At 41.1% G+C, this 72089-nt stretch overlaps 2 protein-coding genes and 1 non-coding gene across 5 annotated transcripts in view; all 3 read right to left on the reverse strand.

The window, feature by feature from the left end:
• Positions 1-3552: 3552 nt before the first annotated feature.
• On the reverse strand, positions 3553-54266 carry STYK1 (serine/threonine/tyrosine kinase 1). Of its 2 annotated transcripts, none has more exons than XM_070453627.1 (11): positions 54011-54266; positions 24995-25096; positions 21475-21623; positions 20672-20806; positions 17810-18076; positions 16313-16494; positions 15690-15773; positions 11798-12006; positions 9886-9926; positions 8908-9004; positions 3553-5287 (listed from the first exon to the last, which is right to left on the reverse strand). In XM_070453627.1, the coding sequence occupies exons 3-11, from the start codon at positions 21536-21538 to the stop codon at positions 5083-5085; spliced, it is 1284 nt and encodes a 427-aa protein (XP_070309728.1). In that variant the 5' UTR covers positions 21539-21623; positions 24995-25096; positions 54011-54266; the 3' UTR covers positions 3553-5082. The 2 variants fall into 2 exon arrangements, with proteins under 2 accessions (XP_070309728.1, XP_070309729.1); XM_070453628.1 differs by lacking the exon at positions 54011-54266 and adding an exon at positions 43819-43862.
• On the reverse strand, positions 28480-28551 carry TRNAG-ACC (transfer RNA glycine (anticodon ACC)). The gene has a single exon. It is a non-coding gene; the product is annotated as a tRNA-Gly (tRNA).
• Positions 54267-64783: 10517 nt separating the features above from the next.
• Positions 64784-72089, reverse strand: part of YBX3 (Y-box binding protein 3) — a 24885-nt gene continuing 17579 nt past the window's right edge. For both annotated transcript variants that reach the window (XM_070453629.1, XM_070453630.1), the window contains 4 exons: positions 70397-70494; positions 67854-68025; positions 67196-67295; positions 64784-65345 (listed from right to left, as the gene is read on the reverse strand). In XM_070453629.1, coding sequence (XP_070309730.1) covers positions 67230-67295; positions 67854-68025; positions 70397-70494 — 336 coding nt within the window. In that variant the 3' untranslated portion in view covers positions 64784-65345; positions 67196-67229. The remainder of the gene's footprint in view (positions 65346-67195; positions 67296-67853; positions 68026-70396; positions 70495-72089) is intronic.

Genomic DNA, 72089 nt, shown 5'->3' on the forward strand with positions numbered 1-72089 from the left:
AACTTCTCTCTGTCAACCATGTATGTCTTTTAGAGCACTCAGTGGTGTTACATTTTTAAAATAAGAGAACCATCAGTGTGCAGAAACACCATAACTTCCACATCATTGTTTTTCAAACATGTTCACATATAGTGAGCACTTGAAAGTGTTGCCTGATTATTAAGATGTGGTGATATATTCAATTCCATTATTCAAACTAATGATTTTTCCTTTTTTTTTAAACTAATGATTTTTCATGCATATGACAGTATTATATGCTTCTAACACATAGCATAACCACTGACTCTTATTTCAAAAACAAGTAAAGCCAGTCTGCTAAATTAAGCGTAATGGCTTATTTTCTCAGTCTTCTATTGTATTTGACACATATTTATTTTTTAAATGAGTCATGGTGGAGCAAAAATTTAGTAACAGCTGTTGTTCAGTTGCCCCATCATGTCTGACTCTTCGAGTCCCCATGGAGTCATCCCTGGTTTCCCTGTCCCTCACCATCTTCTGTAGTTTGCCCAAATTCATGTCCATTGCATTGGTGATGCCATTTAGCCATCTCATCCTCTGTTGCCCTCTTCTCCTTCTGCCTTCAATCTTTCCCAGCATCAGGGTCTTTTCCAATGAGTTGGCTGGTTAAGGTTAAGATTTAGAAGATTCTATTTACTTTTTCCATTTACCAACCAGTCCATCCTAAAGGAAATCAGTCCTGAATATTCACTGGAATAACTGATGCTGAAGCTTGGCCACCTGATGCGAAGAACTGACTCATTTGAAAAGATCCTGATTCTGGGAAAGATTGAAGGCAGGAGAAGGGGATGACAAAGGATGAGATGGTTGGATGGCATCACTGACTCAATGGACATGAGTTTGAGTAAACTGCGGGAGTTGGTGATGGACAGGGAGGCCTGGTGTGCTGCAGTCCATGGGGTCGCAAAGAGTCGGACACGACTGAGCGACTGAACTGAACTGAACTGATTTACTTTTTATTTAAAATGGTGAAAAATATTATTATTCAAATTTAATCTAAGTGCTCAGTCGTGTCCAACTGTTTGCAACCTCCGTGGACTCCAGGCTCCTCTGTCCATGGGATTCTTCAGGCACAAAATACCTAAATAAAGTGTTGTGAACGAACATGATTTGAGAACTCTGGTTCAGATTATTCTAAATTAAGTTACATTGTCAGGTTTCAATGGGACATGATTTCCAGGTTGGCATTTGCTCAGTTCCTAGCTATGTTAGAATTGTTTTTTAACCATAAAGGATAAATTGGAAAAGAAAGACTGGGAGAGGAGGAAATCAAAACAATAAAACAAATCCTAATCCAGATTCACCTTGATTAAATGGTAAACATTATAATTCTCTTTTCTATTCATTACCTTGGAAATAAGTCAGAGATGCCAGAAATATAATTATCCTTTTGGATAAAGCCTGGCCAATTGAGGGAAAAATCCAGTTTCCTTTGAATAAACAATGACTATATCCAGTTTTCCAGATCTATATCCAGAAAAACAAATCAAGTTGAAAATAGCAATTGTCTGTTTCTTTGCTTTCTACCAAAACAAACATTAACATACAGTATGAAATAATTAGCAAAATATTTTTAAAATAAATTTATTTTACTTTTATCTTACCCTTTTAAATTTATATTGCATTTATTTTATACTGTGTATATTTTATATCTATATAAATTAATATACTTTGATTAGAACAAGTGTTCAAAATATTTTTCCTGATAAAGATATGTAATTAAAAAAAAATGGAGGCACCAGTTTACTACTAAATAAGTGACGAGGACTTGAGTCATTCAGGTTTGTCTTTATTTTCTCCATGGAGACTAACTTTGAGCTTTGTATGTGGTATACAATGAACAACTATTTGCAGAATTAATATTTTGTTCCTCTTACATATTTTTAAAACTATACTTTTCCATTGAGTCTATTTTTTTTTTCCAGGTTGGCATTTGCTCAGTTCCTAGCTATGTTAGAATTGTTTTTTAACCATAAAGGATAATTGGAAAAGAAAGACTGGGAGAGGAGGAAATCAAAACAATAAAACAAATCCTAATCCAAATTCAACTTGATTAAATGGTAAACATTATAATTCTCTTTTCATGGTGGGTATTTTGTGAAGTATTCTCTCCTGGATCATCTAACTTATTCCCAGAATTTTGGTAGAGTTGATTTCTATTATTTCTAAATTACCTGTGATGGATGAGTATCAAGTACTATTTTGAATATTGTTGCTAAAGGCAAAGTCATAAATTCATTATTTCCCTTGGGGAAGAAAAATACAGTGTGAAAGAGCAACGCTCAGTTTCATCAGCACCACTCCCCTCCTGCCTCACTGTGCCTCCTTGAAGTTCCTCAAACTGCTTTTTTTCTTTTTTTTCTTGCCTCAGTATTTTCACATAAATAATCCTTCTCCTGGAAAGCTCTTCTCTTCACTGTCAGGCTTACTCACCCATTCCTAAGGTCTCAATTTAAATGCCACTTTTTTCAACAAGGTCCCCACTTTTTACTCCCTTCCACTTACCCTGTACCTTTTCTTCACAGCACTTACCACGGTCTGTAATTCACAAATACACATTCTTGTTGTTCAGTCACCAAGTCGGCTCTGACTGTTTGTGACCCCATGGACTACAGCACACCGGGCCTCCCTGTCCTTCACCATCTTCACACCACACGCTAATGCGTACAAACCTGTATATAACCTCCCTTGCTTTCTAGACTCTAATCTAACACTGTTTCTTTTCTCCAGCGTCTAGCACAGTGTCTGGCACAGGTGCCCTTAATACTCAATTCTTTGAAGATAATTGAATAAATACTTTGTAAATTAGATGTAAGGGAACAGCTGAGAACAATGACATTCCATAGTATTTCAGTGTTTTATGCTGAGCCATTCTACCTCCCTTCTCCCTATTACTACTTACCACGTGTTAAAATTCTGACTAGTCATTGTAGTATTCCGACAGGTGCAAGAATTGTTATGCAGTTGGGTGACTCCATCAGGATTATGCAAACTTTTTAAACTGCCAGTCAGCTTTTCTGTAGCAGTCTTGAATGTCTCTTCAAGAATACCCAATGTATTCTTTAAAATCATAGACCATGTGTTCAACTGAATTGTCACCATCATGATAGTTCCAGTATGTTGAAATAGTGGGAGGTGACTGTAGTCATCCAGACACTCACACAAAAATAATGACTTCCTCATTTCAGTCGTGGTATTTGTACTATAGGCTTCCCCGGTGGTTCAGTGATAAAGAATTTGCCTGCTAATGCAGGAGATGTGGGTTTGCCCCTGGGTTGGGAAGATCCTCTGGGGAAGGAACCCATTCCAGTCTTCTTGCCTGGGAAATCCCATGGACAGAGGATCCTGGGGGGGGCTACAGTCCATGGACTCACAAGAGTCAGGTGCAACTAAACAAGAACAACAATTTGTACTATATCATCATCTTTAAGTATGTCCTGCCTTGCAGTGTGACTGACAGACCACGGTTCTCTTCTTGGTCATCACAGATGTTAAATGAAAAATATATGAAGGAGAACTAGGATAGTAAAGGGGTGGGTAAGGAAATTAATATTTATTGTTATATAGTATGCACCACATGTGGTACAAATAACACCCTTTCATTCCATTCTCACAACAACCCTGTGAAGTAGGTATTATCCCCTTTCTACACATGAGGAATCTTTTTCTGACAATGTAGATTGTCTCTTGAATTTTCCTGTTGACATTAATTCACATTTATTTACTTTCATCCTCCTTATTGTCAAGATTTTGACAACTGTATAACCCAAAATGTATACTTTGACTCAATAAATATTAATTTAATGAAATAAGTTTCACAGTACATCATTGAATAATTGAAAATCAGAACCTACCATCCTTCTATCTCAGGTTACAGCTTTTTCTAGTGCTCCTTAAAGACATCCTGAGCTAGTAAGCACCTTCGCAGGTTTCCACATTTCCCATTTATTAAACACATACACAGTCTATTCATCATCAACCCTACTGGACTCTCTGAGCTCAGTCCCCATAGTCTTATCTGTCACTGTGCAGTCACTTAGTCGTGCCCAACTCTTTGTGATCCTGTGAACTGCAGCATGCCAGGCTTCCCTGTTCACTACCTCTCGGAATTTGCTCAAACTCATGGCCATTGAGTCAGTGATACCATCCAACCATCTCATCCTCTGTCGCCCCCTTCTCCTGCCCTCAACCTTTCCCAGCATCAGGGTCTTTTCCAGTGAGTCAGCTCTTCACAACAAATGGCCAAAGTACTGGGGCTTCAGCTTCAGCATCGGTCCTTCCAATAAATATTCAGGGTTGAATTCCCTAGTCTAACAGGGACCAGAAAGTGAGCCTGATGGATGACATATAACCAATGTTCTTAATCATGAAATCACCCCTCCAGCTTCTACTTAGAATAGTACCAACAGGATTTACCTATCTCAGAATTAGACAAAAGGGGACTGTATTTCTCCATATAGGGTGAGCTTATATCTTACGGTGAGCTCAGAAATCTTCCTTAATGGTTCTCTTTCATCCCTGCACGAATGGACCAGAAATGGAAAACAATATGACCTTCCTCTCCCTTCTCTGTGAAGGATGGACCTTGGTCCTCATCTATATTCCTGAGAAAATAGAACCTTTCATTTTCTTCTCATCAATTTCTTTATCAACTTTCTCTTCCCTCATTTGATTCCAATTTTCTGGACCTTAACTATAGTCTAGATAAAAGCATGTTTCAAAGGAAACCAGCCTGTGGTAGAAGGGACCAACTTATCTATGCCATGTGGCCACAAAGATTGCAAATTTGTAAAAACCTCCCTTGCATCGATACTGTCCAACCCATCTACCCTGTGTCTTCAGAACTGGGACAGCAGAAATGAAACTGCATTTCTCCGTCTCAAGGGTACATGGTGAGGGCAGCCTCATCCAGCATCATTTCGGGTTTCTAGGGAAATGTATAGGAGAAGATTCAAGATCCATGTCCCATTTCTCCCTTTAACTCCCACTAAAAAGTCTTTGTTCTTGGAGGAACTGGTTTCAAGAGTATACGATCTCCCCAAAGTGGGTGTTGTCCCAGGACCTTCATAAGATGCTGGTGCAGTAGGAGACACTCTCCACACTGATACCCGCCACAGCTGCGTACAGTTCAGGTACCACCAACTCCGGTACTTGCAACACAGCCTTGTCATTTGCACTTTGAGCAGCAGTTTCGAGACATGAGTGTAGCTTTCGAAGTGAGGGGCGGCTGTCCTCACTCCAACGCCAGCAGGACTTCATGAGACCATACCTGAAAAGGGCACAAGAGAAACTGACTTTCTTGACAAGGCAAATGTTTGAAAATCATGCTTCTTCACTTACAAGCAACCTAGATGTCCATCAACAGACGAATGGATAAGGAAGCTGTGGTACATATACACCATGGAATATTACTCAGCCATTAAAAAGAATTCATTTGAATCAGTTCTAATGAGATGGATGAAACTGGAGCCCATTATACAGAGTGAAGTAAGCCAGAAAGATAAAGACCATTACAGTATACTAACATATATATATGGAATTTAGAAAGATGGTAATGATAACCCTATATGCAAAACAGAAAAAGAGACACAGATGTACAGAACAGACTTTTAGACTCTGTGGGAGAAGGCGAGGGTGGGATGTTTCAAGAGAACAGCATTGAAACATGTATATTATCAAGGGTGAAACAGATCACCAGCGCAGGTTGGATGCATGAGACAAGTGCTCGGGCCTGATGCACTGGGAAGACCCAGAGGGATTGGGTCGAGAGGGAGGTGGGAGGGGGGATCAGGATGGGGAAGACATGCAAATCCATGGCTGATTCATGTCAATGTATGGCAAAAACCACTACAATATTGTAAAGTAATTAGCCTCCAACTAATAAAAATAAATGGAAAAAAAAAATCTTAACAAAAGAACCCTACAATTCTGTAATCTATTCGTCACCCTGTCCCATACTCTTCCCAGAAAATACTATTCCTTCTCACCTTCCTAAATACTAAATCTCTTAATATCTTAACCTTTTTTATAATAGGAATGACTGATGGTTTTTTTTCTACTGTAACTTTTATTATGGAAAACATTGAATACACATAAGTGTAGAGAATAGTTATAGTAGTCACATGAATAATATACTAGTTAATACTAGTCAATGGTTATACTATGGGTTTCCCTAGTGGCTCAGTCAACAAAGAATCTTTTTTCTTTTACATGAATGTAAATTATTTTTTACATGAATGTGAATTCACATGAGTTCCCTTATTCAGCATAATACTAGAATCTTCTATTTCATCTATTTATCACCTTATTCTTTTTCTTTTCCTTTTTTTTTTTTCTAATTGGGATATAGTTGCTTTATGGGCTTCCCTCATGGCACAGATGGAGAAAGCAATGGCAACCCACTCCAGTACTCTTGCCTGGAAAATCCCATGGATGGAGGAGCCTGGTAGGCTGCAGTCCATGGGGTCTCGAAGAGTCGGACACGACTGAAGTGACTTAGCAGCAGTAGCATGGCAGAGATGGTAAAGAATCCAATACGGATTCTATCTCTGGGCCGGGAAGATCCCCTGAAGGAGGGCATGGCCACCCACTCAGTATTCTTGCCTGAAGAATGCCATGGTGAGAGGAGCCCGTCGGGCTACAGTCCATGGGGTCAATGTCATGTTGGTTTCTGCTGTACTACGGCCAGTATGACAAAACAGTTTTGTTGTTTTTTCTATTACCAAAAACTCTTTCAGAAGTTAAGTGTTTTCATCCTACATATTATGAACTTGCATCATTCCAGACCACTGCTATAACTTGTCTACCAGTATGAGCTACATCACAGCAGGGGAAAATAAGAAGATATGGAATAACATGGTTCATACTAATTTCAGATACTGTAATCATATAGTTCTTTCTATTAATCCAGGTCATTTTCTCCCTTTATTATTTAGCTTCTCCAGGAAATGGCCTTAATCTAGATAGATGTATTTACTACCTTTAATCTGTCTTTGTTGCAATCCAATTTCTAGAAAATGTGTAACACAGTCTGTTATCAAACACTCTTTATCAAGTCTCATTCCTACCCAAGAACCTACAGCAGTTGCCTACTGTTTATCTTATAAAGTTGGTATCCTACCCCCCAGCTTCTTACCACATAGGCCTTGCTTAACAGGAGCCCTCTTCTCCTCCTAAGACAACATCTGGCTATGCCCCAGACATGACTAGTAACACCCAGCTTTTTCTTTGCTTATGCTCTGCCCAAGGCATTAATATCCTCTCCCTGGTTATTCTTTCCTAATAGTATAAGTAGGAATTTTAAATTCCTTCCCTTATAACCTCAGCACACACTGTGTTTCCGACACTCTTTAATGTTGTAGCATTAGATTTTGTATAAGATGTTATGTTACTCTACTAATACTGATAACATTTACCAAGAACATACTTATTGTAAAAGGCATGGTGGCTTAGTTGACTATTCAGTCATCTCTGACTTTTCAACCCCACAGATTGTAGCCCACCAAGCTCCTCTGTCCATGGGATTTTCTAGGCAAGAATACTAGAGCGGGTTGCCATTTCCTCCTCCATGGGATCTTTTCAACTCAAGGACCCAACCTGAGTCTCCTGTGTCTCCTGCATTGCAGGAAGATTCTTTACCCATTGAGCCATCCCAAAAGGCATGGAAGGGAAACAACATGCATTATTTCATTGCAGCCTAACAATTACTATGAGGCAGGACTATCATTTTACCTATTTTAAGTTAAGTAAACAATGTAACATATAAGACTAAGACTGAACATGTGTTTTTTTGACTATGACATGAATCTGAGCTTTTAACCAGTCTACTCATTGCTTCACACTTTCTGTTGATTTCATGTTCTTTCAGGTATTCCTTATCCAAATATTACATGCTTCAAGATAAGATACTTTTTCAGTTAAATGTCTCTGCCTATCCCCAGTATCAAGTACAGCCACACACACACACACACACACACATATAAAGCCTACAAGAAATATTTGTCAATAATTTCATTCTAGTATACCCAGCCAGTATCACTATACTATGTGTGTATAAGTATATAAAGTTATGATTTTTAGCATTTTTAATATGCTTGATACAATTACTGTTTGTATTTGTGGGAAACTCAGGTGCTGGAAAGTTACCTTTTCAGTATTGAAGAATTTACAAAATAATAGCAATTTAAATAGAAATGTATATCACTATATTATCTCCTGCCTTCTTAAAAATAATTGAAGCCTTTCTTATAGTCTATAATAACCTGCTTTGTACTTTGTTGTTTATGAAATTCTGTGTGTAATTTTTAATTTTCTGCTTCTATGTTAGTTCACCAACTGTCCCTTTCTGCTGGCAATTTGATATCTTCCTTCTGCTGTCTAATTTCTTCTGTCTTTCTTCTGATGGGCTTCCAACATGCTTAGAACCAGGAAAATATTTTTTAAAGTTAAATATCAAATAAGAACCAGTGAGTAACTGTGGATTTTATGACAACTATATTAGAACTGAAGCTGGTAGTCTTTGAGACTGACATTTATATAGCTAAAACAGTGTTGTACCTGCATTTGATTTCGTGTTTTGCAAGATTCCAGAGGAACTAAGCTTTAACAATGTTAACAAATCTAAATTTCTAATATAGCATTCAGTGGCTGCCTCCATATTGTGTATTTGTGTTTGTGTGTGTGCATGTATACACACACACACACACACACACACACACACACACACAAATGTAAAGACTCATATACACATATATATGAGCACATGTATTTTCTGCATAGGTTTGGTTTAAGGTTGTACCTTAGCACATAGAGGACAGCTGAGGATCATCTCAGCCACTTTACAAAGGGCATGACTGATAAAGAGTAAAAAAGATTTTAAAAGCCACTTACATGGTATGTGTGCAACTACTGGGTCTCTCCATGATTTGCCCTCTTTGGAGATGCTGTAGGATATTGGTAGGAGGGACCTCAGGATATGGAGGTGCTCCTGTTGGTATGGAAAGAGTGAGACGAGTAAGACAACTTTAGGGTCTTCTAGAATATAAACTATAACTAACACTATTCTCCATCCACCTGGGCTAATCACCTAAAAAAGCAGGAAACCTAATCGGTATAATATAGTTGATCCCTGATGATCAGATAAGGGTATAACTTGGAGAATTTTGGAGAAAGGAGATGTTGGGGGAGGGAGACCTGATAATTTAGGAAAATGTCAAGTCTTTAGGAATGTAACAAAATAAAGCAGAGCTGCCAATGAGAAATAAGATCTGCCCTCTACTTCTCAAACAAGAGAAAGTGCTGCAGTCTCTCAGTCAAATGGATTAATAAATCTAAAGACAGCATTTTTATATTTATGCACGATCAGCCTAGGGGCTTCCCAGGTGGCGCTAGAGGTAAAGAATCCACCTTCCATTTCAGGAAACTCAAGAGATGTGGTTTCGATCTCTGGAATGGGAAGATCCTCTGGAGAAGGAAATGGCAACCCTTTCCAGCAAGAATTTGCCTGAAAAATCCCATGGACAGAGGAACCTGGCAGGCAACAGTCCATGGGGTTGCAAAGAGTCGGACACGACTGAGCAACTGAGCACACACGAGATCATCCCTGGAATACTCGTTGGATTTTAAAATGTGCCAAGGAATTGGTAAAGTCTTGGGGGAAAGAAAGAGGAAGGAGGGAGACAGGAAGGGAATCATGACTTTATAAGACTATCTCAAAAATCAAGCTTGGATTCTGAAAATGCGTCAGCTCAGTTCGATCTTCAGCAATTGTACTGAAACCCCTTCTCACAACAAATGTCATCTACCACACAAATAAACATCCTTGCGTATTTCTATAGGGGTGCACACTACTTTGGGGATTCTCCTTACCTAGAGTCACCATCTCGTATAGCAGGATCCCAAAAGACCAGCTGTAAAAGAAACAAAGCTGTTTACTTCATTTTTATTTCTGCCTTTCATAAAGATAGCTCACTTAAATACCAGAGACCTTCAGTAAGAAACCCATGACAATGGCAGTGAATGGGAATCAAGGGTGATTGGTAAAATAAGTCATTGGTACAATAAGCCATTATTATATAATGGCATAATAGTTATGCCATTAGAAAATATTTCTGTCCAGTCCCCTTAGAATCTTATTTGCTTGAGAGATCGATTTATGTCTCCTTTCTACACATTAATAGATATTTACTATTATTTGTTAAATATTACATATGAATAGATATTACACATTCATAGGTATTTACACATTAACAGATATTTACTCTTATTTGTTAAATGCTGTGAGTGCTTATGCAAATGCAAACATATTCACTCAAATATATAAAAATCCCCCTGTGTATCTTTTTCGTCTTTGCCATTCCTTCCTGCTGAAATTCCAGCTTTTATTCTTAGTTTAAGGCCAAGCAGGGTTTATCATTTATCTACTATTTCCTCAGTGGATCTAATTGCCCAAACTTAGGTAAAACATTAACAGAGCAAGTTTTATACATAAATGGGGTAGGTAGTTGCCTAAACAATGTGATTTGAGAAACATATGTTTCATTATTCTACAGCATCATTGTGAAATGAGCAGTATCTCCCAAGGAAGTTTATTACTTCCAGACCTCTATTGAAAAGCAGATATCAGTGAAACAGCAATGAAATGAAAAATCAGTGTCTTAATTGACTCACCACATTAACTGATGTTCTAAATTTCCCCTGAAGTGCCTAACATTCATGGCTGGTAAGATATTTTGTATTACACCTACCTGCTCCTCCAAGCAGATGAGTCATATGGTTACCAAAAGTCAATTGTAATTCTTTAGAATCCTGTTTATGCCAATCATACATGTAACTATAACTACATAATCAATTAAATACTATGTAGGTTGATTAAATATGCATGCCAAAAGCCTTAGCTCCCTGAAAACTAGGTTGAATGCTTTGAAAACATTCTCTAAAGTCAAGCCACTAAAAAGAGAGTGTTGTCAAACTGTGTGAGTGAGACAACTGTAGAAAATTGGGGGAAAATTAACAATAAAGGTCTGCAGTCAAACTGCATCACAATTGTTTTATACAAGAAATACAACATGTAACTTCATTTAGCATAGCACGTGTATCCTCTTGGCCTTCCTCTGAAAGACTGATAAATAAATATCCATTTATATGTTTTAAGTTAAAATAAATTGAGTATATAAATACATGTATACATGGGCTTCTCTGGTAGTGCAGTGATAAAGAACCTGCCTGACAACGCAGGAGATGTAAGAGATAGCATTTGATCCCCGGGTCAGGAGGATCCCTTGGAGGAGGAATAAGCTACCCAACTCCAGTATTCTTGCCTGGAAAATTTCATGGACAGAGGAGCCTGTCAGGCTACAGTCCATGGGGTCACAGTCAGATACGACTGAAGTGACTTAGCACAGCACATACGTATATTTCTTTTTATTTTAATAGCTCCTAGTTTAAACTTTTGATTCAGTGGACCTGCCTTAAAACTCTACCAAATCAAATCCTCAGATACTGGTGTGAATAATTTATTCATTTTTCATTTTTTCTCTCCTAATTAAGGCTTCTAATCTAACACAGACTGAATACTTCAGGAGGCACTAAAAAGGATTGCAGACAGCTGCCAAATATGAGCTCTATCACATAACACACATTTTTGCTTGAGAGTCTGTCTGACTTCAAAGCAGAGACTTCATGTGTAGACTTAATTGACAATAGACCCAGTCATGTTCACAGGCAGAAGGACACTGAAGTCAAGAAAGGAGGAACTCCACGGGGCAGGAACAAACCGTACATGTCTCCTTTGATGCCAGCTGGTTTCAGCAGAAGCCGTTCCGGGGCAAGCCACTTGAGAGGTACGACATGAGTGGAGGAGATGGCCCCTCGGGAGAGAACTTCATAAGCCAGGCCCAACCCGCAGAGTTTAGCAGTGAGGTCACACTGGATTAGAATATTCCTGGCTGCCACATCGCCATGGAACAGATGCTTCTCCTGGAGAAATTCCTGTCAACGTGAGGTCAAAATGGATCAGCTCTCTGAGGTCATGGCTTGGATCCAAGGTAGAGTGAAGCAGATCCTCAAAAAGACATTTTCTACCCTGAACAAGCTGCATCAATAATGACATATCCATTCTCCCCCAAACTCCCTCCCATCCAGGCTGCCACATAACAATGAGCAGAGTTCCCTGGGCTCTACAGTAGGTCCTTGTTGGTTATCCATTTTAAATATAGCAATATGTATTTATATGGCTGAGTCCCTTTGTTGCCCACCTGAACCTATCACAACATTGTTCATCAATTATGCTGCAATACAAAATAAAAAGTATAATTAAAAAAAAAAAAAAGAATGTCACATCCATACAGGTACTAAGTGGCAGTGACCAGAACCAACTATTCTAATTCTAAGGAGCACAATACTTATAATGAATCAGACATGTTTGCATTGTGTTTAAGATCAACAAACTGATACCAGAAATTCATTCTTTTAAAAAAAATTAAAACTTTATTTTTTTTTATGAGCTGTTTTAGGGTGAAAACAAAGTTGAGTGGAAAACCCAGAGCACTCATGCCTCCTGCCCCTCAGTTTCCTCTATTATTAACAACTTGTACCACTGTGATACATTTGTTACAGCTGATGGACCTATGTGCTCAGTTGTGACTCTGCAACCCATGGATTGTAGCCCACCAGGCTCATCTGTCCATGGGATTTCCCAGGCAAGAATCCTGGAGTGGTTTGCCATTTCATCCTCCAGGAGACCTTCCTGATACAGGGATCAAACCCAAGTCTCCTCTTGGAATCTTCTGCATTGGCAGGCAGATTCTTTATGACTGTACCATTTGGGAAGCCCTGTGTGCTTAGTCGCTCAGTTGGGTCCAACTCTTTTTGATCCCATGGACTGTAGCCCTCCAGGCTCCTCTGTCCATGGGAGTCTCCAGGCAAGGATACTGGAGTGGGTTGCCAGGCCCTCCTCCAGGGGATCTTCCTGACTCAGGAATTGAACCAGAGTCTCCTGCATTGCAGGCAGATTGCTTACCAGCTGAGCTACCAGGGAAGCCCTATACAGGTACACTGTTTTCAACTGGAGTCCAGAGCATACAAAAGGGTGCACTTTTTGTGTTGTATTCTCTGGGTCTGACATTGATCCATACATTTCTGATACATTGATCTACCCTTTTTATTTTTGAAGACAAATTTATTAGTAAATATACTAGCTTTGCTTTAAACAAACAAACCAAGAGTAGCAAAGTGAGCAGATAAGCCAAATAATATTCATATTGGGTTTGGAAAATAAAATCTCATATTCTGACTCTGGCCCTGGCCTGATTTCACATTTTTCTGAAATGCTGGGCTGGAGGAAGCACAAGCTGGAATCAAGATTGTCGGGAGAAATATCAATTACCTCAGATATGCAGATGACACCACCCTTATGGCAGAAAGTGAAGAAGAACTAAAAAGCCTCTTGATGAAAGTGAAAGAGGAGAGTGAAAAAGTTGGCTTAAAGCTCAACATTCAGAAAACTAAGATCATGGCATCTGGTCCCATCATTTCATGGCAAATAGATGGGGAAACAGTAGAACAATGGCTGACTTTATTTTTCTGGGCTCCAAAATAACTGCAGATGGTGATTGCAGCCATGAAATTAAAAGACACTTACTCCTTGGAAGGAAAGCTATGACCAACGCAGACAGCATATTAAAAAGCAGAGACATTACTTTGCCAACAAAGGTCTGTCTAGTCATGGCTATGGTTTTTCCAGTTGTCAGGTATGGATGTGAGAGTTGGACTATAAAGAAAGCTGAGCACCGAAGAATTGATGCTTTTAAGCTATGGTGTTGGAGAAGACTCTTGAGAGTCCCTTGGACTGCAAGGAGATCCAACCAGTCCATCCTAAAGGACATCAGTCCTGGGTGTTCATTGGAAGGACTGATGTTGAAGCTGAAACTGCAATATTTTGGCCACCTGATGTGAAGAGCTGACTCATTTGAAAAGACCCTGATGCTGGGGAAGATTGGGGGCAAAAGGAGAAGAGGGCAGCAGAGGATGAGATGGTTAGATAGCATCACCAACTCAATGGACATGAATCTGAGCAAACTCTGGGAGATAGTGAAGGAGGGGGAAGCCTGGCATGTTGCAGGCCATGGGGTCACAAAGAGTCAGATACAACTTAGTGACTGCACAACAATAACAATACGTGGCAAAACTGTCACAATAGTAAATTTATATACAATCTTACATCAGTTCGTTTTGTTGCTAAAGTAACTACATGAGGTAAGTTAGGGAAGTAGCTTTCCGATAAATCTAAATGATTACACAAGGCCACATTAAGTGACCAAAGCCAGGTATTCTAATTCATAGGAAGTATTACAAATTCTACGAAAACTTTTTAGTCCAGAAGTGAAAACCCATTCCAGTATTCTTGCCTGAAAAATCCCATGAAGAGGGGATCCTGACGGGCTACAGTCCATGGGGTCACGAAGTCGGGCACAACTGAGCTACTGAGCATGCACGCAAATCACAACTACCTGAAAGCTTTATAAACTCACAAGGTTTTAACTCTGGATTTGCTTAACCAAAATCTAGGGAGAGGAGCCTGGTAATCCATATTTTTAAGAAGTATCAAAATTATTCCAGCACAGCCAAGAAAGTGTTTGAGAACCACCGCAACTGGATGACACTGATAAGACACATGGGATCCTAGTTCCCTGGCCAGGGATCAAACTCGTGTCCCTTGTATTAGAAGTGCAGAGTCAACCACTGGACCACTGGGGAAGTCCCTATTTAGGTTAGTTTAAAATAAAGAAATGATCTCATTTTCACCCCTTTCTTATTCCTCCTCTTCCACTTGTTCTTTGTTCTTTTTCAAGTATATACAATTCCTGTCACATTCAGCATTACAGCAAGTCTCCTACCTAACACATTCTGAGCTAGTATTTCTTGTTCTTTAGGTATAAACATCCTCCTGTCTCTGTAGCCTTTCACCCATTTGTTTTCTCTTCCCAAATCTTCTACTAGCTTATCTTATCTTTTCCTCTTTTACATCTGGTAACAGGGAAGTATGAGAAGGGGGCAGCAAAGAATGAGGTGACTAGATAGCATCACCGACTCAAAAGACATGAATTTGAGCAAACTCTGGGAGATAGTGGAAGACAGAGGAGCCTAGCTGGCTACAGTGCATACAGCTGCAAACAATCAGACACGACTGAGTGAACAACATGTGGACATATAGCTCTTGGCCCTGATGCTTTTACCTTTAAGACTGAGAAAACTTTTAAAACCCTTCTTGGGATTTCCCTGGTGGTCCAGTAGTTAAGATTCTGTGCTTCACAGGGCACGGGTTTGATCCCTGGTCAGGGAACTAAGATCCCACATGCCTCATGGTGTGGTCAAAAAAGAATTATTTTTTAATGAACAATAAAGGAAATAAAACCCTTCCTGTTTCTTCTAGAAACCCTAAATTGACCACTTTCTACCTAGAATTACCAATCCTGAATTATATTATCTAAATAATTTCATAAAGAGAGAATTGAAAACTATTTATCGGTGCTTGAGTTTCTGCCCCCTAACTTCCATCCGATTTCATTTATAATATATACCCCATTTGAGAACATAATATGAGAAATATGACATTAAGTACCAGGCTAACGAAAAAGATCACTGCCATCTGTTGTCACTTCTCCAAGCCTTACCAAAGCCAAAAGGACCTGCTTCCCAATGTGATATATTTGTTTCTCTGTGAGGTCATAGGGAAGACCATCCATGGTCATCACATCCTAAAGAGATAAAGAAAAAGCATTATATCAAAATGACATGAACAGATGTAAAGGAAAAAATAGGGAAAGAAATATTCTTAAATGCAGTTACTGAAGCGAGGGCAAAGACACAAAAATATAAGGACTTGGGAATTCCCTTGGCAGTCCAGTGGTTAGGAACCCACACTTTTACTGCAAAGGGCCTAGGTTTGATCCCTTGTCGGGGAAGTTAGATCCCACTAACCACGTGGCACAGCCAAAAATAAATAAATAAAAATTTAAAAACTAAAAAATGTACAAAAGCTAAAAGATTCAAGGAGAGATGGTATGAGAGATTCCCAGGTATGCAGAGAAGTGCCATGATTTACTGGACCAGGAAAATAATAAAGAATGTATTTGAATAGCAGAATGAAGGAAGAACAGAATTTGTCAGGCTAATTAGTATGTGCACAGCTAATCAACCAGGTCAAGCCTTTCTTCCTAGTCAGGCTAACTGGTACGTGCACAGCTTATTAACCAGGTCAAGCCTTTCTTCCTAACACCTGTGCCCCACTGCTCACCCGGCGACAGGTCCAGAGAAAGCTGAGCAGGTCTCCCTGGGCCACATCCTCCAATACCATGTAGAGCGGCAGCCTGTCTGTGCAGCAGCCTTCCAGCTGTACCAGGTTCTTGTGCTTCCCCAAGTACTGATAGAATTGGATTCTCCCTAAGAAATCCTGCACCTCTTGGAGCCCAGTTGGTTCTGTGGGGGACAGAAGAACCAGACAGAACGAGTAGTCAGTGTCACCAATAAAGTGGGGAGTATGAGGCAGGAAGCAACCTCAGATGGTAGATTTCAAGATCCCAAAGGGGAATGAGCATAGACCAAAAGTAAACAGAAAGGGAATCAATTAGATGATCTTCGATGTCACTGTTCTTTTATCAAAGGTAACATAGAACCACAGTTCTTCAGAACTAATTAGACTTTCCTCTGCCTAATAGAAAACTGTTTTGTTTACATTAAAATATTATCACACATACTGTTTTCTTGTTGTCTAGTCACTAAGTTATATCTGACTCTTTTGGGACCTCATGGACTGTAGCCCACCAGGCTCCTCTGTCTATGGGATTCTGCAGGCAAGAATACTGGAGTGGGTTGCCATTTCCTTCTCCAGGGGGTTTTTCTGACCTAGGGGTTGAACCTGTTTCTCCTGCATTGCAGACAGATTCTTTATTGCTAAGCTATGTGGAAACCCCTGGCTATAACATAGATATTAATATTTTGTTGAAGGAATAGAAAACTAATGGTCAATATGTATATAGGTTCAAATTTGATGATTCTCATTTGACACCTAAAGAATGACTTTCCGACAGAGCTCTATAGATTTGAAGAATAAGGAAGCCAGGATGGTGTGCAGGTTACAAATATGTGTGACTACTACACAGATTAAGCTGAGGTGACAACCTCCCAAACCTCAATGTTCTAAACCAAGAAAAGATCTGTGTTCCATTGCTTTCTTAAAGCACTTTGCTTCTGTTTTATTTGCTTGTTTTCTTTTGTTTGCTGGAGAAACTGTTTATTGTCCCTTCTGCTTTTAATTACATTCAATAAAAATAGCAATGATAAAAATAGTATCACACATTAAAATATTATCACTTCTAGACCTTTTGATTATGATTCTTGCTAATCCTATCTTTGTTCTGTTTTATGTATCCATCATTACTGGTCCACATCATGAGTATCAGTCCAAAAGAAAATGAAGTATCTGGAAAAGAAATCAAATAGTCAAGAAAAATGAAGAAACAACCCCAAAATCCTCATCCAAGAAATATCCAATAGGCAAAAAGTTAGTTTTAACATCCTTGATAGGCAAGGTTGAGCTAGGGAAGGACCCAAAGAAAAACTTTTCTGTTTTTGAATTTTTACTTTCTATTCCCTTCTTATTGTGGGCCAACTGTGGTCACAACTATCTGCTGATTAACATCCCAATGTCTGAAAATCCTGTTAGCATTCCCTGTTGAGGGTTCACAGTAAAAATGTTAAAAGAGGAAAAGAAGTCCAATACCCCTCCTTTTACCTTTTAAAGCCTTGAGGACCACACTCTTGGGCTTTGCAGGGTTCCCAGTGTGCATCGTGGTGCGATAGATGGCCCCATAGCTACCACTGTGGATTTGCTCCAGAACTTCAGAGAGTTGCTCCCGGGGCACCTGCAGCTTAGCCAGGGTGTGTGCAGAAGTTCGCAGAAGGCTTTCCACCGAGGTCTCCTCAAGTGGTACAAACACAGTTTTCCCAGGTCCTGCTGCTTCCTGGCTTAGGTTCCCAGATAGAGGTACATGGGCAACACCTAAAGCAAAGAGGTGACACCAACCAGCTTTTTCCTGGTCCCAGGGACTCCAGGAAATCAGAACCACAAATAAACCACCAAGAAGTCCCTTTAGGAATTTTCTCTCTTGGGTCAAGGTGAGGTACCTTCAGGTGCTTCTCTATGAACCAGCATCAAGACAAACCTTGTAGAATATGTGTCATAATCCCATTACTTCTAAGGCAACTCAAGATGGACCTCTGAAAATTGGTAAAGACATTTCTGTTCAGTCTTTCTCAGAATTCCAGTTCAGTATGAGTAGAGTCTAGAGACAATTCAAAAAGCTAGTGAATAGATCTTCAAACCATGGACACCTAAAGGTGGTGGTAACTGCCAGGGGAACTATCATTTGAGTCAATAAAATGACTTTCAGGGGTGAAATAGAGATATGGATAAGTATTCAACTCTAAGCAAAAGTTATTCTTCTTCCCTCAAGTTATCCCCAAAATCAAATTATTCCACATTTCCCAGAGTCTCAATCAAGAAAGTCTTAGATTTCCCTAGCAGTTCAGTGGTTATGGGCTTCCCTCATAGCTCAGTCAGTAAAGAATCTGCCTGCAATGCAGGAGACCTGGGTTAGATTCCTGGGTGGGGAAGATCCCCTGGAGAAGGAAATGGCAACCCACTCCAGTATTCTTGCCTGGAAAATCCCATAGACAGAGGAGCCTGACGGGCTATAGTCCATGGAGTCACAAAGAGTTGGACATGAGTTAGCGACTAAACAACAACATTGAAATCAGTGAGCCTGGAACCAAGTGAGACAATAAGAGGGTTATAGGAGATGAGGCCAGAGAGGACTCTGATCATGTAAGGCCACTGAAAGATTTAATCTATTTTTCATTCTAAGATAAGAAGCTACTGGAGGTTTCATGCAGAGAATTAACAGGGCTCGCTTAGGCCTTAAAAGAATCATTCCACTGCTCTGAGGAGAACAGACCATAAAAGGATACAGGCAGAAGCAGGGAGACTAGGTAACGGTGTATTACAATTTTCTCTGAGAGGTGAGGGTGACTTGAGTCTATTTTGAAGGTACAATTAAACAGGATTTGCTAATAGATTGGATACAGAATGTGAGAGAAAGAGGAGGCAAGGACATCTTCAAATTTCATTTAGACTTCATTTTATTGATTTTTTAAAAATTTTTTTTTTTTAGATTGAACACATAGCAAGCTGGGCTTGCTATTTATTATGACAGGGAAGACCATGAAAAGGAAATTGTGAGGGAATTTCAGGACTTTTGTTTTACATATGCTATATATTTTAACTGTGGTGTTGGAGAAGACTCTTGAGAGTCCATTGGACTGCAAGGAGATCAAACCAATTAATCCTAAAGAAATCAATCCTGAATATTCATTGGAAGGACTGTTGCTGAAGCTGAAGCTCCAATTCTTTGGCCACCTGATGTGAACAGCCGACTCATTGGAAAAGACCCTGATGCTGGGAAAGATTGAATGCAAAAGGAGAAGGGGTTGACAGAGGATGAAATGGTTAGATAGCATCACCAAATTAATGGACATAAACTTGAGCAGACTTGGGGAGATAGTAGAAGACCAGGAAGCCTGGCATGCTGCAGTCCATGGAGTCACAAAAAGTTGGACATGACTTAGTGACTCAACAACAACAACAAATAAGAAAATTAGGATACAATTTAGAGGAGGAGAAGGGATCCACCACTCTAGAGATTCATATCCCTGTCAGGAAATTTTTCCCTTCTTTTTTCTCTAAGTTTTCCATTCAAGCTGACTCTCTTTCATCATATGCTCAGTGATACTCCAGAATAGCATGTTATCATCTCCTACCAAGTGCTTCAGAGACTATTATGGGACTTCCCTGGTGGTCCAGTGTTTAAGAATTTGCCTACCAATGGAGGGGATATGGGTTCAATCCCTGATCCAGGAAGATTCCATATGTCACAGGGCAACTAAGCCCATGTGCCACAATTTCTGAGCCTGAGTGCCCTACAGCCCATGTTCCACAACAAGAGAAATCACAGAGTAAGTCCGTGCATCACGATGAAGAGTAATCCTTGCTGGCCAAAACTAGAGAAAGCCCAGGAGCAGCAATGAAGAACAGCACAACCATAAATAAATACATTTTTAAAAATCACTTGAAAAGAAAAGACTAAGGCTACTCCTTTACATCCGAAATTCCATAAGCACAAAGTAGGGGTGGAATGTATTATAGAGTAAAATGTCATCCTTCAAAGCTCATTACAAAGCTTTTGGCTTTATCCCCAGGCTTCCTCCCCAGTCCTTAGACACTCACATGGCTAAAGATTTGATGGTACAATAGGACAAAGAAGACAGAAAGAGGTTACATGAGGCCTCTCTCACCTTCTCTTCTTTCAGCTAACAAGAAATTATGAAATTTCTTGTATGAGTATATGAAATTCATATATTGAATTTCAACTCATGGCATCCCTAAGAAAGGCTTGCCTGCTCCTCTCAACTCCACAGGAGGGGACTCATACCCTCTATCTCATCAGAGTCCTTGAGATTTGAGCTCACTGAAGCTTGGGTCTTCTTTCCTACCATCTCCATCTTTCCCAAGTCACTGCCCAGCCTGTTTGAATCTTACCTCGAGGTCCTGGAGACTGCTGTTGGGCTCTCTGTTCTCTGATAAAAAGCCACAGGATGACACCAAGGAGGATAAGGAAGGTACCAACCAGGAAGGTAGGGATGATGATGATTTCATACTGCTGTTCCTGGATAACTAGGTAGGAGATCAAGCAAGAAAAGATTGAAGAAGCAGCCTAACCGGGATCCCCCTCCCCATGAGTCTTCAGCTCACTGTATGTGACATGATTATCTCTTCCTTCTGATCCCTCTACCACAACTGAGATCAGATCCCTGATCTGAATCCCTATGCCCGTTTCTCAGCTCAGCAAGTATATCCTGTGCCTCCTCTCTCATTTTTCCTGCTGAGACGAAAAGGCAGCACATCTTTATCTCTGATTGCCACTCTCCCCCACCCTGCCCACCTCCTTCAGAGACAATGGTCCTTAGCACCAATTCCTTTCTCACACTCTCTTCATTTTATTAGAAATCAAATGATCTTTCTTCCAGAATCTCTTCAGATCTTGTGCATGCATGCTAAGTCACTTTAGTTGTGTCTGACTCTGTGCGACCCTATGGACTGTAGCCCACCAGGCTCCTCTGTCCATGGGATTCTCCAGGCAAGAATACTGGAGTGGGTTGTCATGCCCTTCTCGAGGGAATCTTCCCAACCGAGGGATCAAACCCATGTCTCTTATGTCTCCTGCCTTGGCAGGTGGATTGTTTACCTCAGCTGTCACCTAGGAAGCCCTATTCTGAAGCCCTTTTTAGATCTTAATCTCCATCAAAAATCAGAGGATGGATTTCTGTATCATCTGTACTTACTACACAACTTGTCACTGAGACTGCATTCCAACAGCATCCGCATCACGCCCCTCTCACTTCCCATCACAACGCAGTGGTCCACTCCAGTGCTTGACCCCTTGAGGATGCACAGAGCACCGCTGAGAATGATTCCCAAGGCCTGAGTTGTTCTGAAAAAAATAAAATGGAGCACACAGAACTTTAAAACACCTCTCCAGATCACTGGTTATTAAGTATCTGGCTACCTGGAACTCTGAGCCACCAATTCATCTATCTATCTATCTGATGTTCAAACAGGAAGAAATTGTTTCTTCCTGCCATTTTCCTTTTATACAGCTACCTAGCCCTGATCTGGTCTGATCCTTTCATGCTGTTGTTTCTCAAATTATTTTAAAGGCTCCCCTCCTGCCCTAGACTCCTGCTCTGATTGTCAGGTTCACAAATGATGTAAAATTGTGGTCCATGGGAACAGATGTGGGAAAGATTTATCTCCCTAGCAGTCCTTAAGCAGGTCTAATTTTCTTTTTCTTTGTATCTCCTAATTTTTTAAACAAAACACTTAATTTCAGTTTTATACAAACCTAATTCAGACCATGAACAAATAGTTGGTGGATTTCAAGAGAGATGAGTTATACATTTGCTTTCCTTCTCTAACATACCCCGACACTGCATTCTCACTACTAATGAGCAGATAGCAGCTATCAATAAAACTATTTAGTTTTGCAGCTCCCGAAGCTCCTCTGTTCTTCATATAAAGATAGACACAGACCCTCATTCTTACCAGTGTACAGGTTAAAGAAAGTGTCAGTGCTAAGCTGTCTTCTCTTTTTTTAAACAAAAAGGAAATACATTCATATGATTCAAAAATAACACTACAAAATGGTATACTATGAAAATCTTTTCTCCGCCCCATCCTTCTTGGTCTATCCAGTTCCCAATTCTCCTTCAAGAAGACTATAGTTACAAGTTTCTTGTTAACGTGGCCAGAGATTCTTTATATATTTGTACTCTACACAATCAGCATATGTTATGTTTAGTCACTCAGTCATATCCAACTCTTTGCAACCCCATGGATTGTAGCCTGCCAGGCTCCTCTGTTCATGGAGATTCTCCAGGCAAGAATACTGGAGTGGGTTGCCATGCCCTCCTCCAGATATAATTCCATATTATCAGCACATAGTTCCAAAAATGCAGTCTTTTCTTTCTGAAGAGAACTGGTGGTTACCACTTTTGCATATATGTAAAAACTTAATTTTGCCCTTGGTTAACCTGATTCTGTGGCCAGCAAAGCCACCTTCTTTAATTCTGATTGATCTGAAACAAATATGCTGATTTCCCACTGCCTAGGTTAACTCTAAACAGATGCCTAGTTCTGTAAAGATTTAATTACAAGGTAAAATTTAGAAAATCAGAATTGTAGCTTATATGATAAGTACTATATTGTACAGTATGACTTTAGTCATTTTATGCTCCCTCCTGTTACATCACATGTTTTGCTTTATTATTGATACTGCTTGCATGTGTGCTAATTCACTTAAATCGTGTCTGACTCTGTGTGACCCTATGGATTGAAGTCCTCCTGGCTCTCCTCTGTCTGTAGCATTCTCCAGGCAAAAATACTGGAGTGCATTGCCCCACCCTCCTCCAAGGGATCTTCCTGACCCAGGGATCAAACTCATGTCTCTTACATCTCCTGCATTGGCAGGTGGGTTTTTTACCTCTAGCTCCACCTAGGAAGCCCTATTATTGATACTAATAACCACTAATACCCTGTATCATGCATCAAACCTGGACTGGCGATTCATTTCACATATGATAATTTACATGTTTCAATGCCATTCTCCCATATCATCCCATCCTCACCCTCTCCCACAAGTCCAAAAAACTGTTCTATACATCTGTGTCTCTTTTGCTGTCTCACATACAGGGTTATCATTAACATCTTTCTAAATTCCATATATATGCGTTAGTATACTCTATTGGTGTTTTTCTTTCTGGCTTACTTCACTCTTTATAAAAGGCTCCAGTTTCATTCACCTGATTAGAACTGATTCAAATGTATTCTTTCTAATAGCTGAGTAATATTCCATTGTGTATATGTACCACAGCTTCTTATCCATTCATCTGCTGATGGACATCTAGGTTGCTTCCCTTTTCTCCACACCCTCTCCAGCATTTATTGCTTGTAGACTTTTGGATAGCAGCCATTCTGACTTGCGTGAAATGGTACCTCACTGTGGTTTTGATTTGCATTTCTCTGATAATGAGTGATGTTGAGCATCTTTTCATGTGTTTGTTAGCCATCTGTATGTCTTCTTTGGAGAAATGTCTGTTTAGTTCTTTGGCCAACTTTTTGATTGGGTCGTTTATTTTTCTGGAATTGAGTTGTAGGAGTTGCTTGTATATTTTTGAGATTAATCCTTTGCCCATTGCTTTGTTTGTCATTATTTTCTCCCATTCCGAAGTCTGTCTTTTCACCTTGCTTATAGTTTCCTTCGTTGTGTAGAAGTTTTTAATTTTAATTAGGTCCCATTCATTTATTTTTGCTTTTAATTCCAATATTTTGGGAGGTGGGTCATAGAGGATCCTGCTGTGGTTTATGTCAGAGAGTGTTTTGCCTATGTTTTCCTCTAGGAGTTTTATAGTTTCTGGTCTTACATTTATATCTTTAATCCACTTGAGTTTACTTTTGTGTATGGTATTAGAAAGTGATCTAGTTTCATTCTTTTACAAGTGGATGACCAGTTTCCCCAGTACCACTTGTTAAAGAGATTGTCTTTTCTCTTGTATATTGTATTGTATATTCTTGCCTCCTTTATCAAAGATAAGGTATCCATAGGTGTGTGGATTTATCTCTGAGTTTTCTATTTTATTCCATTGATCTATATTTCTGTCTTTGTGTCAGTACCATACTGTCTTGATGACTGTGGCTTTATAGTAGAGGCTGAAGTCAAGTAGGTTGACTCCTCTAGTTCCATTCTTCTTTCTCAAGATTGCTTTGGCTATTCAAGGTCTTTTGTATTTCCATAGAAATTGTGAAATTATTTGTTCTAGTTCTCTGAAAAATACTGTTGATAGTTTAAGGGATTGCATTGAATCTATAGATTACTTTGGGTCATATACTCATTTTCACTAAATTGATTCTTCCAATCCATGAACATGGTATATTTCTCCATCTATTTGTGTCCTCTTTGATTTCTTTCACCAGTGTTTTATAGTTTTCTATATATAGGTCTTTTGTTTCTTTAGGTAGATTTATTCCTAAGTATTCTATTCTTTTTGGTGCAATGGTGAATGGAATTGTTTCCTTAGTTTCTCTTTGTTTTCTCATTGTTAGTGTATAGGAATGCAAGGGATTGAGACTGGTGTACTGGGATGACCCAGAGAGATGGGATGGGGAGGGAGGTGGGAGTGGGGTTCAGGATGGGGAACACATGTACACCCATGGCGGATTCATGTCAATGTATGGCAAAACCAATACAATATTGTAAAGTAAATAAATAAATAAACAAAACTGGAAAAAAAAAAAAACCACTAATACCTTATTGAGGCAGAGTGTCTCAGTTCTGGAAACACACATGCAAAGAAACCTCCCAGTCAGTTGAATCTTCTTTTCACTCTTTCTGGAGCTCCATGAGTTTGTCTGAGGGAATGAAAATTAAACAGTTTCCTTACAACTCAGAAGACAGGCAGGTGAGTGACTGGTTGACAGAAGCCTAAGTCAACAGAGGAGCAGGCAGGAGGAACATCTCAGAGAGAAAAGGAAAGTCTTATCTGTGGGCTTGCAAATAGCGAGGGATCTATGAAGATAATGAATTGTAAGATAGCAAAGTCCCTCTGATCTAGTTTGTGAGGCAAAAAGGCAAGGTGAGAGTTCCCACAATTCCACAAGATCACTTGAAAGGGAAAACACTCTGCAAGAAACAGCAAGCCTTGAGAGGGTGGAGAGAACAAGTTCCTAAAAATAAAACATTAGCTCAGCCAAGACAACCAAACATAATTTGAAAACGTCATTCTGATTCTTATTTCCCTTCCTACTTACTTCCTTTCTGGTGCATTATCAGAGGTAATTATTTTTATTCAGGGAGCAGCCAGTTAAACAAGTTTGACTCTGGGAAGTCAGTTCTGTGAGCACCTCTCTTACCAGACACGGGAGGAAGAAAGGGGCAGGTGACAGCCAGCTCCAGCTAGTGAACTCTGCCCAGAAACCAAACTACACACCCGCTGACACATACTTGAGCACAAAACATAAAGTTCTGTGTGTGTGTCCCCATGTAGAGTTGCTCAGGGTGGAAACTCCCAATGACAACACATAGCCATGCACACCTGTGTCCAAAGACCCAAGTCCATGCTCATACCCTTTCACTTAGACGTCACACTTATACAAAGCATTCACCTTTGGATGCAACGTGACTTTCTATTTCATTTCCAGAGCAAGGTTCTCACCATCAGTCTTATTTGATCAGCCCTTAGACAGTTTAAGGGCTTCCTAGGTGGCACTAGTGGTAAAGAATCCATCTGCCAGTGCGGGAGACAGACGGGCAAGAGATGTGGGATCAGTCTCTGGGTCAGGAAGATTCCCTGCAGGAGGGCATGACAACCCATTCTAGTATTCTTGCCTGGAGAATCCCTTGGACAGAGGAGCCTGGCAGGCTATAGTTGATGGGGTCACAAGGAGTTGGACACAACTGAGTGACTTAGTCCAGCACATACAGCACAGAGTTTAAAGACGCAGCCTAATAATAGGTAGCAATCAGATGAAATTGGACACTGGAGCAAGGAGATAAACCTATATTCTGTTGTTGTTTAGTTGCTAAGTCGTGTCCGACTCTTTGAGACCCCATGGACTATAGCCCCCCAGGCTCCTCTGTCCATGGGAATTTCCCAGGCAAGAATACTGGAGTGGGTTGCCATCTCCTTCTCCAGAGGACCATCCTGACCCAGGGATTGAACCTATATCTCCTTCATTGGCAGGCAGATATTTTACCACTGAGCCATCAGGGAAGTCCAATAAGATATATAGGGAAAGATATATATATATACATATGCATATGTATATACATTAGAGGAAATTAAAATAGGAGTTGGCTCACAAGGCTATGGAGGCTGAGAAGTCCTACAGTCTGCCACCTGCAAGTTGAAAACCAGGAAATCTGAGGCCATAATTCAACCTGAGGCTGGAGGCCAGAAAACAGGGGTTACAGGGTCTGAACTCCAGATTCTCCTTATGCCAACATCACATGGTCGTCACTGAAGCTTTGCAGTATGTTTTAAAATAATTAAGTTGCAGGGATTCCCTGGTGGTCCAGTAGTTAGGACTCAGCACTTTCACTGCCAAGGGTCTGGATTCCATCCCTAGTCGAGGAACTAAGATCCTATAAGCTGCTCAGTGTGGCCCCCCTCAAAAAAATTCAAATTATTAACTCTGAGTCCTACAGTGTTCTCTTTTTGAAGATTGTTTTGCATATTTTCAATCCCTTGTGTTCCTTTTTAAATGAAATTTAGAATCAACCTGACCATCCCTAAAAAAAAAAAAATCTGGAATTGTGGCAGAGACTACATTGACTGCATCTATCAACTTGGGAAGATTGTTGTCTTAACAATATTGAGTCTTCCTACTTCCTATTGGATGTCTTTCCATTTATTCTGTTATTGCTTCATTTCCTTCATTGATATTTTGGAATTTTCAGTGTACCAGTCTCATTTGCTATTGATAGCATTTACAGTTCCATGGCCTTGAGAGGATAATTAGAATCTGTGTATGATTGGGAGATACCACTGAAAGTTCTGTCTCTGAGAAAATCAGTTCTAGAACAGGTTGGACAGTACATGCCTCCTACAGGCTGGCCAGACATGCCATATATAAGATAATAGCAGTCCACAACTGATCTTTCTCATATCTGGATAATGATGGAGACTATAGAGCACCACTTCCTGTGGCTCTCAAGGTCAGAAACCAGTTTCTTTTTTTTTTTTTACTGTCCTGAGTTGGTTTAAATTTCTTAGGTTGCAATGAATTGGTGGGACTAGAGAGGGTATCCAAAGAATCACAGCTCTAAATTCCTACCAACAGGGACTAAAGACTTCACCTTCCAATGCAGGGGGTGCAGGTTTGATCCCTGGTCAGAGAACTAGATCCCATATGCCACAACTAAGTTTCTTGCCACAACTAAAAGGTCCATGTGCCACAACTAAGACCTGGTGAAGTCAAATAAACAACAAATATTTTTTAAATGAATAAATAAATTGCTTTCCAGATGTTTGTACAATAAGCTCTTTCCAATGATTACACTTTGGCCAGAGAAATCTATAATATACCAAATAAATGTATATAATTTTTAAGGAATGCACACCTATAATACTCATATATCCATTAAAACCTACAGGAAACTTTACCACACAAAGCCTACCAAAGCACTCAGATCACAAAATTCTTATATTCACTTGTAACAATAGTATTTCTCTCTACATCATTTTTGTCTCTGCAATTCTCTCTGAATACTAATACATAAATTCCTTGGTGGTTCAGTGGTGAAGAATCTGCTTGCCAGTGCAAGAGATGCAGGTTCAATCCCAGGATTTGGAAGCTCCCCTGAAGAAAGAAATGGCAACACATTCCGGTATTTGCACCTGGAGAATCCAATGGACAGAGGAGCCTAATGGGCTACAGTCCATGGGGCCACAAAGAGTGGGACACAACTCAGGAACTAAACAATATTCAATTATCACCTGACTTTGCTTGCCCATTCTGTGTCAATCTAGGAAGAGTTACAGCTGGATGCCAAACCTCCTGGGATGACCCTTCCTGTGGGTCCAATTCTTACCCATCTGACTATTAGAAGAATGTTCTAAATTTGTGACCAAACTCTGTCTCCTTCAACTATATCTCACTAAGTGAAGCGAAGTTACTCAGTCGTGTCGAGCTCTTTGCAACTCCGTGGACTGTACCCTACCACACTCCTCCGTCCATGGGATTTTCCAGGCAAGAGTACTGGAGTGGGTTGCCATTTCCTTCTCCAGAGGATCTTCCCAACCCAGGGATCGAACCTAGGTCTCCTGCATGGTAGGCAGATGCTTTACCATCTAAGCCATCAGGGAAGTCATATAAAAAGAAAAAAGTATGTTGGCTACTGCTTCGTCTCTTAATTGGACTGTAAAATCCTTAGGGATATAAAACACTCCTATATGCCTTATGCTTTCATGCCATTGCCTCTCAAATTATTTTTAAAGGCTCCCTTCTCATCCATGACTCCAGCTCCAGGGCTCTAATAAATGTTGACAGCCCCTGTCTGAACAGTGGTCAGTGGTTTATGGGGGAGAAGTCTACCTCCCCTATAGTCCTTGAAAGTGAAAGTGTTAGTCGCTCAGTCATGTCTGACTCTTTGTGACCCCATGGACTATAGCCTGCCACCCTCCATGTCCATGGAATTCTCCAGGCATGAATACTGGAGTGGGTTAAGTTGGTCTAGTTTTCTTTGACTGTGTCTCATTTCTTTCCTAAACAAAACATTTAATTTCATTTTTAATATTTGTTTATTTATTTGGCTGCTCCAGGTCTTAGTTGTGGCGCTCAAGATCTTTGGTTGTGGCATGTGGGCTCTAGTTCCCTGACCAGGGATTGAACCTGGACCCCTTGCATTGGGAATGCTGAGTCTTAGCCACTAGACCACCAAGGAAATCCCTAACTTCATTTTTATACAAAGTATTTCAGACAATGAATAAAGAGCTGGAAGATTTCAAGTTCTCTCTTCAGTGCCATGTATTGCTAAATGCAGGGCATTGGAATCAAGGGTCCAGGGAGGCTGTGAAACTGTTAATTCTGATAACTGTATTTGGTGATTGGAAAATATGTACATAGCCTGCCTACAGTTTATACATACCTATGGTGCCAAATCTCCCAGGCAGGACTCTAATTAAAACAACATTACTGCCTCATTTGTGGTTATCCTTCCTTGTTTTTTCTCTTTTCATTTGCTTCTGACTTTCTATTTGCATATTAAAAAGTGTAGTTTGGGACTTCCCTGGGGGTCCAGTGGCTAAAAACCCACCTTCCACCATGGGGTGTGGGGGAGAAGGGAGGGAGTTTCCCTCGTGGCTCAGTGATAAAGAACCTGCCTGCCAATGCAAGAGACACTGATTTGATCCTACAGGCCTCGGAGCCACTAAACCTGTGCACACAACCATGGAGCCAGTCCTCAACAGCCAGGGAGCGGCAACTACTGAGCCTGCACACCTAGAACCTGTGCTCTGCAACAAGAGAAGCCACCACAATGGAAAAGAAGCCCACACACCACAGCTAAGGAGTAGCCCCTACTTGCTGCAACTAGAGAAAAGCCTGCATAGCACAAAGACACAACACAATCAAAAATAAATAAATTACTTAAACTATTTTTTTTTAAATCTACCTTCTAATGCAGAGGACACCAGTTCGATCCCTGGTCTGGGAACTAAGATCCAATATGCTGTGTGAAATGGCCAAAAAAAATTTTTTTTCCTCCTTGAACTGAGAATCTAAAGGGAGGAATAGAGCTATGAAGGAGACACAAATAGGAAGAGAATGAGAATAAAATGGGAAGTAAAATCTACCCCAAATGTTTGCAAGACTGCAGTCTAGAGACAATAAAAGTTAATAATCACAACTGGCATTGAACTAAACATTCATATTAGTTCTCCCAACTCATACATAGTTACAATCCAAGTACAATGCATATGTTTTATTACCCACAAAGACAGTTTATTTGCAACAATAACACAACTCTCACTGGTGACATTTCTTTTCAGTTAGCACAGGGATATCACAGATACAATTAGCAATTCACCCATGAATGTCCAGAAGAAACTCTTCTTACCAAAATATATCTGCAAATAGAACTTTAAAAATTCAACACATGCTCCTGTACTCTGTCTGCCTACATGTTGTGAGAAATTCCTTAACAGACTGTATGACACCTGGTCCCATCTAGTAAGGTGTTAAATCTGTTATGCCAGCCTCGCTCTCAAGTTTACCACCCACATTTCAACACAAGTGGATCTGCCAATCACATTCTTTCCATATAGACAAGTGACCTGTGGCCTATAGACAAGTGACCGCGCTGGGTTAAGGGGGTTATTAACAGCTGTTGGCTATGGGGCGGAAGATGTGTGTGCAGGCTAAGTCACTTCAGTTGTATCAGACTCTTTGTGAGCCTATGGACTGTAGCCCACCCGGCTCCTCTGTCCATGGGATTCTCCAGGCAAGAATACTGGAGTGGGTTGCCATGCCCTCCTCCAGGTGATCTCCCCAACCCAGAGATAGAACCCAATCTCTTTTGTCTCCTGCAATGGCAGGTTCGTTCTTTACCAATAGTGCCACCTGTGAAGGCAAGGGGCAGAAGACAAAAAGATTCAAAGTGAGGAAGATAAAATATACGGAGATGACACCCTGAGATGGGGGCCATCTGCCTTCTGGTTCAGTCGCTTAGCCTTCCTGTCTCTTCTGCATCGCCCTCACCCCGAGCTGTCTAGCCAAAAATAATTCACTTAATAAATAGAGTGGCCATGTTAAGTTGAAATCACAACAGAGAAGAACTGCTCAAATCTAGAGGACTCCAGAGCTACTTTACTGACTGCTTACTTTAACTGAGCAGTCCTTCCTGTTTTCAGGACCAATAAGCATACTGATGAAGTACAAAGTGCATGTATCATGCTAGGCACTTTCACACTAGGAGGAAGCTGAGGTTCAGAGAGAATAAGTTCTGATTTAGCCTGGGTTTAAAAAAAGAGAGAGAGAAAGTAAGTAAACTTCCAAGAAAGGTTTCATATGTAGTTTTTTTTTGTTTGTTTTTTGTTTTTTCCTTTTGGCCATGCTGCTTGTGGGATCTTAGTTCCCAGACCAAGGACGGAACCCGCACCCCTTCAGCAGTGAAAGTGCAGAGTCCTAGCCACTGGAACACCAGGGAATTCCCCAGGCCCCAGCCCTTTAACTACAAAGCCAGTGTTCTTTAAGCTGCTTCATTACAAGTGTGTCCTTGTCACTCAAATGGACAAGACACATAGTGTCACAAAGGGGTTATGTCAGAATCCAAAGCAATCATGAAAACCACAATGCTGAAACTAAATTTCACCAACAAATACACCATAAATTGGAAAGAACGTGTGAGCAGAATCTGCCTCTGTGTTCTTCCCTGTTACCTAGGAGCATGTCTGAATGTCTGTCTTCAGAATGCATTCGGAAAATAAGCATAAATCAGAATTTGCTTCCTCAGTCCAAGCAATTTCCCAGGCAAGAGTATTGGAGTGGGTTGCCATTTCCTTCTCTAGGGGATCTTCCCAACCCAGGGATCAAACCCGGGTCTCTTGCATTGCAGGCAGATTCTTTGCCATCTGAGTCACCGGGGAAGCCCAAATTTGCTTCCAGTACTTACCAAATGATGGAATTCAGGATCACTTGCTTTGTTTGTTCATTTTCCTGGATCTGAGCCCAAGCCTATTTCTATCTTCCGTTTTAGGGGGAAAGACCTAAATTCAGACTTCCACTGTGAGCCCCGGAGGGGTTGAGGTAGGGAGTCAGGAAGGGGTCAGAATCCCCAGGGGACAGAGCACACAAATCATTCAAGACACCCTGCCAGGTATCAGAGAGCCTCATGCTCCATCACCCTCCTGACGCACGCTCCGGAGTGGACCAATGAACAGAAGTGGCGGCTCTCTTTAAGCCCAGAGACTTGCACAGATAACCCGCCTCTCTACCCAGCGATATCTCCTGGTGGAGATGAGGCGGAGAGCAGAGGAGTTACCAGCATATGATTCACCCTTCGGTTCTTCTCAGATAGGAAGGATTGTGACTCTTCTGATCTCCACCCTCCTCCTAGAGACCTGGGGCTTGAAATGCCCTTTGAACCATAAAAAAAAGGGGGGCTCCGTTATGCTGCCTGAAAGTCCTGACCACATTCAAACAAATTATTTTGACAGTAAGACAGAGCGTTATCAGCTTTTCTTGCTTCGTTTACATGTCAGGAATTTTCACCTCTTTCAGAATTCCTGAAATACATGTGATATACAGTAGAGATGAGAAAGTTTTCTAAACTTTATCTTGGCTCCTCCTGAAAACCTTGCTCCATAGGGGAAGAAATGGAATCCAAGATAGGGAGCCCCAGGACACCTAGGGAAATCAAACAGCATCAGATTTTAAATATCATTACCAACATGAACACATTTTGTGTCCTTTCAAGTGTTATATAAATTCAAAAGGGTTTTAATATAATTATCATTTTACTTATAACATGGCTGATTTCATAACCCTCCATCTACTACATGCAAACTTCAAAAGTTCAAAAATAATATATCTTAAAATATATGCTGGCTATTTTCTCTTCCTGGGATTACTGTTGTTCAGATGCTAAATCATGCCCTGCTCTTTGAGATCCCATGGACTGTAGCTGGCCAGGCTCCTCTGTCCATGGGATTCCCCAGGCAAGAATACTGGAGTGGGTTGCCTTCTCCAGGGGATCTTCCCGAGCCAGGGGTTGAACCAGCATTTTCTGCACTGCAGGCAGATTCTTTAACGCTGCACCCCAAGCACAGAATAAGCATTAGTGATAAGAAAGAAAAGCCAAGAACACACAACCACCACCTGCTCTCAGCACAGAGCTGCCTCTGACCCATCCGTGCTCACTTTCTCCTACCTGAGACCAAAGATGCCTGTACCTGCTGCTGGCGACTTGTTTCACATGCCTGGCTTCTGCCACTGCCATTCACACTGCATTTCCAAGGACTAGTCCCCACTTAGCCATTCACCCTCCTTCTAAAAAAGGGGCTTCCGAATGTCAATTACAAATTGGCGCCTTACCAAGAACATTGCCAACAACTGAACAGCAAAGGCATTTGCTGTCTGCCTCCATGGAGATTGAACCCCCGGCTGCTATAGCTGTTGACCTTCAACAACCCCTGAGGGAGTTAAGGGTGGAGTGACGCACTCTATGCTCCAGGGAATCTGGTGGGACAGGTCTTTAGATAGTTGGATACTTTTAGGAACAGATTTTATGATCTCAATCTTTGCATCTCCTCATATCTAGAGAATTATCAAATCCCTTCATGGTGACATCAGATCCTCATGACTAACAAAAAACCTTTTGTAAAATGACTGCTTCATGGTATTGAACTTCCCCTGCACCAAAACCTTATATATTGACCTTTCCCCCACTGCCGCTTTGGAGCAGTCTCTCAGAGCTATCTGAGATGCTGCCTCCTGGGCTGTAGTCCTCATTTTGCCCCAAATAAAATTTACCTCACAACTCTCAAGTTGTATATCTTTTTTTTTTAGTCGACACAGAACTTTAAATATCTTTGGCAGTTTCCGCCCCATAAAGTGTTGTCCTGCCTTTCTAGCCCACAGCCCTCTGCAGAGAAAAGGGCAAAAAAAAGGCAATCTGCAAAAGATCTCAGGAACGCACGCACACGCACATGTACGGTTTCTCATTCTCTGATAAATCAGTCCCAGACCCAGGCAGGCACAATCAGGGAGTCAGCTCAGCTGTCTGGTAACCTAAGTGCTGTGTCATACAAGGTGTGTCCTCCTAAGGGCTCTAGACATAGAAGGGAATTTCAGGAAAACAATAACAAAGGCCTGGCAAGAGGAAAAAGGCACCTGTGGGAAAACATCACCGTCTCATTCCACAAGGAAATCCAACTAGTCCATCCTAAAGGAAATCAGTCCTGGGTGTTCATTGGAAAGACTGATGCTGAAGCTGAAACTCCAATACTTTGGCCACCTGATGCGCAGAGTTGACTCATTGGAGAAGACCCTGATGCTGGGAAAGATCGAGTGCAGGAGGAGAAGGGGATGTCAGAGGATGAGATGGTTGGATGGGGAGCATCAGCACTGACCTGGTGTTATGATTACAGAGGCAGAGTTTTCAATTTCTAGTTCTGTGTTGGTAGGTAATTCACCTACCATATTGCCTGACCTTGTCATTCCTTCTCATCCTAATTTTGGGACCAGGACACCTGCTTCTCTCCTGGGGGTAGTAAAGAACTACAGATAGCAGGAGGAAATGAATGACACTAGAAGAGGGGCAGGCCAGCTAAGAAGTCCACACACCTAGTCTCTCCCCCTCAACTCTCTAATTCCGAAGGTTCGCTTGCAACTGCATCTTGTGACCCACATCATGGTAGCCCCACCAGTTTTCATTCCTGCCCCTACCTCTGCCTGTGATTTCCTATGGGGTAATCATAAGAGCTTCCCCGGTGGCTCTATGGTAAAGAATCCATCTGCCAATTCAGGAGACTTGAGTTCAATCCCTGGGTAGGGAAGATCCCCTGGAGACAGGAATGGCAACCCACTCCAGTATTCTTGCCTAAGAAAACCAATAGATTGAGGAACCTAGTGGGCCACAGTCCGAATTGCTTGCTGATGGCATTATGTTTTCTAGCTGGGAGAGAGCTAAGTTGGAACTTTTGGAAACAAAGTTAATATATTGTCTCCATCCAACTGTGGCAAGTAGAAGGAACACAGGGACCAAGGTCAGGAATGCAGGATCAATTTATCTCGATCTTCCAACGTCTTGGTTTCCTAATCTTTAATCTGAGATTATCATGAGCACTTACCTCAGAGTATTCTAGTGAGAATTAATGAGAACGTGAAAATGTTCTTCAAAGGAACAAACTGTGCCATTTGCAGAGACTAATATGGACCTAGAGACTGTCACACAAAGTGAAGTTAGAAAGAGAAAAATGGCATTGTTTATTAAAGCATATAGGTGGAGTCTAGAAAAACAGTACAGATGAACATATCTGCAAAGCAGAAATAGAGACACTGACATAGAGACAAATGAACACCAGGTGGGGAAAGGGCTGGGATGAATCAGGAAATTGAGACTGATTTATATATACTACTATGTATAAAATACACAACTAACATTAACTCAGGGCTCTGTGGTGACCTAAATGGGAAGGAAATCCAAAAAAGAGGGGATATAGGTATACCTCTAGCTGATTCACTTTGCTATGCAGCAGAAAATAACACATTGTAAAGCAACTATACTCCAGTAATTTTTATGGCAAAACCCACCACAATATTGTAAAGTAATTAGCCTCCAATTAAAAAAATTAAAAACTGATGCTAAAAAGGTAAGAGTAATAAAGCTTCTAATGTAAAAAAAAAAATAGTAATAGTTACACCTTCCTCTTCCAGCAAGAATTCATGTGTGTTTACTTTGTATACATAATTACTTTTGGATACGTAATTACTTTTATATAATTGTGTAGACATAATTACTTTTCAGACCAAAGGTTCCAACTCAGTGTACCTAAATAGCACATTCTACCTGACAGTCTCGAACTAATTTCTACTGCCCCACCGCGATGATCTCAAGACAGTGTGGCTTTCCTTCAAAGCACTGGCATAGATGTGGATATATTCCCTTTCCTCTAACACAGGCTCCATATAGTGAAAGTGCTGAATGACTTCCTTAGTATTGCCCTTCCCTTCTCCAGGGGATCTTCCCAACCCAGGGATCAAACCCAGGTCTCCTGCACTGTAGGCAGATTCTTTACAGCCTGAGCCACCAAGGAACCTAATGGAGGATCAGTTCAGTTCAGTCACTCAGTCGTGTCTGACTCTTTGCAACCCCATGGTCCGCAGCACACGAGGCCTCCCTGTCCATCACCAACTCCCGGAGTTTACTCAAACTCATCTCCATTGAGTCGGTGATGCCATCCAACCATCTCTTCCTCCTGCCTTCAATCTGTCCCATCATCAGTGTCTTCCAATGCATCAGGCAGCCAAAGTATTGGAGTTTCAGCTTCAGCATCAGTCCTTCCAATGAACATTCAGGACTGATTTCCTTTAGGATTGTCTGGTTGGGTCTCCTTTCAGTCCAAGGGACTCTCGAGTTATCTCCAACACCACAGTTCAAAAGCATCAATTCTTCGGCACTCAGCTTTCTTTATAGTCCAACTCTCACATCCATACATAACTACTGGAAAAACCATAGCTGTGACTAGACAGACCTTTGTTGGCAGGATAATGAGGATAGTTGGAAAATAAATTCAGTGAACAAAAAATGCAGAACCACTGTGTGTGGTCACTAATGTGGGTGTGGATGAGGAAAGTACGTAGGCGTTATTTTATTAAATAGCAGAGAACAATTCTACTGGCTTGTTATCTTAATATAGACTCAGTGCAGCCACACAGTGGCCCCACCTCAGCTGTGCTTCCTGCTCTGAACTCACATGCATGAGAAAGGTGCTTTGTTTTCAGATGCGCCTTTGCTTGAAGTCATTTATATCTTCCATAATAAAGACCCAAAAGGCATAACCCTAGGCTTTGGCTACCTTTCAGTATTTTTATTACAAGTCTCAGAAGTATAGCCCAGTGAATTTTGAAACACAATATATCCATATTGTTGTTGGTTATTTTCTCAGTCACGTCTGACTCTTTGCAACTCCATGAACTGTAGCCCACCAGGCTCCTCTGTCCGTGGGATTTCTCAGGCAAGGATACTGGAATGGGTTGCCAGTCCATACTCCAGGGGATCTTCCCAACCCAGGGATCGAATCCCTGTCTTCTGCATTGGCAGGCATATTCTTTACCATTAAGCCAGCAGGGAAACTCCAATATACCCGTTTCTGCCATTAATTAGCTGTGTTCTCTTAAGCAAATTGCTTAATCTCTCTTATCTCTCTTAATCTCATTTTTTTCATCTGTTAAACTGAGTTTATAGTATTATCTATTTCCAAGAGTCACTGTAAGAATTAAATGATACTTAGAACAATACCTAGCACATAACAAATAATATTTATTACTAATTATTCCTGCAATAATTATATAAATAAAATATTCCCATAATAATTACTACTATTATTTTTCAAATTATGAAATCTACAAGTGATTTCTCCTTTTGGATAAGATTTTCATCCTAGGCAGTATTAATATAATGACATAATACCACAATTAGAATACTTATATGGCTATAGATTATAGGAATAATAAAATTACTTCCTGAAATTTAAATTTAATATGGGCTTCCCTGGTTTACAGAAGGGACTTCCCTGGTAGTCCAGTGGCTAAGACTCTGCACTTCCAATGCAGGGTGTCTGGGTTCAATCTCTAGTCAGGGAACTAGATCCACATGCCACAACTAAGAGTTTACATGCTGTACCAGAGACCCAACACAGCCAAATAAATAAACTGATATTTTAAAAAATATCCTTACAGTAAATATTACCTAGGTTTTTACTACAATTTTCTCACTTTCCTTCTGAGAAGTACCTGCTTTTTATAAATGTTAAATTTTCAACTCTCCTGCTCTCTTTTATAAATTGCTACATGGTTTGAAATTTAAATATCATATACTTAGAATAAAAGTAAATAAAACAGATTTCAGATTTCCTTTTCCAGACTCTAACCACCCCCAATTTAAAACCAGTGTGGTCAAAGGAACTTTGTAAAAGTTTCAAAGCCCAAGATGATGCATCAATTAAATCAGAATCAAGAAATAGTCTTGGGAATGGGAGCCAAGTCCTGGGATCTGTTAAAGCTCCAAAAGTTAATTTCAACATGGATCCAATTTCGGGAACTTTGCCTTAAACCCTCATCACCTTCCTTTCTTATTTAACACAGATGTAATCCATCAGGCTCTAATTTAATAATAAAGTTCTAGATTGGCTGCTGTGTTTATTATCCTCTCGCTCTTGCTCTCTCTCTCTGGCCAAATTTTATCACTTCCCTGTGTTTTAATTCCTAATCTATAACATCATGGATTATGATTATTTTTGCACTATCTAATTAGAGACATTCTGATAAATGAGATAAAACATGTGAAAGGACTTTTAAAGTTTTAGAATAAAAGGATTTCAGAAACCAAAGGTAGAATTATTCCCCTCCCAACACACACACACACACACACACAAATATACATACACACACATACACACATATACATACTCATATATACACACATGTACACATGCATGCATAAACATATGTACATACATACACATATATACACACATACACACAGGCCCACTGCCATCTCTTCTAAAGAATCCTGGCTTCCCACAGGTAAAGCTTTTCTATAGTAAGACCTGGGGAACTGTTGAGCCTTGTCTATATATTCCAGAGAACTTCAAGACAACTCTGCTCACTGCCCCATCATTTACTAGTCATACTTTTTCTCCTTTCATATATCACTGGGGCTTCTCAGAAGGCGTAGTGGTGAAAAATTTGCCTGGGGCAATGCAGGGGCTGTAGGAGACCGTGGTTTGATCCCTGGGTCAGGAAGATCCTCTGACTTAGGAAATGGCAACTCACTCCAGTATTTTTGCCTGGAGGAGTCCATGGACAGAAGGGCCTGGCGGGCTACAGTCCTTGTAGTAGCAGAGTTGGACACAACCAAGCAGCACTTGTGCATCTTTCCCTCAAAATGGCTATGTAAACAAGTCCTTCTACTAGAATCTCGGTTTGCTGTCAATAGATTGAGATCTATAGGAAAATCAAGAAATTAAGTGTACCTCCACAAAGATGCAAAAAGCGGTTTAAATCAAAGTGATGCAAATATTGCCTGAAACACCTGCTCCTGGGTTGTTGATTCATCCTGGGAATAAAAATGTGGCAATGACATGAACTTTACTTGATCTTATTTTGCTTGATCTTACTTTTTGAAATGAAAGAACAAAAGATGGGACTTGCCTGGTGGTCCAATGGCTAAGACTTGAGCTCCCAATGCAGGGGGCCCAAATTTGATCCCACATGCCACAACTAAAAATCCTGCATGCCTCTACCTGATGCAGCCAAATACATAAATAAAAAAATAAATATTTTTAAAAAGAGCAATAAAGGATTAAAACAAAGAGAAGACAAGAGAACAAAAATCATGAGGTTTGTGTCTACACTCAAGAGCAAAACCCTCAGAATTTTTGCCTAACATTTATTTAACTGAACAACGAAAATATATTAAGTACTGTTCACCATCCCTTGCTCCCGTTTCCTACGTTTGAGCTTCCCAGGCGGCACTGTGGTAAAGAATCCGCCTGCAATGTGGGAGACCTGGGTTCGATCCCTGGGTCAGGAAGATCCCCTAGAGGAGGAAATGGCAACCCACTCCAGTATTCTTGCTTGGAAAACTCCACGACAGAGAAACCTAGCAGGCTACCATCTATAGGGTAGCAAAGAGTCAGACACGACTGAGCACACAATGTATTTTTAGACCTTTTTCCAGAACCCAGGTAAGAAGATTCAGTTTAGGCATTCCACATTATCTCCCTCCTTTCCCAATAAACCCAGGCTCTTTCTCTGAATGAGCATGGAGCGGAGTTCAGACAATAAACCAATTGAAGCAATCTGCTTTGGACTCCACCCTTAACTGATACAAATTAGCACAGCTTTCTTGACACTGGTTTGTGCTTCCTACTACTGCCTGGTACATTTTATGGCATATAGTTAAAATGGCAAACACTTATACAATGCTCACCACCTGTCAGGCACTGTTCTAAACACTTCACATAAAGATGAAGGAACTGTGTCACAGAGAGGTTAAGTAACTTGCTCCGGATCACACAGTTAGTAAGCAGGGATTTGGAGCTTCAGCCCAGGATGTATGGTTTTAGAATAAGTGCTTTTACTTTACACTATACACTGCTCCTCTAACAGATTCTCAAAAATAATTATTTAAAAAATTAAAATTGCCTTTAATATTGCTTTTGTGGGTTTTTTGGGAAATAAAGTTTACAAAGCATAAAATGCACCCTTTTAACGTGTACAATTTAGTGGGTTTTAGTATACTCACAAAGTTGTACAACCGTCACTGCTATCTAGTTTTAGACTATTTTCATCACATCCCTTAAAAAAAACCCTGTCCTAGGGGCTTCCCTGGTGGCACAGTGGTAAAGAATCTGCCTGCCAATGCAGGAGACACCAGTTTGATCCCTGGTCCAGAAAGATCCCAAGTGCCGAGGAACAACTAAGCCCATGTGCCACAACTATTGAGCCTGTGCTGTCAAGCCCGGGAGCCACAAGTCCTGAGCCCACGAACTGCAACTACTGAAGCTGGAGCACCCGAGAGCCGGTGCGCCCCAGAGAAGTCACTGCAGTTAGAAGCCCGTGCACTGCAACGAAGAGTAGCCCCCCGACTGCCACAACTAGAGAAAAGCCTGGTCAGCAATGAAGACCCAGTGCAGCCGGAAGTAAACAAACAAATGAAAACCTGTACCAAGAGCAGCCACTCCTCAGTGCCCACCTCCCCGCCCCAAGCTCCTGAGCAATCACCAATCTATCTCTCATCTTTACGGATTTGCCTATTTTGGATATCTCTTACAAATCGAATCATATAATCTGTGACCTTCTGTGTTTGGCTTCAGCAAGTTTCCAAGTTTCATCCATTGTATTAATGAGGGTTCTCTGGAGAAACAACCAATAGGATATATATATATATATACATGAGGAAATTTATCCTATATATAATAGGATATATATACACATATATATAAAAAAGAAACAACCAGTAGGATATATACATACATATATATATACACACACACACACACACATATATATAAGAGGAAATTTGTTATAGGAATTGGCTCACAAGGCTATGGAGGCTGAGAAGCCCCACAATCTGCCATCTGCAAGTTGGAAAGTCAGGAAATCTGGGACTATAGGGATCCCAGGATCTGAAGTCCAGATTCTCCTTATGCCTATAGTGCATGGTCTTAATCACAGCAGCTTTGTAGTACATTTTAAAATAATTAATTCTGGGGACTTCCCTGGAGGTTCAGCGATTAGGACACAGCACTTTCACAGACAAGGGCTGAGGTTCAATCCCTGGTCAGGGAACTAAGATCCTGCAAATTTTTATATACCTTACCTATGGAAATCACTGCTCCCCAGACACCCAAAATTTCTTTAATGTTGAAATAAAAATCTCAAAGGTGCAGCACCTAATATCACTATGAAACCACATAACTCAGGTATGAAGATACAGGGACTTTCAACCAGCACAGAGTCCTATCCCAGGGTTCAGTGAACTTTGTCTGAAGGATTTATCTCACACACTATCTGAATATATATAAACCCACAACCTGTGGCCTGCCGATACTATCAAAGCTTTATTGCTCATCTGTTTGCAGATAATCTAAGCTCATATCTTTAAATTGGCTTGCCTCTATTTCCCAGTCCATGTTAACTCAGTCAATTAAAAATAATTTTAATAGCAACCCGAAGGGATTCAAGAATGAGGGGATATATGTATACTTATAGCTAATTCATATTGTTGTATGGCAGAAACCAATAAAATATTGTAAAGCAATGATCTTCCAATTTAAAATAATTTTTTTAAAAAAAGAAAAAAAATAGCAGCCCAAGATGAGAAGATCTAGAAAGATTAAGGTAGTGGTGGTGAAGAGGAGGTGCTTTACAGATAATTATAAAATCACATTTCATTTATCTGTATTTTTTTCCAATCCTGAAAACTTGGAGTGTTCTTCAAAGTTATCTTCAGTTTTATGAAAGAAAGCCACTTCAGAACAACCCATGATCATTTTAACAACTTCATAGCGCATGTGGAAAATAAGGTCTAAGTGCAAAGGTGACTCATCTAGGGTCAGAAAATAAATCAGAGATCTAACTGGACGTGGGACTTTCTGATCATGAATCCATTACTACTCTTAACAAACATGGGTGAGGACAAGAAAAACAGGGTGAGACTTTGAGGTCATTTAGTGTTAAGGGAGCTATTTGGGTCTCAACAAGGAATATATGTTTATGTATGGCTGATTCATCTTGCTATGCAGTAGAAGCTAACAAAAAACTGTAAAGCAACTCTACTGCAATAAAAATTAATTAATAAAAATAAAAGAAGGGATGCAAACATGCCAAGTTCAACTCTCAGTGTCCAAAAATCATTCTCCTCCCACACTGTAATTGAAGAAACCAGCTCTATTTCCTGGGCCACTTCAGACACACCTCCCTGCTAAAGAAACTCTGAAAAGAGCAACCCTGCCTTCCATTTCTTAGTCTGCTTTACAAGAACACTATGAGATGCAACATGAATCCCACAAATGAATTCTAAACATGTACAATCGGGAGAGCCTTTTGAAATCAATTAAAAAAACCTAGCCTCTGTAACTAGCTGATGAGGAAACAGACCCAGGGTTCAGGTTTTTTCCAACAGCTAATTAGCACTTGAGCTAAGACTAGCCTTGTGTACCTTGAATGTCCATCTGGTCCTCTTTCATTATAATTTTCCACCCTTTAAAAGGCTGACTTGGAAAAAAAAAAAAAAAAGGCTGACTGGGTATGGGATCTCTATTTATCCAGTTTTGTATGGATGAGGATAAGGAAGATGATCGCAGTTCTTAGAATTCATCATGTGCCTACAGTTTCATAGTTTCTTCTGCCTGTCAAGGCTTTGGGTTGTATATGTGTCTGAATTAACCTCAGGAAATCTACCGCATACATTTCTGAGGTTGAAGAGACTTTACATTCCAGTTGTATTTTCATTGCTGGCACTGCAGGGCTTTAAGAATGTTCCAGTGAATATTCTGCTTATTTATTCCTCCACCAAAACTGATTTTGATTCATACTAAGAGGTCAGCCCCAAAGAACACTAAAGGGGTCAGGGATTGGGACCCATGGGGAAAGACCACAGAGATAGCAGAGCAGCTTCAAATCAGACTGGTTGGATCTGTGGTGTTTGCTTATAAATCTGATGGAAAGCAAGGCAGTCAAGACAGATTTTCAGCATTCCCTTAGCTCCCCACCCCCTTCCTTGAACCACAAGCCAAGCCTGTCACTTCTACTCCGATAAGCAAGCCCTTCCCCACTGCTGTAGCCTTTAATTAGTCTGAAGCAGCACTGACTTTGGCCTCTGGCTGGTGGGACATCACACAGCACTTAAGCAAGGGGCAGTGGACACTTGCTCTGTCTGGGCTAAGCCGACTCCATCAGACTTAAAAGTGACTTTGGAGAAGCTGATCTTAAGGACACAAACTTGGGGTGGTTTGGTCTATGATAGGTCTTGAAAACTGATTATTGTCAGAAAAAAAAAAAAAACCTGCTTAGTGTCATATTCTCTAAACTCCAAATTATCATCTTTGGCAAATATTTTTCATCATTCAGGTGACAGCATAATATGAATATAACATCTACGGTATCTCCCAGAGTTGTTCAACACAACAGCCCATGTGTACCTAACAAGACAGTACATTTGGTTAAATTATTCAAAACTGATGCTCTGGTGAAACCTAATAATTTTGAAGTTTTCCCCAGGAAGCTAACTGACTTCAAATATGAGTATTATATATGTATTATTGACATTTTCCTGTGGCCACAGTGTATGTGGTTCAGTGTAAAGAATCTACCTACCAAGTAAAAAAAAAAAAGAATCTACCTACCAAGCAGGAGACACGGATTCGATCCTGGGTCAGGAAGATTCCCTGGAGAAGGAAATGGCAATTCACTCCAGTATTCATAGCAGATCCCATGGACGGAGGAGCCTGGTGGGCTACAGTCCATGGGGTCTCAGAGTTGGATACAAATGAGCAACTAAAAACAATGGCCCTTTGAAGCACTTTTTTTCCTTAAACTTTATCATCCCCTACAATTTCTTAGTAGAATTCTAACATAACCCAGAATGACATACATACAATAATTTTAATTTAGACCAATGTTCTGAAAACAGCACCATATTTCTACATATTTTGTTAACTGACAAAATACAAGTTATGTATGTACACACTGTTACATGTGTAAAAATAGGGTAGTTTACTACGACTAGAGGTGAAAGATGTTAACAGCTGTATAAGAAAAAAATTAAAGCAGGATTTCTTCTCATTTATCATTCTTACCAGTAATTTAGTCCATAAAAGTGTAAAACTGTAGGTATAAAAAATTCAATCACTGTCTTCAAGATGCTGTGATCACTCAGTTGTTAAGAATTGGTTTTACTGAGGGATTTCTGTAGCAATTTAGTGGCTAAGATCCCACACTTATACTGCATGTGGGGACGAGTTTGATCCCTGGTTGGAGACTTAAGATCCCACATGTTGCATGATATAGCCAAAAAAAAAAAAAACCACACATACACAAACAAACCAGAAACTGGTTTTATTCAGGTGGTGAGGCCTGGAGGGTGGAGTAAAAGAACCTGAACTCACCTCCTATCACTGGGACACCAAAATTACAACTATTTACAGAGCAACTATAGATAAAAATGACCTGAGGAAGAGCAGGAAAGGTTTTTGACAACTAAAGCTACAAGAAGGATGATGAGTAGGAGAAGCAGAGTAGGAAACGTCAAGACCCACGCCTGCAGCTGGGTACCCCACAAACTGGAGGATAGTAACTATTACAGAAATTCTTGCCAAGTAGTGGGGTTCCGAGTCCCAAATGAGGCTCCCAAGCTTAGGGCTCCTGAACCACTAGAAAGACAAGTACCCAGAATATATGGCTTTGAAGGTCAGTAGGGCTTCCCTGGTAGCTCTGCTGGTAAAGAATCGGCCTGCAAGGCAGGAGACTGCAGTTTGATTTCTGGGTTGGGAAGATCCCCTGGAGAAGGGAAAGGCTACCCATTCCGTATTCTGGCCTGGAGAATTCTATGGACTGTATAGTCCATGGGGTCACAAAGAGTAGGACATGACTGAGTGACTTTTACTTCACTTTCACAGCTTCACTGGTGGCTCATATGTAAAGAATCAGCCTGCAATGCAGAAGACCCAGGTTCAATTCCTAGGTTGCGAAGATCCCCTGGAGAAGAGAATGGCTACTCACTACGATATTCTTGCCTGGAGAATTCCATGGACAGAGGAGCCTGGCAGGCTACAGTCCATGGGGTCACAAAGAGTTGGGCATGACTAAGCGACTAACACACAAATGCTGTGTTAGTTTATATAAATAACCACAGAGAATTAGACAAAATGAGGTTACAGAGGAATACACTCGAAATAAAGAAATAAATAAAACACAAGAAGAACAAAGCTAAATGGAGATAAGCAATATATACCCAACAGTTTAGGGTATTGATCATCAACAATACTAGGAGAACTTTAACACCCTGCTTACACCAATGGACAGATCATCTAGAGAATCAATAAGGAGAGAGTGTGAAAAAAAGGAAACCCTTCTACATGGCTGATGGGAATGTAAACTGGTACAAATACTATGGAGAATAGTATGGAGTTTCCTCAAAAAATAAAAATAGAATTACCATATGATCCAGCAATTCCCCTCCAGGGTATTTTTGTGAGGAAAAAATATTAATTCAAAAAGATATACACACCACATATTAATTACAACATCATTCATAATCACCAAGGTATGGAAATAGCCTAAGTGTCCATAAATAGTGTATGGAAGTGAAAGTGAAAGTCATTCAGTCGTGTCTGACCCTTTGTGACCCCATAGACTATACAGTTCATGGATTTTTCCAGGCCAAAATACTGAAGTGGGTAGCCTTTCACTTCTCCAGGGGATCTTCCCAACCCAGGGATTGAACCCAGGTCTCCTGCATTGCAGGTGGATTCTTTACCAGCTGAGCTATAAGGAAAGCCCAAGAATACTGGAGTGGGTAGCCTATCCCTTCTCCAGTGGATCTTCCTGATCCAGGAATTGAACTGGGGTCTCCTGCACTGCAGGTGGATTCTTTACCAACGGAGCTATCAAGGAAGGCCTAAATAGTGGATGGATAAAGAATATGTGAGATAGATACACAGATAGATACAGAGAATGGAATATTACTGTCATGAAAAGAATGAAATCTTACCATTTATGATAACATTAATGGATATATAAGGTATCATGGTAAGTGAAATAAATCATACAGAGAAAGACAAATACCATATGATTTCACTTATATGTGAAATCTAAAAAAGAAAGCAAATGATTAAACCTAGCAAAACAGAAATAGACTCACAGATACAGACAAAAACAGGTAGTAGCCAAAGGGGAAGAGGATGAGGTGATGGGTGAAATAGGTGAGACTTCCTGTTATAAAACATTAAATGAGTCATGTGGATGAAATATATAACATGGAGAATATAGTCAATAATATTGTAATAACTTTGTATGATAACTAGACTTATTGTATTGATCATTTTGAAATGCATAAAATTATCAAATTACTCTTTTGTCCACCTGGAACTAACATAGTGTTGTAGGTCAGTTATACTTTAATTAAAAAGAAAAAGAATTAGTTATGTTGGCAACTGGCTACCTCAATGCCAGAAAGGGTTATTATCATAAATTAGAAAACAAATTAAGTGCAGATTAGGTGTGGTGGCGGAGAAGGCAATGGCAACCCACACCAGTTCTCTTGCCTGGAAAATCCCCTGGACAGAGGAGCCTGGTGGGCTGCAGTCCATGGGGTCGCTAAGGGTTGGACACAACTGAGCGACTTCACTTTCATTTTTCACTTTCATGCATTGGAGAAGGAAACGGCAACCCACTCCAGTGTTCTTGCCTGGAGAAATCAGGGACGGTGGAGCCTGGTGGGCTGCCGTCCGTGGGGTCGCACAGAGTCAGACACGACTGAAGCGACTTAGCAGCAGCAGCAGCAGCAGCAGATGTGGAGGGGGCAAACCTAATACTTAAAATCTGAGATATAACTTAGACTGATGAGGGTAAAAAAAAGCATGAGCATCAAGGAAACCCTTGTTTCCTGGAATCTCACTCTTTAGAAGTGACTTTCACAGCATGGTATAGCTGGAGTATACATTGCCCAGCTCACCTGGAGTTGCAGGCAGGGGAAAGTTGTGGAGAAGACCCCCTGAGCTTAGAAGCGTGACAGTAACTCTAGGAAATTGAGCTGGAGTCAAGGCATGGATAGGAACCCCTTCACTTCATCCCCACTTCCTTTTCCTTATCCAGGGCTGACAGTCTCTGCAGCTACATTCTAACCTATTCGCCTCATGATCATTCTGGTTAGGAATCTCAGAGAACTTACAAGAAATTCAAAAATAAAAGACTCATTTTTTTTAATCGAAGAAGCTCCCAAGATTTGCCAGTCCATCTTAACCCTTCATTTTCTAAGACAGAAAGATAATAATCACAATAAAACAATAAAGCACACTGACGTAATACCTTGTTCTTGGCTAACAAAAAGAGTGCCAGTGCTTAAAACAGATTTCAGGTCCTTGGACTCCTTCCATTCTACACAAGACTCTTTCCACGCTACACAGATATCTGTGTAATATCTCCTTTTCCTTTGTGTATACTTATTCCCTTCTACTTTTCTTTTCCATAGATGATAGGCTAATACAAAGACTGAATACCTCACCTACTTATTCAGTACTTAATCAGTTTGCCTACAGTCACCAGTTTCTTTCCAATCAGATAGTAATTCCCTTGATGGCCCACTCAGCTTCTCTATGCCCTTTTTTTTTTCATTTATTTTTATTAGTTGGAGGCTAATTACTTTACATCATTACAGTAGTTTTTGTCATACATTGAAATGAATTAGCCATGGATTTACATGTATTCCCCATCCCGGTCCCCCCTCCCACCTCCCCCTCCACCCGATCCCTCTGGGTCTATGCCCTTTTATTGCCTGCGTGCATGCATGCTAAGTTGCTAAGTTGCTTCAGTCGTGTATGATTCTTTTCGACCCTATGGACTGTAGCCTGCCAGGCTCTTCTGTCCATGGGGATTCTCCAGGCAAGAATACTGGAGTGGGTTGCCATGCCCTCCTCCAGGGATATTCCTGACCCAGGGATCAGACCCACATCTCTGGTGGCTCCTGCACTGCAGGAAGACTCTTTACCACTGAGCCAGCAGAGAAGCCCATGCCCTTTTATTAGCACAGCCCAGAAGCAGACACAGAGAGGTAGCCTGGTGGGGAGCTAGAAGAGAAGCATGGAAGTCTCCATGAAAACAAGAATTTGGGGACTTCGGCTATTTTCCTCCCAGCTGTACCCCTAACAATTGGAAACAGGGCTTTTTGCGGGTGAATTTCAGTGTGGGTGTGCTACACATGACAGTAGCCTGATGCCTTTATCACCACAACTGCCGATAGCTGTCAGGAACTAGTGGGGAGAAAGCTTGGTTTCAAATGTGTGAACAGCTCAGAGGAGGAGAGGATTCATCACAGGAGTCCACAATCACAGAAAGAAAGAAAAGGGTAAGAAAGGAGACAAAATGGGAATAAGGTTGAGGGACTGATGAAAAGGAATAACAAATTAAGAAAAAGAGGAATTTCCCTGGTAGTCCAGTGGCTAAGAATCCACCTTCCAATGCACTGGGTGTGTGTTCAATCCCTGGTCAGGAAACTAAGCTCCCACATGCCTCGAGGCCAAAAAGTCAAAACATAAAGCAGAAGCAATATTATAACAAACTCAATTAAGACTTAAACATATGGTCCACATCTTTAAAAATCTTAAAAAAAAAAAAAAAAAAAACAGCAAAAGGGAAGACAGAGATGGCATCAAGATGGTGGAGTAGGAGGAAGTGGAGAGCACCTCCCCCATGAACACATCTAAGATTCATCTACATATGGAACAATTCTCACTGAAAACCAGAGACTGACAGAAACCAAGTTCCTGCACAACCAAGGCTGTAAGAAAGATGCACACTTAATCCAGTAAGAAGACAGGAAAAGTGATCAGATCAGGCCTTGGGAGGAAAAGGAAGATCACACGGGTGGAGAACCATGCTGGGGAGTGAGCAGTTCAAGCCACATACGGGCACCCCAGTCCTGGGCTCCTCTGTGGGGAAGATGAGAACCCTTGGCATGTGGGAAGACCACTAGGACTAACAGGAGAGCATGGGGAACCTGGACTTACTCATGAGGCACGCACATGTGCTGGGCTGCCCCCACAGGTGGAGCGGAGGTGCAGTGGCCCCAATTTTTCCGAGACAGCCTGGGTGCATGCCCCAGCTGAAGCAGAGAGAATGAGCCAGCCACCATTTACCCTGGGTCATAGCGTGACACTAGATCTGGGTGGCCATGACCAGGAAGAAAGTTCAGCTGTGGGAAACTCAGAGGTGACCTGGGTGGGGCAAAGCCTGGGTGAGGCAGCAGGAGCCATTGTCAGCGCTTATTCAACAGTACCTCAGAAGCAGCCCAGATCTTTGAGGTGGCCAACCCACCACAGCTCCTGCCTGCCCGCCAAGTCATTTCAGTCATGTCCGACTCTTCGTGACCCCAGGGACTGAGCCCGCCAGGTTCTTCTGTCCATGGGATTCTCCAAGCAAGAATACTGGAGTGGGTTGCCATGCCCTCCTCCAGCGTATCTTCCCAACTCAGGGATCGAACCTGAGGCTCCTGCACTGCAGACGGATTCTTTACCACTGAGCCACCAGGGAAGCCCCCGCCCCAGCTCACTCCCCAGTAAATACCTCAGGTTCCTGTGAACCCTGCCTGCCCTGAGGTGACGCTCCACAACAGGGAGGGGCAGTGATCAGCCGTGAGGGACAAAGGGACTTGAACCCAAAGCTACATCTGAGCAGAATAAGGGAAATGACTGCAGGCATCGGCACAGGCAGCACAACAGAGACGATTCGGATCTCTGTCTGTGACTGGAACGAGTGGACAGACCCCATGGATCCCCTTGCTTCAGCACTACTCCCTGTAGGACAAGGGTCCCAGGAAAAAGAGAGGGGAAAACACACTTACAGGAAACAGGGGCTTCCCTAGTGGCCCAGCGGCAAAGAACCCACCTGCCAGTGCAGGAGACACGGGCTCAGTCCCTGGTGCAGGAAGATACCACATGTTGTGGAGCAGCTAAGCCCATGTGCCAGCTCTACGGAGCCTGTGACTAGAGCCCGGCAGCCCCGGTGACCGAGCTCCCGGGCCGCAGCTACTGAAGCCCATGCGCCCAGAGCCCTTGCGCTTCAATGAGAGGAGCACCGCAATGAGAAGCCCAAACACCACAACGAAGCCTAGCCCTGCTCGCTGCAACCAGAGAAAAGCCTGAGCGGCAACAAAGGGGACAGCACAGCCAAAATACATAAATAAATAACATTTAGAAAATAAATAAAAGGAAACAGAGCCAGCTGGGCCCAGCCCTCAGGGCTTCGGCTTCAGCAACTTGGAATCAGTCCTTATCCACAATAGAGCAGTGATGGCCACTGGGAAGTGGGGAAGTACCCCCTCATACCAGCTCGAGCTCTCGCCCTTCCATGTCCAGCCTGACCTCTTAGCAGGATGGCAGCTTCCAGCATACCCTGAGGAAAGATGTGATTACATCCACGCTAAATCCAGCTCTGCCACCAAAGGCATAGGGCACACATAGTCTACACAGAAATGCTCCCACACAAGAACATCCCTTTAAAAAAAAAAAAGAAGAACATCCCTTTAAGACTGCAGAGGTAACTGTTTCACCTGAACTTAGGTCAGAGAAAGTTAAACCAAAAATAAAAATAAGGCAGATGAACTGCCCTCAACTGAAACAGCAAGAAAAATACTCTGAAAAAAAAAAAGAAGTAAGCAATTACCAGAGAAAGAATTCAAAGCATTAGTAATAAGAATGTTAACTAAATTAGGAAAGGGAATAAATGAACACAGTGAGAATTTTAACTAGAAAATACTTTTAAAAGCTCTAAAAAATGGAGAATTCAATAGCAAATAAAAAGCACAGTAGAAAGAATAAATAGCAGATTAAGTGGTAAGGAAGAACGCAGAGGTGATCTGTAAGATAGAATAATGGAAATCACTCCATCATAAAAGCAAAAAGAGAAGAAAATTTTAAAAAATGAAATCAACCTAAGAGGTCTCTCGGATAAGATTAAGTGCAACAATATTTGCATTAAAGGGCTTCCAGAGAGAGAAGAGAGAGGGAAGAGGATCAAAACTCATTTATAATCATTTCAAAAAGAATAAAACACCTAGGAATAAACCTGTCTAAGGAGACAAAAGAAATGTACTCCAAAAACTATAAGATGCTGATGAAGGAAACTGAAGATGACACAGACAGATGAAAAGCTATATCATGTTCCTGAATTGGAAGAATTTATATTGTTAAAATTACCATACTAACCAAGGCAATTTACAGATTCAATACAATCTCTGCCAAAATATCAATGGCATTTTTTACAGTTGTTGTTCACCAAGTCATTTCCCACTCTTTGTGACCCCATGGACTGCAGCACACCAGGCCTCCTTGTCCCTCACCATTTCCTGGAGTTTGCCCAGGTTCATGTCCATTGATCGGTGATGCCATCAAACCATTCTTCATGGAAGTAGAACAAATAGTTAAGAAATTGTTATAGAAACACAAAAGAGCCCAATAACCAATCTTGAGAAAGAAGAACAGACCTGGAAGAATCACTCTTCCTGACTTTAGACTAGACAGCAAATCTATAGCAATCAAAATAGTACGGTATCGTTGACTCAGTGGGCATGAACTTGGGCAAACTGTGGGAGACAGTGAGGGACGAGGAGGCCTGGCCTGCTGCAGCCCATGGGGGTCACAAAGAATCAGACACTGAATAACAACAACATTAAGCAGTGAGATCAGAACATTTCCTTACACAAGAATAAATTCAGAATGGTTTAAAGACCAAAATGTAAGACCTGAAATCATAAAACTTCTAAAAGAGAACATAGGTAGTACACTCTTTGACACAAATTATAATGATATTATCTTGTATCATTCTCCTAAGACAAAAGAAGTAAAAGCAAAAATAAAAATAAAAAAAGAAATCAAAGCAAAAAAACCAAATGGAACTTAATTGAACTTAGAGGCTTTTGCACAGCAAAGGAAGCACCGAAAAACAAAAAGACAACATACGGAATGGAAGAAAATGTCTAAAAATGATACAGCTAACAAAGGCTTAATATCCAAAATATACAAACAGTTCACGAAACTCAATATTAAAAAGTAACCTATCAAAAAATGGTCAGAAGACCTAAGTAGACATTTTTCCAAAGACGTACAGGTTGCTAAGAGGCACATGAAAAGATGCCCAACAACACTAATCAGCAGGAAAATGTAAATCAAAATCACTGTAACCACACACCTGTCAGAATGGCTGTAAATAACAAATGTTGGAAAGGATGTAGAAAAAAGGGAACTCTTGTACACCCTTGGCGGAAGCAAAAATTGGTGTAGCTGCTATAGAAACAATATGTATGTTCCTCAAAAAACTAAACATAGACTGACACTCTTGCTGTTTAGTCACTGAGTCATGTCTGATTATTTTGTGACCCCATGAACTGCAGCCCACCAGGCCCCTCTGCCCATGGGATTTCCCAGGCAAGAATAGTGGAATGGATTTCCATTTCTTTCTCCAGGGGATCTTCCCAATCCAGGGATCAAACCTACGTCTCCATTTGCAGGTGGATTCTTTACCACTGAGAGACCTGGCAAGCCCTAGAACCACCATATTACCCAGCAGTTCCACTCCTGGGTGTCTATCTGGAAACACAAACACACTAATTTGAAAAGATTCATGTACCCCAATGTTCAAGGCAGCATTAGGTACAATATACAAAGTATATTGCAATAGAAACAACCCAAGTGGCAATCAACAGATAAGTGGATAAAAAAGACATGGTATAAATAAATAAATAAATATATATATATATATATATATATATACACACACACACATAGATATATATAGCTGAGTAATTTTACTCAGCATTGCTAAGCCATAAAAAAGAATGAAATTCTGCCATTTGCAGCAACATAGATGAACCTAGAGAATATTATGCATAGTGAAATAAGTCAGACAAAGACAAATACTGTATTCACACTTACTTGTGGAGTATAAAAAATAAAACAAATGAATGTATATAGCAAAACAAAACAGACCCACAGATATGAAAACAAACTAGTAGTTACCAGTGGGGAAAGAGAAGGGAGAAAGGTCAAGACAGGAGTAGAGGATTAAGAGACACAAACTAGTCAGTATAAAATAGACAAGCATACTGTACGGCACAGGGAATTATAGCCATTATTTTGTAATAACTTTTAATGAGGTAATTGAAACCTATAAAAATACTATAAAAAATCAATCACTATGCTGCACATCTAATACTAATATAGTACTTTAAATCAACTACCCTTCAATACAAAATAAAAGAGAAAACAAATTAAGAAGAAAACCGAAATTCCGGTAAACAAAGAATAGGATATCACACTATACAATTTTTAAGCATAATTACAGATATTATCTCATTAAATATCACAACAACTCCAAGAGATAATTACCATTCTTCATTATGCTTAGCAGAGGGCCTGAGCTGAGCCCAAAGGCGGGCTGAACGACCTCACTGTCCTTTGACAAGCAGTTCCTGTACTTCACTGTTTCTGTCTCCCCTCTCTGGATGGCTTCCTCTCCAGGAATAACAGAGACCCTTCATCCCTTCGCTTTCTGGCTGCCTCTCTCCTTGCCCAAATTGCTGAAAATTGCCAAAATTCTGTTTAAAAAAAGACAGAAGCCCAAACCCGCGAGATGCCTGCTCTGAAGAAATACAGATTCATTCACCTGGTGACTGCTGTTTGTTCACATAAAATACAAACAGCCACTCACAGCCATGCCCCGTTCGGCCGCCTCCCTCTTTTTCTTCCCAAAACAGCGAAGCCCACCCCTGACTGCATCACTACCATCCTCCTCTCACCCTTCATACCCCCAAACCATTTCCACTACCTTGTCCCTCCTCCGGTTCCTCCTCCGGTCACTCTGTATTTCAGATGAAACTGGCTCAGCCAGGGAAGGGGAAAAAAAAAAAAAACAAACCAACTCGTTTTGGGTAGGGCAAGTTGTGCCGGCCTCAAGGAAATGCTTTTCAGTCCCTCCTTCCCACTGTGGGGCGTGGCCGCGGGCAAAGGATGGAGTTTGGGCGGGCTCCCCACAAAAGGAAAAGTCTGCGGGCACTGAGGTTTCCGGGCCTCACCACACCTGAACCAGCAGGAAACCTCTGCCGAAACTGTAAAAGCTGGACTTGTTGCTGATCAACCTATTCATTTCCTTCTCAAGCGATTGCTGGACGGTCAGGTGTAGAAGACCTGCCTGTCCAGGTGAAAATGTGGTCACGATGAGGCGCAATAGCGCCACCTTCTGTGCGACTCAATAACAGTTGCCTTCTTCGGTACTCAAAATGGCCAGGATTTGACCTTGGGCTCCGGGACAATCGCAACCCCAAACCTTTACTGAGTGCACCAGTTAATACTGACCATGAGAAAATAGATAGCGAACAAAAATCTCAGGAGTAAGTAATCAATCATTCACAAATGCTTTTAAAATAATCTATGTGCTGGGTTCTCCTCTAGGGATACAGTGATGAGCAACCTATTTAGGTTACTGGCCCACAAGGAATTTACAATCATAGGAGACCCTGAAGAAAATACTCAGCTGGGAGAACTCCAAACTTGATACTAGCACCGAATACACGTTCTACTCAAGAAATATAGGTCACATAGTGTATAGATGGCTTACTTGCTCAGCATTGTTAGCAAACCAAGCAGGAACTGGGAATCCTTAGAAAGAATTTGGGTACCATGTGATGTCGAGCATTTGAAGACTGGGGTACTTCAGTTCTCTGGAGTCTTTGCTATTGATAGTTTTATTTCCTTCAGAGCTCTTTTAAAATAGGAAGAACTGTACTGCATGCCACTGAAGTGTACATTTAAGAATGGTTGGTGGTTAATTCTATGTTATGTGAATTTTACCTCAATTTAAAAAAATGAAAGAATGAAGTCTCATCAGTCAAATTTTCTTCCCATCCTTTATGTCATAACTGATGACTAAAAGCCAAATGAACAAATCTGAGTTTTATGTTATATGACCTCTTCTACTCAGCTTCCCCATGGACCCTGATCGCCTCAAAGTAGAGACTGTGGCATACTCATTTTTGTAATTCCTGCAACACCTGCATATCTTGCTGAATACCCATTCTGATACACAGAATTCTGTTTAAATATCTCCTTTTTGTAAAGGAGTCACCATAGTCACAAAAGTTATAACCTCTAAGACCTAGAAAAAATTTTAAATATATATAGATAGAACAAAGGAGGATTCAAAAATGTATACTCTAATCTTAATGAACAATTCAATAAATGGTGAATTTTTAAATTTTCTGAGATAGAGAGAACTCTGGAAATAATAATGCTCAGACATGGAAACACCAACACACATACTAAATAGAAAATCCTCACTAAACAAAAAATATAAGCAGGAGGTATACATGTGTGATTGGTTCCACACATTTACACGTGAATAAGGTGACTGGATCATTCTTATTTTGCTCTTCTCTCCAAGTGTTCATTCTCTTATAATCTCCATTATTACCCCTGTCTCACAGTTATGGCCCTCTTATTCATTTTCCGCAATCTTCAGTTCATCCATCCTTACCAGATGGTTATTTCTACCTCACCATTAATTCAATCAGCTTAAAATACACTGATTGATTTATTTTTGGCTGCACTGGGCCTTCGTTGCTGCGTGCAGACTTTCTCTAGTTGCGGTAAGTGGGGGCCACTCTTTTGTTGGGGTGGATGGGCTTCTCATGGGAGTGGCTTCTCTCGTGGCAAAGCACAGACTCTAGGCATGCAGGCTTCAGTAGCTGTGGCCCACTGATTCTGTTGCTCCGAGGCATGTGGGGTCGTCCCACACCAGGGATTGAACAGTCCCCTGCATTGGCAGGTGGATTCTTATCCACTATACCACCAGGGAAATCCCAATCAGCATTTACTGAATGCCCATTTTCTGCTCTGCCAGCATTTATTGAGTGCTAAGTATTGAACAGGCTTCCCTGGTAGCTCAGCTGGTAAAGAATCTGCCTGCAATGAAGGAGACCTCAGTTCGATTCCTGGGTCAGCAAGATCTTCTGGAGAAGGGTAGGTCTACCTACTACAGTATTCCTGGGCTTCCCTGGTGGCTCAGCTGGCAAAGAATCCACCTGTAATGTGGGAGACCTGGGTTTGATTTTAAGTTAAATTCTATCTTAATTGATAAAAAGTTTTGTCATATTAAAGAAAAGAAGGATGTGCACTCATCTTCTCCTGCAAGAACTGCAAAGTTGCAACTCACTGCTGAACAAGCATTGACAGGAAAATGTTGGATCCCACCAAAAAAAGATACCCCACGTCCAAGGACAAAGGAGACGCCCACCAAGAGGGTAGAAGGGATGAAATCACATTTAGAATCAAACCCCATACCTTCCAGAGATGCTCAGAGGGCTCAAACAAATCCTTGTGCACACCAGGACCCAGGGATCCCACAGAGACTGAGCCAGACCTTTGAGTGTTTGTCCCTGCGGAGACTTGGGTCAGCGGCGGCCTGCTGTGGGGACAGGGGCTCTGGCTGCAGCAGACTTGGGTCACACAGTGTGTGGCATAAGCCCTCTTGGAGGAGGTCACCATTAGCCCCAACATAGAGCCACCAAGCAGACAACCCACAAACTGCAGAACAATTATACAAAATAAATTCTCACACTGTTGAGAAAGCTCTAGGACTAACAACAGATTTCCCAACCTGGGGATCTGGCAAAGGGACTGATAACCCCCAGGGAATATGACTTTGGAGGCCAGTGGGATTTGATTACAGAACTTCCACAAGACTGGGGACACAGACTCTTGGAGGACACAGACAAAACATTGTGCACACCAGGAGCCAGGAGAAAGGAACAGTGTCCGCACAAGAGGCTGAGCCAGACATGCCTGTGAGTATCCAGGAGTCTCCAGCAGAGGTGTGAGTTGACAGTGGCCTGCTGCAGGGTCAGAGGCACTGGATACACAATGTGTGAAAAGTCCTTTTGAAGGTCGCCATTATCTTCATTACCCCTACCATAGTTTGGCCTCAGGCCAAACAACAGAGGGGGAAAACAGCCCCTCCCATCAAGAGAAAATAACACTAAAGATTTACTGGTATGACCCTGCCCTTCAGAACAAGACCCAGTTTCCCCCAAAGTCAGTCTTTCCCATCAAGAAACTTCTGTAAGTCTCTTATCCTTCTCCATCAGAGGGCAGACAGAATGAAAACCACAGTCACAGAAAACTAACCAAACTGATCACATGGACCACAGCCTTGTCTATCTCAATGAAACTATGAGCTATGCCATGTAGGGCCACCCAAGACGGACTGGTCATGGGAGAGTTCTGACAAAACATGGTCCACTGGAGAAAGGAGCAGAAAATCACTTTAGTGTTCTTGCCTCGAGAACCCCATGAACAGTATGAAAAGGCAAAAAGATATAACACTGAAAGATGAACTCCCCAGGTTGGTAGGTGCCCCATATGCTCCCCAGGTTAGTAGGTGCCCCATATGCTACTGGAGAAGAGTGGAGAAATAGCTCCAGAAAGAATGAAGAGACAGAGCCGAAGAGAAAACAACTCCCAGTTGTGGATGTGACTGGTGATGGAAATAAAGTCTGATGCTGTAAAGAACAATATTGCATAGGAACCTGGAATGTTAGGTCCACGAATCATGGTAAATTGAAAGTGGTCAAACAGGAGATGGCAAGAGTGAACATCGACATTTTAGAAATCAGTGAACTAAAATGGACTGGATTATCATTACCATATTTCTAAATTCCATATATGTGGGAGAAGGTGAGGGTGGGATGTTTTGAGAGAACAGCATCAAAACATGTATATTATCAAGGGTGAAACAGATCACCAGCCCAGGCTGGATGTGTGAGACAAGTGCTCAGGCCTGGTGCACTGGGAAGACCCAGAGGAATTGGGTGGAGAGGGAGGTGGGCGGGGGGGGGGGGGGGGGGGTGGGGGGGGGATCGTGATGGGAATACATGTGAATCCATGACTGATTCATGTCAATGTATGACAAAAACCACTACAATATTGTAATTAGCCTCCAACTAATAAAAATAAATGAAAAAAATAAAATAAAATGGACTGGAATGGATTTAATTCAGAAGACCATTTATGTACTACTGTAGGCAAGAATCACTTAGAAGAAATGGAGTAGCCATCATAGTCAACAAAACAGTCTGAAATGCCGTACTTGGATGCAATCTCAAAAATGACAGAATAATTTCTGTTCATTTCCAAGACAAACCATTCAATGTTACAGTAATCCAAATCTATGTCCCAACTACTAATGCTGAAGAAGCTGAAATTGAACGATTCTATGAAGTACCTAGAAGACTTTCTAAAACTAACACCAAAAAAAGATGTCCTTTTCAGCATAGAGGACTAGAATGAAAAAGTAGGGAATCAAGAGATACTTATAGTAACAGGTAAGTTTGGCCTTGGAGTACAAAATGAAGTGGGGCAAAGACTAACAGTTTTGCCAAGATAACACACTGGTAATAGGAAACACCCTCTTCCAACAACACAAGAGATGACTCTACACATGGACATCACCAGATGGTCAATACTGAAATCATATTGCTTATATTCTTTGCAGCTGAAGATGGAGAAGCTCTATACAGTCAGCAGAAACAAGACCGAGAGCTGACTGTGACTCTGATCATGACCTCCTTATTACTAAATTCATACTTAAATTGAAGAAAGTAGGGAAAATCACTAGACTACTCAGTTATGACCTAAATCAAATCCCTTATGATTATACAGTGCAAGTGACAAATAGATTCAAGGGATGAGATTTGATAGACAGAGTGCCTGAAGAACTATGGAGAGAGGTTTGTGACATTCGTGACAGGAGGCAGATATCAAGACCATCCCCAAGAAAAAGAAATGCAAAAAGGCAAAATGGTTGTCTGCGGAGGCCTTACAAACAACTGAGAAAAGAAGACCCATCTGAATGCAGAGTTCCAAAGAACAGCAAGGAGAGATAAGAAAGCCTTCCTCAGTGGCCAATGCAAAGAAATAGAGGAAAATAATAGAATGGGAAAGACTAGAGAGCTCTTCAAGAAAATTATTGATACCAAGGGAACATTTCATGCAAAGATGAGCACAATAAAGGACAGAAATGGTAGGGAACTAACAGAAGCAGAAGATATTAAGAAGAGGTGGTAAGAATATACAGAAGAACTATACAAAAAAACATCTTCATGACCCAGATAACCATGATGGTGTGATCACTCACCTAGAGCCAGACATCCTGGAATGTGAAGTCAAGTGGGCCTTAGGAAGTATCACTACGAACAAAGCTAGTGGAAGTAATGGAATTCCAGCTGAGCTACTTCAAATCCTGAGAGACGATGCTGTGAAAGTGCTGCATTCAATATGCCAGCAAATTTGGAAAACTCAGCAGTGGCCACAGGACTGGAAAAGGTCAGTTTTCATTCCAATCCCAAAGAAAGGCAATGCCAAAGATACATTCAAACTACTTCACAATTGCACTCATCTCACACGCTAGTAAAGTAATGCTCAAAATTCTCCCAGCCAAGCTTCAACAATATGTGAACTGAGAACTTCCAGATGTTCAAGCTGGATTTAGAAAAGGCAGAGGAACCAGAGATCACATTGCCAACATCCATTGGATCATTGAAAAAGCAAGAGTTCCAGAAAAACATCTACTTCTGCTTTATTGACTACACCAAAGCCTTTGACTATGTGGATCACAATAAACTGTGGAAAATTCTGAAAGAGATGGGAATACCAGACCACCTGACCTGCCTCCTGAATAACCTGTATGCAGGTCAAGAAGCAACAGTTACAACCAGACATGGAACAACAGACTGGTTCCAAATTGGGAAAGGAGTATGTCAAGGCTGTATATTGTCACCCTGCTTATTTAACTTATATGCAGATTACATCATGTGAAATGCGGGGCTGGATGAAGCATAAGCTGGAATCAGGATTGCCGGGAGAAATATCAATAAGCTCAGATAGGCAGATAATACCACCCTATGGCAGAAAGTGAAGAAGAACTAAAGAGCCTCTTGATGAAAGTGAAAGAGGAGAGTGAAAAACCCGGCTTAAAACTCACTATTCAAAAAACCAAGATCATTGCATCTGGTCCCATCACTTCATGGCAAATAGATGGGGAAACAATGAAAACAGTGACAGACTTTATTTTCTTGGGCTCCAAAATCACTGCAGATGGTGGCTACAGCCATAAAATTAAGAGACATTTTCTCCTTCGAAGAAAAGCTGTGACCAATCTGGACAGCATATTAAAAAGCAGAGACATTACTTTGCAGATGAAGGTCTGTCTAGTCAAAACTATAGTCTTTCCGATAGTCATTATGGATGTGAGAGTTGGACTATAAAGAAAGCTGAGTGCCGAAGAATTGATACTTTTGAACTGTGGTGTTGGAGAAGACTCTTGAGAGTCCCTTTGACTTCAAGGAGATCCAACCAGTCAATCCTAAAGGAAATCAGTCCTGAATATTCATTGGAAGGACCCATGCTGAAGCTGAAACTCCAATACTTTGGCCACTTGATGAGAAGAACTGACTCACTGAAGAAAACCTTGATGCTGGGCAAGACTGAAGGCAGGAAGAGAAGGGGATGACTGAGGACGAGATGTTTGGATGGCATCATTGACTCAATCGACATGAGCTTGAGCAAGCTCCGGAAGTTGGTAATGGACAGGGAAGCCTGGCATGCTGCGGTCCATGGGGTTGCAAAGAGTCAGACACGACTGAGTGGCTGAACTGAACTGAACTGAACTGAAGTATTGAACAACGGGAAGTCACACTGAAATGTACACCAGGAGCTTCTTCATTCTGCAGTTTAGTCCACACAAATCTTCACAAGATCTCTAAATACCTATAACAGCACTCATGCACGTGTTATTTAGTGAATTCTGTCTGATTCTATGACTGAGGAATTCCAGTTTGAAGACTGGTAGGATGGACCTCCTGAAATCTATTTACATGAGACAGGGAGAAAGCCCTAGAAAATTATAAGCAAGAGTCAGAGCAAGAAGGCTTTGTCCAATGAAAGTAGATCGATGTTCAGTCCTGTGTCTGTGTCCTTTGGCCAAGACCTCACAACTAATACCTTAGCCAAAGGAAAGGCAACTGTAAATATGACTGTATAGTTGTTTTACAAAACAGGAAGAAAAAAAAAAAAAAAGGTAAAAATGCTACCATAGACCTTGGGTCTACCTAAGACATTGCTAGATATTGCTCCAAACATTGCTTTAGAGCTGTTTCAGGGGAAGTTAACAGAAAAGTGAGGCAAATGGATTCTTCCAACTTTATCTGAAAACAATCCATCTTCACCATAGGAGGGCAGCAGGGGATAGTACACGGCTTCACAGGCCCTAAGGCTTATGGAGAAGATTTGCATGGCACGTGAAAGCAGAACAATGTTGATGGAAGCTATAAACAGTTGGCAAGAGACTCGCTGTGGTGATGCCTCACACCTAAATGAAGTGTCTTGGGCATTGGAAGAAGGGCTTCCCTAGTAGTTCAGTTGGTAAAGCATCCATCTGCAATGCAGAAGACCTGAGTTCAATCCCTGGGTCAAGAAGATCCCCTGGAGGGGGAAATGGCGACCCACTCTGGTATCCTTGCCTGGCTAATTTCATGAACAGAGAAGCCTGGCAGTCTATATAGTCCATGGGGTCGCAGAGAGTCGGACACGACTAACATACACAGGCATTGAAAGAACGATGGGTGCACGCTTAGTTGCTCAGTCATGTCCGACTCTGCGACCCCAGGGACTAGCCCACCAGACTTCTCTATCCATGGGACCTTCCAGGCAAAAACACTGGAGTGGGTTGCCGTTTTATCCTCCAGGGGATCTTCCTGACCCAGGGATCAAATCTGCATCTCCTATATTGGCAGACAGATTCTTTACCACTGAGCTACCTGGGAAGCCCTGAAAGAACAGTAGATGCTGCCAACCAAAAACTGTCACTCACCATCTGGCTCTACAAGGATGAAGCCCCTGACCACAGCAGTCCCCTGACCTTCCACACACCTAAAAGGAGTCCATAGCGGACACCAGGAATGAGGCTCTCCATGCTCTGGAAAAAACTAGCAAACAGGACTCACATGGTTAAGATATTTTCAGATGATTTTATGAGCCCAGTTTCTTGCATCTTCTGTTATCTAGAAAAGCGCTAAAATCATTGAGACATTTGCTGCTCATGATTAGCAGCAACCCTCTGCCAAAATTTGTGCTTGATTGCATGGAGCCCCTGCCCCTTCACTAGTATCTTATTTTTACTGACCTTCCTTTCTAATTCTTCAAAACAGTGAAGACTGTTCCGTCTACTGGCTGGCTGATAACAGGACAAGTTGAAACTAGGTATTAAGGACAGCAGACCCATAGCACAGGAAGAGATGTTATTCCTTTAAGAAGCCACTGGGAAGGGCTTCCCTTGTGGTTCAGGTGGTAAAAAAGCCACTGGGAGGAAAATTATCCAGGGGAGCCACCCACTCAAACTCGTCCTTAAGAAGAAAATGTGTTATAGTAAGCCACTGAAATGTAAGATGGTGTGTTACAGCGGCTAGAATTAACTACCCTGAGGAATGCAGACATGTTAATGCCATTTTTCATCTCAGGCTTCCACATCACTACATGTTTCCACGTCATACCCTTCCTAAAGGAATACTGCCCACACTACAGGAGCGGGGGTAGATTTCACGTTACCCACGTGGGTTTCAGCTCCCTTAGAGCTTCCTATCCCCCATCCCGAAAATCAGGATGATTCTGGATCTAGCTTATCAGCTAAAATGAAATGCTTTCACCCTGAGGAAATCACAAAGGTGAAAAAGTCTTTACCACTTCCTCTGGCAAGATTACCCAGTTTTCAGAGATTTCTATCAGCACCCGCTTCCTTTTTAGACATTTCCTATTAAGACATTGATGCCTATATATACATATATATTACCTATTACATAAATATATGACGCCTATATAAAATGATTTTATATATATATAAAGTCATTCTTGTAAGGTTAAGAGATGTTTTCCTCTTTTCAAACACAACCAAGTACTACTCTGGGATTTAGAGTGTCAGTTCTAAGATTCAGAGACTTTGCTGGTGGCTCAGATGGTAAAGAACCTGTCTGAAGTGCAGGAGACCTGGGATCGATCCTTGGGTCGGAAAGATCCCCTGGAGAAGGAAACGGCAACCCACTCCAGTATTCTTGCCTGGAGAATTCTGTAGACAGAAGAGCCTGGTCGGCTACAGTCCATGGGGTCACAGAGTCAGACAAGACTGAGCAACTAACACACAAAGTTAAGAGATGTTTTCCTCTTTTCAACCATAATCAAGTACTCCTCTGGGATTTAATGTGTGAAATTCTAAGATTCAAAGAATGTTATTACTTCAAAATCTCTAAGTATTAGTCTTTACAAATACATCTCTTCACTCCCCTAAGGGCAAAAGTACTTTTGAAAACTGCATCTGTGCAATAAGCCCAGGAACTTCAATGATGTGGATGCAGTTCATTTGTGATGTGAAGAGACCTGGTATCACTCGGCACAGAGTAGGCACTCAAATATTTTGAGTTGGGTAGGCTACTTTCCCAGTAGGTGCTGTTTCAAACAGGCAAAACTCTGGGGCTTCAAGTTAATACCAATCATAGCTAGTGCGTTAATTGTGGTATGACAGCCTCTGATTAAATTCTAGCTGTGCTTCCACCCAGGCACCACGTATCTCTTGGCAAAGAAATTCAACTCCCTGATTTTGCTCTGTAAAAGAATGTAGGCCCATCCTTGTATCACATCCAGTTTGTATTGTCTTCTGTACCTCCAACCAATGTGTTTTAGGGTTGTAGTTATACACACTACTGAAGTTTAGACTTTTTTCTCCAATTCTTTGCACTTCTTGTTATTTTTTTTTTTTTTTTTTCTTCTAGAATAGCTATAACCCTGATGGATGGTGTGTAGAGGTAATGGTGTTAGAATGATAAAAGTGCTTATCACTGCAGTTTTTAGGAACTTTCAATACCCAATAACAGAAGACTTCACTCACACACAAACTCAGGGGGTCTTTTGTGGGTTTGTGCCTCTAGAACAGTGCTCAAACCCAGACTCGGGAGGTACTTGATTTAAGGAATAAATCATTTGATAGGTACAGCAGATCTGAGAAGTGACTACATAGAATTGACATGTACTGTAGTGCCGTAGTGTCTCTCCACTTGGGGGCGCCATCTACTCCCCGGGGGAAGAAATTTGTAGGGCGGCTGCAAAGAAGCCCCCTTCCTCTTTTCGGAAAGACACAGGAACACAACTAGGACACAGCAGTTGGTGTGGAAAGCCGTTACAGTTAGAAGTTCAAAGATGTTAGCACTACTAACCCCTTCAATAATTTAAAGGAAGTTGTTGACTGAAATATCATCAACCACCTCAGCAAGGATGACTCAGGAGCTGAGAGCACCAGACATGCCTAGTGCTGAGCTCACACGTGAACCTGTTCATTCCAAAAAGAATCCCATTTCCTCTGCTCTCAGCTCAGGCCGCTACATTTACTAAATAGCACAAATTCACCTGTACACTTGGCTTTGAGCTTACTATTCAGTGAATGAAGAAAGGGAAAAAAAACAAAAACATGTGCTCAGATAGAAAAACATACTCCAGTTATACATCCTTCCTTTCAAGGGTAAAAATTTTATTTTTGCGGAACTTCGTACTGCACATTTTCAAAGAGAGTTACATAAGAAAGCAAAATGTTACCCTCCCCTTATCCTAGAAATAAATAAGGGAATAAAATTTCTTTTTTAAATCATGACACTTCGAAGTTTAGCACCAGCATCCAAAATGAACAGAAAAGGAAAAAAAAAGCATTTACTATATATTTCAGATTTCTTTGGTTGGGGGGGGGTCTCCCCATGTGGTATTAATAATTCTTCTTTCAATTCATATTACCAAAACAGTAAAAACCAGGAAAAAAATATAAACCTAGTGGTTGCTGAAACTGGGGAGGTCGCTCTCTTGTAATGTGCAGGCGTTCCCAGGATCTCAGATGCTGGAAAAAATGGCTGCCACTTTCCTTGCGTAGTTGTCTGTTTTGTAAAGAAGTGCAGTAAACATTTTAATGTCCACATCTTGGTTATCAATCTTCCACTTTATTGCTTGGACGTTTCTTTGGTGTTCATAAGGTCATGGTCTGCTTTTCGCTTTATTTTTTGAATGGTCATTAATTAAGTCACCTGGAAAATATTCACATCAGACTTTTATTTAAGAGTGACAAGATAACCAAGGGTTAAAGAATAAAAAGGCACAAATTACCTGTTTTTTATGCAGCTCAAAAAATAATTTTCAAAAGCTCAAAACAAAATCTTACATGTGTACCTTTTAGAGATTTGTAAACTGAAACATGAATTTAATGGAAACTTTCTAATAAAACATTTTTATAAATAAGAACACTCAGTGCATAATGGTAAAAATTCTGCAAAATTATAAAAAAGAAAATTATCATCATGAAGCCTTTTCAAATAAATGATACTATAACACTGGTAATTCTTCATAACCATTTCAGTGGTTATACAGTATCTCCTAATACGGATATATCTCAATATTTAACCACTCCTCCAATACTATATTATAATAGAAATTATCCCCCTGTATTTTGGATTATTTCCTTAGGAACAATACCTAGAAATAATGTTACCAAGTAAAAGGTTATGGCCAAATGATTAACATATAATCCTGTCAATTTGTGCAAGAAACTTTGAATATGGAATTTATTTCCATGATAAATTGCCCATGCTACCTAGAGACAAAACAATATTTTCAGCATAGCACTTGTCTACCATGTGAAAGGCTAATTTAAATCCAAACCTCTGCATATAAAAGCAGATGGCATTTAAAATGTAGAAACTTAAAATCTTAAAATTTTATGAAATATTAATTTTTTGAAAAAATAACACTACTACTGTAAGCTTAAAACCCTTTTAACTAAAAGCTACTTCCTTATTTATTTCACGAAAAGGGCAACAACCAAGAAATACTAAAAAATCAAATTCTCAGGACTTATTAGATGAAAAACCCAGACTGAAACCAACTATGACTTATATATTCTTTTAAGACTCACTGAGTCAGTCTTTCCAGTATATTTCTACCTATACAAATACAATTTCTAAGATTTTTAGCAAGAAGACAGAAAAAAAGCAGGAAGAAATAATGAAGAAAAACAAGCTAACTTCATGGAGAGGTTATTTTTTGCCACACCCTGCTTCGGTACTTCATATGTGTAATATCACTACGTCTGTCTTTGCAATACCCAGACCAGTCAATATCCCTGTTTTACCTGCAGCAGACAGAACTGTGGCAGAGGATAATCTAACTGCTCAAGAGCATTCAAGCAAATGAGGAGTAGATCCTGCACCGGGCGTGTAAACCCCAGGGCTCTCAAGCACTGCACATAAATAACGCCGGCTATCAAAGGGAAATGGGAAGGAAAAACAAATTCCTGTTTGTTCCACAGATTACAGTCCTCTGTTATTAAAATGAAGCCTTGTCAGGCGCATTGGGCTTCCCTGGTGGCTCAGTGGTAAAGAATCCGCCTGTCAAGCAGGAGATGCAGGTTCGATCCCGGGGCTGGGAAAACCCCCTGGAGAACAAAATGGCAACCCAGTCCAGTTTCTTGCCTGGGAAATTGCATGGACAGAGGAGCCGGATGGGCTGCAGTCTACAGGGTCGTCCAGAGTCTGAAGCCACAGAACAAGCACGCAGGCACTTTAAAATTATCAAACTGGCCACTAGGTGTCACAAAAGTAAAACTTTCAAAAAATAAGTGGTGGTAATAGCTGACAACTGTCTACCTAGAAAAATGACTTTGACACTCATAAACTCTGTCTACACATTTATGTCTCCAAAACCAAGCAAAATAAGATCAGCTTCAGAGATATTTCACCACAGAAACAGCTCTTTCTCAGAATCCTGATGGAGATAAGAGGCTGGCCCAGATGAACTGCAGGATTAGTTTAGACTGATCTGTGCCACCGCTGAGAAATCGGTGCTATTTAAAGAGAACATCAGTTCCACGTGAGCCGCCTACCTGCGGATGGTGAAGGTGCCTGGGGAGCCGGCTGTTACTCTGCACTGCTCTGCTCGGGAGCTGGAGCAGGGTTCTCAGATGGTGCTTCACCTGCCTTGGTCTGAAACACACAGTAAAACCACAAACCAGAAATGAACCGATTTCCACGGCAGTGGAGAGTTCAAGGCTGAAAGGTCTTACAAGTAGGGATCTTCCTGCCCGCGGAGGTAAATCACTGTGCAAACTCTTAACTACTCTTAAAGTTGGAGTCAAAAATTAGAACCACCGAAGAATGGCTTCCAAACGGCAACTAAACACCATCACTCTCCACAGCTGAGAGTCATAAAAAATATACAGTCACTTTCAAAACATGCTGAGAGGCAGGTTCCTCTCTATAAAATGCCGTCCTTTGTTTGGAGAGCTCTAACCGTTCTGACTAGAGTGTTAATTGGTTGAATATAAATATTTGGTTTGCGATATGGACAAGGCATTTCTTTCTCTCTCTCATCCTGTGTATATACATACCTTTATGAAAATGTTATTATACATAAAGATACATATATGACACATATTATTGGCCTCAGTTTTCAGACTATGAAACCACTCTTAGAAGAGAACAGTAAAGGCTGACATGGTCCGGGGTGGTCTGGCAGCATCTCCTCTGACTAGCTGGCCTCACCTCTTTGCCATCCTGTGAAGGAGCGTTAGGGGGACGGGGGCGACGCCGATAGTTATAGGGGCGCTGGTATCCACGGCGAGCAGGTGGCTGGTTTGGACCATTGGCCGCTTGTTGATTCTCCTTATCTTCAGCCTCTCCAACAGCTGCGGCAGGTCGTGGGCGAGGAGGGCCCCTGGAGCAGAGAAAAGAGAACATGTGCAATTGGAAAGGGCCTTCAAGAACAGCAGGTTTTGTCTTTAAAGGTTTAAAAAGTCAAGGGATCGAGACTTACTCCTATTATGCAAGGCTAATGTGGCAAATGGAACAAAAGGATGAGATTAGAAGAAAAAAAAAAACTATTTTTCAATCATTCTCCTCCTTCACCGGAACACTATTTGCAGTGAACAAACATCTCCAGAACATACACTCTGGTCCTACCAGGCACTGTGGGTGTAAACATTAAGAAAAGCGCCTGGTATCTGCCCTCTGTGGACAGTCTGCCGTGAAGACTGGGAGACCAAGGGGATTAGACACAGCAAGAAAACGAACATTAGTCACTGTGTGCCGAGGCCTGTGCTCTGTGCTTTCATTTAATTATCTCATTTAATGTCAAGGCTCATTCTGTGAGTTTAAGATTTAGAATGAGAAAACCAAGAGGCTTAAAGGTGAGTATTTGGTTGAACCACATAGGATTGCTGCTTTTATAGGTCAAAAAGGTCGAATATAACCTCCCCAAGGTCACACACAGCTAGAGATTGACAAAATTGGGATCCGCAGGATCTTTTTCCTGTTTTCCTTAAGACATTTTTATGAAGCTTCTTTTATTTCCAAAGTCTTTAGTAGTGAATCATTAGAACGACAGCATCTAAAATTACAAGGAATCTTGTGAGAGAAAAGAATGTAGAATGCTGCCAATCAGGAGAGCTCGAGTAATATCCTTACTCTCCTGTCAATAATCCCATTTTGCCAAACTTCAAGGGGGTGTGGATGTCATTCGCGAATGAAGCTCTTCAAGGACAGGGCAAAGGGCTTACAATATAAAAAGCTCACAATGAATCTTGAGGAGTCTAGCCAATTCGATTTTCACAAGGGATAAAGCAGAAATAAAACAACACTCCTTTCACTACTCTTAACATCCTTGGTAGTAGTAATAATCAATTTATCAAGGGCTTACTATATATCAGGCAACATTCTGATTATCTTAAATGCCTGAGAGTACATCTAACCTTACTGACAACTGTGGAATATTCCTTATTGTCCATTTTATGAACCTGGTGACTCCATCTAAGAGGAGTCCTGAAACTTATGAGAAGGAGATACAGCTACAGGTGAGCTGCTAGTCATAGGGTGGGAATTTAAACACAGACAACTGGATCTGAAGTTAGTTGATTCAACCCCTGCATTAGACCACTTCATTATCAGAACATTCAGTAGGGCAAGTCCCCTACGAGTTGCAAACTTTCAAAGATGCGAATGTGCTTGCCCTCCCTCTCCCATTGCTGACGGTTCTTCAGCTTCACCATCTCCCACCTCCTCGCCCTTCTCCAGTCAGTAACTCTTCTTGCCTGGTCACTTCTTGCTAGCTCCTGTGCTAACTGTTGTACTGACTGGACTACTGTACTTTCAAGGTACTGTACTATAAGATTAAAAATGTTTTTTTTAATTTATTGAAGGATAATTGCTTTACAGAATTTTGTTGTTTTCTGTCAAACCTCAACATGAATCAGCCATAGGTATACATATATCCCCCTCCCTTTTGAAACTCCCTCCCATCTCCCTCCCCATCCCACCCCTCTAGGTTGCTACAGAGCCCCTGTTTGAGTTTCCTGAGCCAGACAGCAAATTCCCGTTGGCTGTCTATCTTACATATGGTAATGTAAGTTTCCATGTTACTCTTTCCATACATCTCACCCTCTCCTCCTCTCTTCCCATGTCCAAAAGACTATTCTCTATGTCTGTTTCTCCATTGCTGCCCTGTAAATAAATAGTGTTTTATGTACAAGTTATTCACATGAAAAGTATTATAAACCTATTATAGTACAGTACTGTCTAGCTGATTGTGTTACATGGGTACCTAGGCTAACTTTTTATGACTTATGAACGAAGCATGCTGGACTTATAGGCATGCTCTTCGACAGAACTCATTGGCATGTAGGGGACTTACTGTATCACAAATACATGCTGGCAGCCAATTCTTCCTCCATGTGTAGCGCTACCACTGAATAACTTATCAGTTAATCTCTGTTGCTCTCATCTCATTAAATATAATAAAATAAAAATTAAGTGTGAATTTACATCATGTGAAAGTCATCAGAAACAAAGAATGCTTTGGTAAAGGGATAACTAGAAATTTTAGTTGTTACGGAACAGGGGAAATGTCACATAGCCATCTAAAAACACATATATTGCAGAGCCCCACCAAACCTTGGACATATAGTCAAAGCAGTCACATCTTCTCATTACATAATAAATCCAAAACAAACAGACCTGCAACAACCCCAACCACCCTACTGTCACTGGCAAGTTCTTCAGTTGGTCAGTAGTCAGCAGGCAACGTCACCTACCTCCGGTACCTTGCACGGTAAGTTGGATTCCGATGGACTGGTCCCTGAAGCTGCGCTCCTTCTGGGACCCCATCCTTCATCTCACCAATCTCACCGGCCTGGAGGGAGGCGAGGAGAGCTGAAGTGAGTGTCAGAACGCAGGATATGAGAGACACAGCACACAGTTGCATTCAAAAAAAATTTTAAAGGAAAAAAAGAAAGGCTTCATTACAAAGCTGGGGACTCACTTCTATCAGTGAACCATATACTGATTAAATGTGTGTGAATGATAGGAAAGAAAGACAGACTCAGTCCCACTAGACAGTCTTTTCCTGATCCCCGTGCACCTAAATTTATTTTACAATATTGCTGCTGCTGCTGCTAAGTCGCTTCAGTCGTGTCCAACTCTATGCGACCCCATAGACGGCAGCCCACCAGGCTCCACCGTCCCTGGGATTCTCCAGGCAAGAATACTGGAGTGGGTTGCCATTTAGTTCTCCAATGCATGAAAGTGAAAATATTAAACATGTTAAAATGTTCCATTCGTCTCCTGAAAGAAAACCTTTATTGCCAAAGGAAATGGAATGATATACTATATTAGAGCAATGAGAATCTTCAGTGGATCTGAGAATTTCAAACTCAAACCCACTCATTCTACAAACGGGGTACCCCTTTGATACAATAATGGTTTCTACATTCAAAGGTCACCCCATGTCTCTTAACCACACCTTCACCTCTGATTCCTTCTTTTTACCATTTTTTCCTTTAACCTGTTTGCATATTTATTGAAGTATAACAATAAATAATAAAAAAATACTTCCTTGAGAAATTTATTTGAAGCTGGGGGAATTAATTTATTACAGAACTTCCAGGGGAAGAAAGAACAAAAAACTAAAAAACCAACCAACCCATCCAAAATCTCTGATTTTCTTCATAATACAGACACACCTCAATCTGCTTTTTGCCACTCAAAGGTAATATCCCTTCCTTCTCCATACTTCACTAAGAAAAGAGAATCAGTCAGAGAAGAATCTCTTCATTCTTTCACCATCAAATCTACCACCCCATGCCTACATTTGCTTTTTCTTCTCTCACTCAACTGATTAAGTGGTCCATGCCCACAGACAAAGTCAACCCTTCTCTCTGGCCTATGAGGACACTTGAACTCTCAATCCTCCTCTCCTCCATCAGCTCCATCCAGGCATATAAACATGCTGAAATAACATCCATCTTTTCCAACTGTGTTCTTTAAATTATCACAAAGTAACAGGGTGGTTGAAAGTATAGACTCAAAACCTCAGACTCCATCTGATTTCATCTGTTGTCCCAATAATGTCATTTACAATAAAAAGACTCACTTAGACCCATGACCTTAATTTAGTTGTCTCTTTAACTGGAACAATTCTCCAGTCTTTACTTGGCTTTCATGATCTTGATACTTTCAAATGTTACAAGTCAGTTATTTGGTAAAATACTCCTCAGTTGGGGTTGTTTAGGGTCTCCACATAATTAAACTTACATATCCTTGGAAGGAAGCCACAACAGTGCTCTGGATTCTTCTCACCGCATCCTGTTGGCCAGCATATGGTGTCAATTCCTACTTAATTCCTACTGTTATTGACAGTATTTACTTTGAGAAGAACCCTGGGGGAAGTTCACTCTTTTCCCCTTTGCAATGTATGAGGATTTTGTGAAAGAAGTACTTTGAAAAGCC

The sequence above is a fragment of the Odocoileus virginianus genome, chromosome 23 (genome assembly GCF_023699985.2).
Source record: "Odocoileus virginianus isolate 20LAN1187 ecotype Illinois chromosome 23, Ovbor_1.2, whole genome shotgun sequence".
In the NCBI taxonomy this organism is placed as follows: Eukaryota; Metazoa; Chordata; class Mammalia; order Artiodactyla; family Cervidae; genus Odocoileus; species Odocoileus virginianus.

What these genes read in the sequence shown, in the direction of transcription:
- STYK1 (XM_070453627.1), bottom strand. Translation starts at nt 21,538, where the DNA reads ATGGGAAGTGAGAGGGGCGTGATGCGGATGCTGTTGGAATGCAGTCTC. An exon ending in GGTCCTCAAGGCTTTAAAAG is followed by an intron (nt 16,495 to 17,809) that starts GTAAAAGGAGGG and finishes TGTCCCCCACAG; the next exon opens with AACCAACTGGGCTCCAAGAG. An exon ending in ATACGAGATGGTGACTCTAG is followed by an intron (nt 9,005 to 9,885) that starts GTAAGGAGAATC and finishes CCATACCAACAG; the next exon opens with GAGCACCTCCATATCCTGAG.